Consider the following 71,204-nt stretch of genomic DNA (forward strand, 5'->3'; position numbering starts at 1 on the left):
TATAATTCAGTGGTTTTTAATATATTTGCAAACTTGTGCAATCATCATCACAATCTAATTTTGAATATTTCTTCACCCCCCCAAAAAAGCCACTTCCCATTTCTCCCTTCCCCTTCTTCACTGGCAACCACCAATCTACTTTTCCATCTCTACAGATTTGTCTGTTCTGGACATTTATTGTGAATGGGATCATAGTATATAATACGTGACCTTCTGTGAATAGCTTCTTTCACTTAGCATCATGTTTCCAAGACTCATCTACATTGTAGCATCTATCAGTACATCGCTTGGCTTTATCGCCAAATAATATTCCATTGTATGGTATAGTGCATTCTGTTTATCCCAGGGGTCCCCAAACTTTTTACACAGGGGGCCAGTTCACTGTCCCTCAGACCATTGGAGGGCCAGACTATAAAAAAAACTATGAACAAATCCCTATGCATACTGCACAGATCTTATTTTAAAGTAAAAAAAACAAAACGGGAACAAATACAATATTTAAAATAAAGAACAAGTAAATTTAAATCAACCAACTGACCAGTATTTCAATGGGAACTATGCTCCTCTCACTAACCACCAATGAAAGAGGTGCCCCTTCCAGAAGTGCGGTGGGGGCCGGATAAATGGCTTCAGGGGGCCGCATGTGGCCCGCGGGCCGTAGTTTGGGGACCCCTGGTTTATCCATTCATCAGTTGATGGGCAGGTGAGTTATTGCTCCTTTTGGGCTATGATGAATAACACTACAAAGAACATCCCTGCAGAGTTTTTGTAGGGACTTGTTTTTATCACTTGAAGTGACGACATTTAATCTGACATCTGAAGGTTAAGAAAGAGCCAGTCATTCAAGAATCTGGGGGAAGATTATTCTTGGCTGAAGGACCAGCACAGGCAAAGGTCTGGAGATGAGCGGACTCCAGGATCCTTTGTGTGTCTTGCAGACTTTAGAGGAATTAAATAAGTGCCTTATACGAGCTACACAAATCTAACTCTGCTGACCTTTAGTGGCCTCTTCCTGATCTTTGAGACCTATGGTTACTCAGTCTAAGGGGTCATTCTGGGCTCAAAGAAAAATTCTTTGGATTGGGCAAGTTGGAGTGATTCTTTCAGGCCCCACAATTGGGGGAAGCAAGGGGATGGAGGGCCAAGAGAGTTAAATGGAGCTATCACAGTGGCAGTATAATATACCCATAGATGGATTTGAATGACAGATTCTGGCACGGGTGTGCATGCATGTAACTTATCGCCCCAACCCCCACAAAACCCAGCCTGGTTGCCTGGCAACAAACATCCTCTCTTGGCTTCTATATCATCTTGGCCACCAGTGAGAAGAAGATCGTTTCCCCTTAAGGGGTAGGGGCTATTTGTTTTTATTCCCCAGGTTTTTTGAGATATAATTGATATATAACATTGTATAAGACACTCATATGTTGTAAAATGATTACCACGGTAGCATTAGTTAACACCTCTATAAGGTCACATACTTTCCTTTTTTTTTTTTTTTTTTTGTGGTGAAGACATTCAAATACTCTCTTAGCAACTTGGAAGTATAATACAGTATTAGTGACCATAATCACCTTGCATCAGTTTCCAAGCCGGCTTCTCCTGCATGGACCTGCACTAGTTACAAGGGACTGAGCTCTCACTGGCGTGCACGTCCCTTGTGAAGGTCCAGGGCCAAATATTGGTATAGAAGTTTAAGACAGCAGCAGGAGGATCAATCTGCCCACTCAGCAGTGAAAGAACACAGGGCTGAAAGCACTTAGGATCATGGAGCCTCAATCTAGACCATAACGCCAAAAGGGAAAAGTCAGCTCCTGAAAGTAGATTCTTGAGCCCCTTTTAGCAACCCCTGAGTCCACGAGTATTCTCCTTTTTATAGCCAATAAAGCCTCTTCACACAAGACCCAGGCTCCTTATGGTTTGGTTTTGCTTTTTTTTTTTCTATCATTCTTAACACTTTATCTCATAATCCATAAGGGTTGCTGGAGCACCAGACATCACATCTCTATCACAGGCAGAAAAACAGAGGAAAAGGCAATACTATTATACTTTCACCTCTTCATCAAGTTTGCTTCTTTTTAAGGACTTTTCTTGGAAGCTCTCTATCTAACTTTTACTTATATTTATATCTCATTATACACTCCTATCTGCAAGGAAATCTAGAAAATATGCTTTTATAGTCAGGAATGTTGCTGACCCCAGTAGTAGAGTGTGGCTGTTACTCAGGTAGAAGGGGATGGTGGATGATAGGCAACTAATAGCGTCCGCAGCAAGGTCTTAGTTTAGTTCCTTCCTTAGAGAGGGCTCCCCTGCCCACCTGATCCAAACCAGCACCTCGCACTGTAAACCTCCACTCCGACACATTGCTTCTTCATTTTCTCTACTAGTTTGCCTGGGCTCATTCACGTGGCTCTATGTGGCTGGGCTGGAGGGTCTGAGACGACCCCACTGATGTCTGGCAGTTGATGCTGTCCATCTATGGGGCCACCTCTGATGTCCTCCATGTGGCCTCTCAACCATGAGTAGGCAAGACTGGGCTTCTGCACAGCCTAATGGTCCCAAAGTTCTAAAAGGGCAAGAGAGAAAAAATAATAAAATAAAAATTAAAAAAAATTTAAAAAAATAAATAAATAAATAAAAGGGCAAGAGAAACTTCAGTGTCTCATAAAAGCCTCAAATACACAGAGCAGCACTTGTGCTACAAAGCAAGTCACAGATTCAAGAAGATGAACAGATAGACTCCACGTCTTGTTAGCAAGAGCAACAAAAGCACGTTTACAAAGGATCGTGGACCCAGAGTGACGGGACCTTCTGGGGGGTTATTAGGACATTGGTCTATCCCAAGGAGTTAATGTAACAGGATATGTATGGCTGGCATTTTTCATGTCCCCACTCCTGCTCTTGTCCCAGCCCGCTAATGCTTCTCTGCAGAGATCTCCGAGGCACACTCGGTGGCAGCAGGGAAGTCAGTGGGAACTGCACCCCAGCAGGACACGGCGGCATTGACAGAGCTCAGGAGCAGAGGGAGCTGCCTCCCCCAGTTTGGCTCAGGGCCTGAGCTCGGAGAAAAGGTCACCCGCTCCTGCTGGCAGGAGGTCGAGTCAAATAGCCGTTAAACCAAACAAACACCCTCTTCCACCACCGCCCACGCAGATGTGACCGAGTCTTTTCTTGAGAGAAAAAAGGCTTCTCTTTGTTGTTTGGTACTCTGACCCCTGCCGCATGGAAACTAAAAATAATACCCACTGGGAGGGTGCTGTGTGCTTATCCTATTGTCCTAACATTCACAGAAACTGTACCATGGCCACTGAGACAAGGGAGGGAAGAGAACTCCAGACAGGAGCAGAAGGGTCATAGGTCTTCAGAAATCAAAGCTTACATTCCTTCTATGAACTCATCCACCTATACCATCCCACCTGCCAATCATCCATCTACCCATCCTTCCATTTACTCTTTACCCATCCACCATCTACCCATCCACCCATCTACCCATCCATCCACCCACCCATCCATCCATCCACCCATCCATTCAACATTTGCTAAGAGCCTCCTATGTGCCCAGTACCATGGCAAGAATTCACTAGTGAACATGACTCATTAAGAATCTGCCCTGACAGAGATCACAGTCCACAGGGGGAGTTCAGACAATAACAAAGTAAACAAAGCAATAAACGTTAGAATTGCTTTTTGGGTAAGCACATTAGCTACTGCCTAGGGGCTGCAATTTGAGCACCTCTCCTGGGTCAGGCATTGCTATCAGCACATGATTATTTTCTAATTTAATTCCCATTACTACTTTATGAGGTTGTTACTATTAATATTTCCGTTTCACAGAACAGCAAGGGGAAACTAAGAACTGTGAGGTGACTTGCCCAAGGTCACAGCTGGCCAGTGACGGAGGTTAGATTGGAGCCCCAGCGTGTCCACTGGCCACGTCAGGGCATTGAGAGGAGAAATCATTGCAGCCAGGGTCTTCCGCCTCTATTTCTTCTGGGTCTTGTAGCCACATCAGGGCCATAGCACATGGGGTCTCCCACACAGTCACCCTCCTTGTACCTGATCCTGGTCTGATGACTCAAGTCTCTGGGGATGAGATAAACATTAACCCGGCTTGTCTCTGCCAGGCCCCATGACAGCCACATCTCCTGCAGGGCTTGTATCCTGCCTCCCAGGGAGCCACCAGCCACCAGCCACCAGCTTGGGCTCTCCATAGACATCAGCACATGGCTGGCAGCCACAGAGTCTCTAAAAAGGTCTTTGAGGACGTAAACACAGACGTCACCAGCAGACAAAGGGAAGGCTGGCCACCACAGGGGCTCCTTAAGAGCATCTGACAACAGTCGTGCTTCAAGTGTCCACACTGCCGCAGGTGTGCTGTGTGACCCTGGGCAAGGACTGCCTCTCTCTGGACCTCTGCTCCCCACGCTGCTGGGCTCTGTGCCGGTTCCTCTCATCCATCCAGATGTTTTTGAGAACTGACCGTGTACTAGGTTTCATGACAGGCCTTGGGGAGTGACTAAGTGTAGAGTTAGCTACAAGAGAAAAAGCACAAGGCGTCATGGGAATGCAGGGCAGGCCGGCCTGACCCAGATTAAAGGCCACGGAGGACTCCCTGGGAACGTGACATTTCAGCCGAGACTGAAGGGATGAACAGAAGACAACTAGGTAAAGCTGCAGAAATGGGAATTCCAGGCGGAGGAATCAGGATCTGCAAAGTTCCCGGTGTGGGAAAAGTCACGAACCTGGGAAGCTGCCTGGATGGCTGGATCCCAAGATGAGGTGGGGACGGTGCAGGAAAAGCACAGAGATGTCAGGGGGTCCGATTGTGCAGAGCCTTGGAGATGACATTGGGAGAGGGGGCCGTGAGCAGAGGGAGATGGAGGATGATAGAGTTTGTGGGGGGGGGGGGTCCACATATTCATGAAACAGGTTCTGTAGACCCACAGAGGAAGGTCAGGTGGAACACTGGGGCTTCAGAAACAATCTTATATAACTGCCAGGAGTGGGTTCTGTAACGAAGCATGGGTTGGTGGATAGGGAGACAGAGACTAACAGCTTTAAGTGGAGCTAGAAAATTCTCACTATGCGAGATCAGAGCTTAGAACTTGCATGAGCAACTGCATAATTCATTTACCCTCAACCATTGGTTTGAGCATCCTCTTGGCCCTGGACCAAACCTGCAGTTAGAGGTCTATCCATTGCAGGTAGCAGAGAAAAGAGACTGTATTGGCCTCTGTGTTTGAATAGCCAATGATCAGACCTTCAGGTGTAGCTTGGTCTAGGTGCTTGAATGATGTCACCAGCATCCAGTTTCTGTCTCTTCACTTCTCAGCTTTACTTCCTTGGGGTTGGTTCCATGTATAGATTCTTCCTCAAAAATGGAGTTGGCAGCTCTGCATTCCAATGTTCTCCATCTCTCCAGGAGCATCAGAAGAGTCCCAGGCTCTTCTCAGGACCTGAAGACATGCAATAAACTCTGATTGGCCCATGTCTAGACCAATCAGTGGGTAGTGAGGTGGGGTGGGCTGATTGGCTTAGCTTAGGTCATATGTTCTATTACTGCATCCAGGGGGTGGAGCCAGCTTCTTTTAAAGCCCAGAGAATGACTCCTTTATCCAGGAGGGGGCGGGTCCCACCATAGCAAAACTGAGGTGCTGTTGCCACATAAAATAAGGAGGCAGGTAATAAGCTGTAGAAGAACCACTGCGTTAATGGAGGGAACTGCCTTTCCCTGAAGATGAATGAGATCATCCTGGGGCCTTCCAGGAGTGGAAAAGAATTATTTCAAGATTGCTAAGATTTGAGGGGTGATATCATAGCCAAGGGTGAGGCTGAGGGTCATTCAGGAAGATTAAGAGAAGAGTCAGTCACCAGAAATGGAAGAGTTGGAGGAAGTGAGGGATCTCCTGGTATGTACTGCGTCCTGAGCATACAGGTATGGTACCCTTCCAGTCTGGGCATCTGCTTGCCTCCTCTCCCCTCCCTTCCCACAAGCCTCTGTGCTCTTGGGGTGACCACAGGTCCTGACCACCAAGTCTGTCCTGCCTGCACAGACTCAGCATGTATCTGTTGTCCCTGGGTATCCCTTTCATTCTCAAAGTGTCCTGGTTTGGATGAGAAATTAGGGTCAGCGTATACATCCCTCCATTCCCAAATCTCTGCCCACTTCCTTTCTCACAATAGCCCTGATGATATGGAGATTAAAACGTGAACTGCCCTCTCTGGGTAGCTCAGTTGGTTAGAATGCCATCCCAATACACCAAAGTTGCAGGTTCCATCCTGGGTCAGGGCACATACAAGAATCAACCAATGAATGCGTAAATAAGTGGAACAACTAATCATTGTTTCACTTTCTCTCTCTCTCTCTCCCTCCCCCTCTCTCTAAAGATTAAAAATTAAATTTTTTAAAATCCCTGAATTCAAAGTATATGCATTTGTTCCCCAAATGTCTTAGAATTCAGCAACCACAGGCCCCATATGTTCCTGGATATGTTTACACCCAGGCCTGGGCAGTGTCCTGCCCACAGAGACAGGTGGAATGATTCCTTTTTTAAGGAGCAAAAGAGATTCCACATCAAAACAGCTTCTGTCCCAAGGGTTTCCCTGTCTCCACCCCCTCTACATTCCTGTTCCCATTTGTCCCCACAATAAATCTCCTGTTTTAAGGTAATTGGCGTGGGTCTCTTTTTCCTGAAACAAAAAGAGATGTACCTAAAATAGGCCAGGGCCTGGGCCAGTGGCCAAATTTGGATGAAAAACTGGGTCAGGCAGGGGAGGGAGCCACAGGCTGGGATCCCTGATTTGGGCTAGACAGCTCCCAACGACAGGGCACCCCTTTATGCCAGGCGAGGACTTGTGTTTAACAACCATAATCTTATTTAATCCTTTTATTGCCCAGGGCAGTGGGTACTCTTATCTACAATTCACAGAGGAAGAAACTGAGGCTCAGAGAGTCAGGATTTGGGGCTCATATCCCAATCTTCTGACTCCAAAGTCTGTGCAGGGGGGTACCAATCAAAGCTGGGCAGACCACAGCTACAGGTCTAGTAGGCACTGTTGTTATGCCCATGTTACAGACAAGGCGACTGCCTCAGAGGGTAGAAATGACTGGCCATCCACAAGCCTCAGAACGAGGAGGCATCATCACTGATATGAAAGCCCAGGTCTATCCCAAAGTCTCCCAACTCGCCAATTCTTGGTCCTCATATGCAGGGTTTTAAGTGCGTACCTGGTACCTGGCACACAGTAGGGGTGCAATAAGTGTGAGTACCCTTCCTTCCCTTATATGGAGCCCTAAGGACCTTGCTCCAGGCAGCCCTTTTCAGTATTCCCCATCAGACTGTTGTCCACCCCAGCTACAAGGAGGGACCGAGTGGCAAGCTGCACCGAGCCAGGGCATTGGCATCAGTCCCCACACAGCCGTCCCTATCCTCGGCTGCATTTGCATTCCCTTTGAGAGCTGCCCAATTTGGGCAGCTTGAGCACAGATGTTTCTTAACGACCACAGTTTATCATGAGTATTTTTGGTCCCTTAATCTTGGTAAATTGTTGGGACTTTGTTGGTCCTTCAGGGAGCCAATAAAACATCTTCTATTCAAGACTTGGAAATGGCCGTAGTGAGTCCGCATCATCATCAGTTAGCTGCAACTGCGTACCGAATGGTCCCAGAACTTGGCAGCTTCCACAGAAACATCTGTTGTCTCACAGTTTCTGTGGGTCAGGAATTCAGGAGCACCTTCGCTGGGTGGTTCTAACTCGGGATCAGCAGGCTGCAGTCATCTGAAGGCTTGATCGAGGATAAAGGACCTGCTTCCAAAAAGGGTCCTTCCCACAGTAGCTGGCTGGAGTCCCCAGGGCCTCGGTACGTGGTTCTCTTCTGTAAGGCTGCTTGAGTGTCCTGACAACATGGCAGCTGGGTTCCCTAGAGGGATGATTCTCAAGAGAGCAAGGAGTCCCAGTTTCCTAGTCTTGGAAGCCACACTCCAGCACCTTCGTTCTATTCATTGGAAGGGAGTCAAGAAGCCCCGCCCATGCTCAAGGGTTTCACCCATTGAAGGAATATCAAAGAATGTGTGGATATATTTTTTACCAGTACAGACACTATTGTAGAATCCAACATTAGCCCCCCCCCCCCAGTTCTTTCTCCCTCCCCATATTCCCACTCTTACCAAGTGACCATGCAGCATCTCCTGTTAAAGGGATGGAGTATAGCTCCCCACCCTTTGATGTTGACCTTGGTCCTATGAGGTGCTTGAGTCAGTAGAATGAGGCAGGAATGACTGTGCTGGCTCTGAACCTATGCCCCAAGAGGCTTCGTGTGTTTCTGCTTGCCTTCTTGCACCCTAACACCTCTGGGAGAGGACCATGTCCGAGGCAGCCCACTGACCCCAGGAGAGGATGAGAGATACATCGAAGCAGAACAGAGCTGCCCAGCTGAGCCCAGCTTGGCCCAGCCAACACACATTAGACGGGTGGGTTAGATAAATACTTGTTCCGCGGCACCAAGATTTTGTGGTTGTTTCTTACACAGCATTATGGTAGCTATACCTAACTGATACAGGTATGCAGGCTTGGGAATCAGCCAGTCCTGAGTTCAAATGTCAGTTTTACCACTCCCCAGCTATGTGCCCTAGACAAATTGCTTCATTTTTCTGAGCCTCAGTGACCTTAGCTATAAAATGGGATGATAATAACACCTTCCTCCTGAAGTCTTTGTGTGATTAAGATCATGTCTATCAAGTGCTCAAAGAAGTATCTGGCACTGTGGTGATTATTATAAACAAAATGCTCTGAGCCTATTGTTCCAACACAGATGTGCAGCCACGGGTTGGATTTGACTCTCTAGCTCAAGCATCTGCTGTAGCTCCCTAGTTCCAAGTTCTCCAGTGTGATCTGAAGGCTTTCTTCCTGCTCCTCCCAGGCTCACTGGTCACACACCCTCTCTCTTGTACCAAATAGCCAGGACCAGTGCACAGCTTAGACCCAGAACTCCAGCCCCGAACATCTGAGAGCTGCCCTCCACTCCAGACCACCTCTCTGCACCGGCTCTGCTCCTGTGTGGCTGCAGGAGGGTCCTAAATAACCTGGGCCACAGAGTGGTTCATGGCACAGGTTCTAGAATCAACCACATTGGGCTCTTCATTCTGGCTTCCCCATTTACCAGCTGGGTGACTTTGGGAAGTAACTATACCTCTCTGTGCTTCCATTTCTTCCTTTGCAAAATGGGGCACACGAAGACACTTGGTTCATCAGGAAGTGTGGCGGACTTGATCCTATCAGACAAGTAAGGTCATATTTTTACACCTGGCACGTTTAAAGGATAATAATAGTAGTTTGCTAATATTACTACTTACAATAACAGTTCCTCCATCTGTAAAAGAAGGACTGGCTTTGTCCTGCAGGCCCATCGGGCACTGACATGGAAGCCGATGCTAAGGGCTCCCACGGGTGGGAGGTATATGGTAGAAAAACCCCTGTGGACAAGATTCAAGCCCCCCACTTCCACTCTGACACTCTCTTATCTGCTTTGCCTATTGGGGTTCCTTAAGCTAGATTATCCAGAAAACGATGTCATTGCCTTAAAAAAATTGTTTGGGGATTTCATTGCAAGGAGCTGACTCTGTGCTGAACAGTGGACACGGGACATCAGGGTGCTGTCACTCAGACCCCTAGTGACTTAGGGGCCAAGGCGAAGCCACTCTCTGGCTCCAGGCATGGCACGGCGCCCGCTCCGCTCTGCCACCCCCAGAACACCCACTCTAATGGCCCTCTCCTCCAGACCTCGCCATGCTCTGTTTCCTTTTGTATATTTTAAACCTGCTGCTTGGCTCCCAGCCGCAGTCTGGTAGAGAAAAACAACTTGGGGTGAAGACACAGTGCCAACCAAACCACCTCCATGAACTGAAAGCTCAGCTGCTGAACTCATCCCAGGGGCGAGGGGCGCCCTGTTGGGGGTGGGCTTTCTCCCTCCCCTTCCTTTCTGATCTTTTATTGAGAGCTTGTTTGGATTCTGTGGTTGCCACGATACGGGAGCACTGGTGGGTGTTTCTGAGAGGCATGTGGAGGAGTGTTTGTATCAGTTCCACACCACCGCAAGAGCTCAGCGGGTGGCCAAGCTTCAGGGCTCAGCAGGGAAGGGGTAGGAGGGTGGGGAGTGGGAGACAGGACTGTCTGCAGGAGGAAGTGAGAAAGTGGGCTGACCCCTGGAGATCTGCAAGTATGGCCTCAAGGACCCAACCCAAGGATGTTGCCTGGAGAAAGTCTATTCACTCCAACGTGCTGTGTGGTCTGCAGAAAGTTGCTCCACCTCTCTGAGCCTCAGTCTCCTTACCTGTCTAGGAAGATTATAGTATGTGCCCGAACAACTTCATGAGGGTGAGGAAACGGAGTGAAGCAAGAAAAATGCATCTTTGCTACAATACCCAGTTTTACAGATGAGGCAGGTAAGACCCGGATAAGTGAAGTGACTTGTCTAAAATCACATCTGGGGAGGTGCCGCTATTCAGTAACCCCATTCACACCTTTTCCAGTGCTCAATGTGAAACAGCATTACACTTATATCAAACACTTGCATTGCAAGGCTCTATTCTTACTGTTCCACCTACAATAACATAGGAATCCTTGCAACAACCCCATAAGGTGAGTCCCCGCTATTATCTCTGTTTTTATGAATGAGAAAAACCAGGTTCCTTCGGTACCTTGCTCATTTCCCAATCCACAAGTTACAGGGCCGATATTTGAACCCATTCAAGCCCCATTGCAGAGTTCTTGCCGTTGGCACTCAAGAAGAGGTTAGAGAAAGTATGGGGTGAGCATGGGGGGTGTCTATGGTTTATAACAACTCACAGAAGCAACCTAAACAACCTAGATTAACAGCTTGCATTATGTCCGTACAATGAACCACTCCACACCTTTAAGATGACTTATCTAAATCTACCACATTTTGCCACATGATAATTCTTGGAATCATAATGCTGAGAGAAAAGAACAAGTTACTGATGCATAGGGTATCATGTTTAGGAGAAGTGTAAAACAAAACTATATATTGTTTATGGATATTCACAAATGCAGTAAAAGTAAAACAAAATAATAACAAAGATACAAGTGGCACCTCAAGGCAGGGGAAGGCAAGGGAATGGCTTTGGGGTTGGGGTACCAGCACTGTCTCTGTAACACTTTATTTCTTATACAAGAAATGTCTGAAGCAAGAAATAAACTGTTAAAGGAAAAAACAACATGCTCAATATGGTGTCACTTGTGTCAAAAGCTCACGATACCAAACCTGGAATTTAATATCTGATCTATTTGCAGTTTCTACCTCTCCCAGGAACATAACCTTAATCAACCAGTCTGGAATTTTCTGGTCAGCACCAGTGAGGTAATCTGTCCCGTGGGCCTTCTCCAAACCCCTCCTCCCCCATGCTAGAAAGAAGAGGCAGTCGACATGATTTCTCTTCCTTCCAAAAAAATAGATGTCCCAGCCTCAAAATAACCTTTTCTTTTGTCCTTGCCCCACCCTTCTTCCTATAAAAAGTTTCCATTTTGCACAGCCCCTCGGAGCGACCTTCTCGCTGCTGGCTGGGAAAGTGCCAGATTTATGAATCACTTTTTTTTTTTTTTATGAATCACTTTTAAAGCCAACAGAATCTTCAAATTTACTCAGTTTAATTTTGTTTTGTAACAGAACAAATGTGCTTTGAAAATGGGAGTGAGGTCTTGGCTGGGTAACTCAGTTGATTAGCATGTTGTCCCATTTGCCAGAGTTGCGGGTTCAAGCCCCGGTCAGGGCACAGAAGAATCAACCAATGAATGCAGAAATAAGTGGGACAACAAATTGATGTTGTTGTTGTTGTTTTCTCTCTCTCTCTCTCTCTCTCTCTCTCTCTCCCCCTTCCTTTCTCTCTAAAATCAATAAATTAAAAAAAAAATTTTTTAATGTGAATGGAAAGGGGGCACTGTCATAAACCTGACAAGCTCAGAGGGGACACATGGCAGGCCTGACAAGCTCAGTGACCAAAAGTAACCACACAGAAATTCCTAACTGGGCAGGTTGTTACATCCCAGGCCTACAAATTCCTTAGCAAAGGTCTGTCCTTACCATAAGTGAGCCGCCACCCCTGCTCATGCCCTTCTAGGATATAACATACCTTTGGAACATCAGAATGATTTTCTTTCCTAAGTGCCACAAAGGCACAACCACAGGCACCAGAGCACAAGACCACAGAACCCCTCACTGTCATTGTGTCCCCCAATACTATCTCCCTGTGCTGTAAATGTTAGTTATCAACTATCCCGTCCCCACCAATGTTAAAGAACCGTGTCTCTCCATTCTTCCTCTTATCCACTCCTACAGATTCCCCCACTTCGCTCACTCCCGCCTCCTCATCTACCGCCGGTGGCTGTCATGCACGTCCGTCCGTTTTCTTTACTCTAATGTATAAAATAAGCTGCAAAACTGCATTCTCCAAAGAGCATTTTCAGAATGGCATCAGTTTGGCTCAAATAAACTCATCAAAACTTGCTGCCCAGGCAGTGGCGCAGTGGATAGAGCGTCAGACTGGGACGCCAAGGACCCAGGATCTAAACCCTGAGGTCGCGGGCTTGAGTGTGCGGGCTTATCCGGCTTGAGCACGGGGTCACTGGCTTGAACAAGGGGTCACTGGCTCTGATGTAGCCCCCCCCATCAAGGCACATATAAGAAAGCAATCAATGAACAACTAAGGAGACATAATGAAGAATTGATGCTTCTCATCTCTTCCTTCCTGCCTGTCTGTCCCTATCTGTCCCTCTCTCTCTGTCTCCATCAAAAAAAAAAAAAAAAAAAAAAGGAAAAGAAAAAAAAAAACTCACTAAAGGTTTAGACCAGGGGTCTCAAACTCGCGGCCCACGGGCCGCATGCGGCCCGCCGAACAATTTTGTGCGGCCCGCAGACTAATCCATGAAGTTCAAAATATTTTGGATAAAATTAAGTAAGCCTAGGGGCCTACTTGTATTTTTCATTTCTCTAGCATCTTGCTCTGCGGCCCATATGCTGAGTTGAGTTTGAGACCCCTGGTTTAGATGTTTCTTATGTCAACAAAAATATAAACAACTGAATCCTCTTGAGCACCATAGGTGTATGCAAGTCTCCCACAGGCCCCTTACAAGGAGTGGGTACACCAGAAAAGTCCCACCCCATCCCTTAGGATACCCACACTCCGCTAGTCACCCAGGTGAAGAAACTAGTTTTGGGTCTCCCTCCTTTCCCCCAGTTTCACGCGCTACCCAGAGGTGGTGTTCTCCAGTACCAGCTGGGCCGCACCACGTCACACGCCTTCCATGGCACCCCAGTGCCCTCAGGATCACACCCCAAGTTTTTTCTGTTGTCATATTTACGTTCCCACCGCAGGCTCTGCTACCTGGCCAGCCTTGCCTCTCGCCATCGTCTCCTCCACCCCGCAGGAGCCACAGGCTTGCAGAACTGCCTACACTTTCCCTCACCTGGTTGAGTTTTCCTCATCGCGCTCATTTTGTACACGTGACCCCCCCCCCCCTTGTTCCGGAAAGCCTTCCCCCACTCCCAGCCTTGCGCCTCTGGTGCCCGAAGCCACGCCCCTCACCACGGTGACAAGCCTCCTAGGGAACGTCGTCGGAAGGGCCAGCCGGCTCTGCCAGCTGCTTGGAGATGGGTGACCCCTCAGTCCCCCGTCACCATTTCCCGTAGTCATTGCTCTGTGTGTGCTTGTTAACAACTTGCCCAGCACATCAAGGGTAAAACTCAGATGTTTTCATTCAAAACCCAATTAATCTTTCCCAAATCGTGTAATAAAAGGACAAATAAAAGAAAGGACACCCCCTCTCGATTAGCCCACAGGTGTCCTTCTGGCGGAGAAGGGCTCCACCTGCCCACCCATCCTCATTCATTCCCCTCCCGCCAAGGCTTCAAGACCCAGAGACCACAGGCAGCAAGCAAATGCACCCCAAATTCCTTCCACTGTCTCCTGCATGAACAAATAAAAGCAAAAAGGTTGGGCTGCATGTGTGTGGGGGGAGGGGTGTACCCACACAAGGGTGTACAGAAAAAAAGTTCTTTGCTACTTGTGACTCCATATCCATTTTTAATAGAGTTGTTATATATATCAAATATAATATATATAAAATATATGCATATCAAATAAATATTTATGTGTGTGTGTTTTAGACACTCACATCTCACTGCTTGCCTCCAGGCCTCAGTTTCCCCATTTGTGAGATGACAGGCTGGGCCCCCTTCAGCCCTGTTTACCGGTATCTGAATCGGTAGAGTTGGAGGGGGTGGAGATCAACGCCCACCTTGTACAATTTATTCTAATTCTTCCCCTTCCCGTCTGCAATCCTGCCTGAAGTCTCACCATTTGCGACCCCATCCAGTATCCTCTTTAAAACTAGATTTACCCCAGTACGAGTATCCCTAATAACCTAGAGCAGTGGTTCTCGACCTGGGGTCATCTCGCACCCAGGAGATACTGTTTGGAGACGGGGTTGGTCGTCACAACTTGGGGGCGATGCTGCCATCTAGTGGAAAGAGGCCAGCGATGCAGCACAAATTCTCGTAATGCACAGGAGAGGCCCCCACGACGTGCACTAAGAAGCCGTGCCCTGGAGTGAAGGTGTTTATTAGATTAGATGCCTTTTTTTTTTTTTTCTTTTACATGCTCTAGACTGAGACAGCTGGAACACCCTGTTGGCCCCGAAAGAGGAGGGAGCATTGAAAGTTAAAAACAGAGGAGTTATGTTTGTTCCGTGGCAGCCAGGTGCCTGACGCTGGCCCCGTCACTTCGCAGGCCGGGTCCTGCTCAACAAGCCCCATGCACCCTGTTTTCAGATGAGAACATTGCGGCTCAGCTGGTTAAGGCACAGTCAGGGACAGTGAGGATTTACATCTCACCCTATGACCGGTTCCTGAGTCTGCGCTCTGGAAGGGAGACAGTGGTCTGGACACTTTCACAAGCTCACCTGTTCCTGCTCTGCCTCCCCTGCCCCCGCATCAGGCCTCAGGGAGTGGGAGTGGGTGGGGCTGGCGGGGACGTGACAATGCGGAGAGGGAGAACAAGGGACGTAGGAAGAGCAAAGGAAAAAAGTGCGGGGTGAAGACAGGTGCACATTAAGGAGAAATCAAAACACTAGAAGGAAGAGCAGAGGAAGGAGAGGAAGAGAATAGCACACTGGGAAGGGCACAGCGAGCTAGGAGGAAGAAGGTGGGAGGGAGGGAGCAAATTAGTGAATGGATGTGTGGAAGGTACTCCCATCCTTGTGCACCAAGCAAACTCCTATTCTTCCTACAAAACCCAGCTTAAAAGCCCCCGGAGCCTTCCTGGACTCCATCTCACAACCTCACAGGCTACCCTTAGCCTCTGTAACTTGAGTTCACTTATTGAGTCCCTGCTCTGTGTCTGGCACCACCCTACAGGTTTCACACACTCATTGCAACCCAGTGAGCGAGCACTGGTATCTCCCTCATTTCAGGGGAAACAGAGGCACAGAGAGGCTACTTTAAGTCATTTGAATGGTAGGATGAAGCTTTGCTAGTTGCTTCCAGTGCCAGTGGGTGAGAAAGTGATTTCCTCCTGCAGAGAATCATTGAGGGGTTGGTTGGTTGGTCCCCCCCACCCCCTAACAAGCTTTGGGAAGGAGAGCTGCGGAAAGAGATGGGACCCGGAAGGCTTGTCCTTGCTCTGTCAATGACCCAGACCATGCGGTCTGGACCCACTTCCTCTCTGAGCCTCCGTTTCCCTGAAGGAGAAAGGGCTCTGAGGCTGCTGTGAATGGCCGGGTTTGACTCCAGTAGAGGACTAGCAGCTCTGACCATCCCCTCCCCAACCATGCCACCCCACTCCCCACCTTCGGGGAGCCCTGAGGATAGCGATTTGCTGTCACCTGGTGGCTAGAATGAGAAATTGCTCCTTGAAGGAGGGGAAGGGCCGCGCATGTGGAGACCAGAGAGAAAGGGGAGCTGTGTGCCCTGAGAGGAGAGCGGGTAGGGGCCTTGTGTCTCAGGACCGTGTGCTTAGCCAACCCTCTGACGTTTCCCTGCCCTGAAGCAACCGCTGTACCTGGAACTCTGGAACATACCATGCTCAATTTTGCTTCCCCAACTTTGCACACTGTTCCCTTGCTAAGATTTTTTCCCCAAGATTTACCTGGAAAATGCTATCTCTTCTTACAACACTCCCACTTCTTTGGGAAGTCGACTAATACCCCAGGCAGTACCCCCTGCCTTCTCTTGGTGTCCCTGGCCCCTTCCTCATACCATACCCTAACAGTGTCCTTGGGCTGTCGTAACAAAGTGCCCCAGAGTGGCTTAAACAACTGAAATTTATTTTCCCACAATTCTGGAAAGGTTGGTGTTTTCTGGGGGGCATGAGGGACCATCTGCTCCATGGTTTCCTGGCCATCTCTGGTGTCCCATGGCCTCTGCAGCAAGCCCCGACCTCAGCCTGCCTCTTGGCCGGGTGTTCTCACTGCACGCGGGACTGTCTCCACATTGCCTCTTTTCGTAAGGACACCAGACAGTAGGATTGGGGGCCGGCCCCATTCCAGTAGGACCTCATCTATATGTACAATAACTAAAAACATCAGCAATGACCCTGGGGGGTTAGGGCTTCAAAATATGAATTTGGGGGGGGGGGGGTTGACACAATTCATTACAATCACCATGGTTTTCTCCAGCTATTACATCTCCCTGAAGTCTGTGCTTTCTCGGGGCGGGTACACCGCGGAGGGGCGGGGCAACGTCTCAATCACTTTGTATCCCTACTCTGCCCAGTTCCGGGAACCTAACAGACACCCAACATGTTGGCTGTGATGAATGAATGACCAAATGCAAGCTGAAAATGTTTATTAAGCACCTATTAGTTCCCGCCTCTATTACTTTAACCATTTTACCTCATTCAACAGAGTTTGTCATTTTTCCACATTTGAGAGGATGGTTTTACAAGACGCTATATGTAGGGGTAAAAATATCTAAATTATTCCTGAAGAATAACAATTCACGGCACTTCAAGAATGATTACAAAGCAATGGCTATTAAGAACAATATAATACGAACACACAGGGACATGAAGAGGCTAAAGGAACAGCAAAGAGAACCTATAAATGGACTCCCTGAGTGTGTGTCAATCAGACAGGTGACAGAGGTGATCTTGTCCCACAGTGGGGGAAACGAACTTCTCAATAAATGACTCCATGATGGCAGTGGTCCAAAGTGGAACAAAGAAATGAGATCCTTGCCACACGCTATACACAAAAACTCCAGAAGGATTGAGAACTTACATGTGAATGGCCAGACTTTAAAACTTTTGGGAGAAATATTTTGGAAAATATATTTGTGACCTGAGCTGAGAAAGAATTTCTTAAAGAAAGGTACGGACCAGAAAGGAACAGACTGGTGTTAGACCACATCAAAATTTCCAACAACTACACAGAAGGGTATGAAAAACAAAGCGAGTGCACTGGGGTGGATACTTGCAAGGCAGATGACTCACATTGACATGGAGAACACCTGGGGATCGCATTTTGTCCTCGCTGTCACCTTGTTAGGGAAGCTCTATTTTTTTTTCCCCATGTTTCCAAGTGGAAACACTGAGGTTCTGAGAAGTATGATGACTTGTCTGAGGCCCTGTCACTGGCCAGGGCTCCAAAACAGCCGCCACTGAAATCCAGGTCTGTTGGACTCAGGGACCCACCCCTCCATTGTGACACTAAGATCAAACCAAATAATGAGCAAAGGGACCAAGGAACACACCAATGCACAAACATGTCATCATGACCTGTCTCTGGGGCTGGGCAGGGATTGCAGGGTTATGGACTCCTCTGGCAGATCTGAAAAATCTCCCGGGCTCAAGGTAATAACGCACTCAAGTGGGAATGGCAGGCAGTGGTGTCGTTTTACAGGCTGGGGGGCCATCCATCACATGCCCCTGGGAACAATCATGTTAAAGGGAGTCCAGGTAGGCAGCCAGGCCAGCCACCCAGGAGGGAGAAGGGATTGTAAATCCGGCAAGAAACTGGGGCTCAGAGAGGTTGGACTATGTGCCCAAGGTCACACAGCTAAGTAGCTACCGAGCCATAAGACTTATTGAAGACTCTGTTGTCCTACCCTTGCCCATAAGTTCTGGTTCTGTCTCTTTGACTTTGTCTCTCTCTTTCTCTCTCACACACACAGTACTCCAGCTCCCACTAGGGATAAAAGACACTTCATCAGACCAGTTGCAAGTCACACTTTATTCACTCGCCAAGAGGTCTGGGGGGATCCTGGGCTTCTGGCCAGGTCCCTGGGAATGAGGAAATGGGGGGGCATTAGTTGGAGGGATGGAAGGCACCCCGTTGGTGCCACTGCATGTCACGGATGCGGCGCACAGACTGCACCTGGGGGTGAGGGGCCCCAAAGTCACTGCTGTCCTTGTAATCTCCTTTCTCCAGCAGGTACTGCAGCCCGCGGTAGCCAGGGTACTGGTAGCCGACCCACCTGCAGGGCCGGAGAGGGGGGGGGAGGGACATGGGGAGACAGAAGGGGAAACAGATGAAAAGAGGGAGAGAGAGATAGAGAATATCCTTAAGCTATTGGGATGTTGGGTGGAGCCTTCCAATCTTCACCCTTTAGAATCCAGCCTCTGCTTTCTTCCTTCTTCTGATGGGGAACTCACTACCTCATGAAGCAATTTTTTTTTTCAGTTTAATGTTATGAAGAAACTTTTGACTGAAGGCCTGATGATCCTGGGATCAGAGGAAGGGGTGATCTTAAGTTCCCTGAAACTTAGAACAAGACAGGCCTCTTATCCCAACCCCGAGCCCAGCTGCAAGGCTGAAAGAGAACTTGACAGGGCTGGAGAGGTCCCAAGAGCCTTCTGTACTCCCTTCGCCATGTGAAGCCGTCACCATGTAGGGCCACTCATTCTTTTCAGTACCCGATGAAAGTCAGTCTTCTCCGCAGAAAGCGTCACACAACCCTGGGCCATAGGGCCTTGCCTGGCCAGCCCCATGGACACCTCCGCTCTGCTCTCAGCCTCGTGTCCCCACACGCCTGTACTCTCGTCCCACGGTCTCTGCGGAGCCCCTCACTCACCAGGCTGTTCTCTCTCTGGGACACCCATTCCCCCTGGACCCCTGTGCTTCCTACTCCTTCTTCAGATCTCAGCTCAAGAGGCCCCTCCTCAGGGTCTACGTGTGTGTTTCTTAAATTATTTACAACTGTCCCCGACTAGACCGTTAGCTAACGAGAGGCAGAAGCCAGGTCTCTAACACAGCGTCTGGCACATGGCGGCCCTTGGCAAACTGAATCAATGAATTAATCCAATAACTGAGTGAATGAATAAATCAATGATGAGTGAGTGAACGGGACGATGAACATGGAACTTCGCACGCTATTTCAAGAGTTCCAAAAACCCTAGAAAACCAGTCTGTGTTGTCTACGTTGGTAAACTACCTCCCTTGGGGGAACAAAATCTTGATTTGTAGCCTTTTCCAATTTCTGTGGTGTAAATACTCCCACAATGGCTGATTACAAGCTACCAGTGATTCAACCACCAGCTCACGAAAATTCTGCAAAGTTAAGCGTCAGCTCTTGCAAGCTGGTACAAGCTGGCCGCAGCATGCCATTGCCCGAAGCCCATCTGTGGACCCCCATGAAACCCAAACCCTTCACAGTGAGAAATTTTCCAATGCTGAGTACCAAGGTTTATGTGCCAAAGAAGTGTAACTGGGTGGGAAATGGCCACCCCTTTCACCCAACTCAGGAATTCACTAAAAGACTTAGATAGCCAGGCCTTCCTGCCTCTCACAGCTTTGTGAAGACCACTCAACTCATTCCCAGTCTTCTGCAACCCCCGTCTCTTCCTCATCTGCCTTCCCACGGACATTTCCTGTCCCGTTCTTTGGCGCTGAGGTTAAGGCCAACGTCTCTTTCCTCCAAAGGTAGGGTGTTGCCCAAAAGGCAGGTTTGGATGGGACGTCAGGGAATGAGAGCCACCACATGTGGGCCGATGACATTCACACCCATTTTCCAGGGTGAAGACTGCAGTCGGGAGTGTGCAAGATCACCAGCACTCCGGGCACAGCAGGACGTAGGGCCCCAGGGTGCCCAGGGCTGGGTGCCCCGGACGTGGGTCTGTACTCACGTGCCACTCTGCACCCGCACGGAGGACACCTTTTCCTGGTAGCCGTGGGCATGGAAGCTGGGCACGTCATCATCTATAATCTCCATCTTCTTCCCTGTGAAGTTGGGGTTCTCATACAGGATGATCTTGTGCTCCTGGCTGTCCTGTTGACAGGGAGTGGGGGAGTCCGTGCACAGAGGGGCCCGGTGGGCCTGCCCAGCCCCTCCTCACGCCCCGGAGTTGGAATCAGCAGCTACAACTACGGCCCTCTGTCCAATATCCCACCACATAAGTGTCTATGACAACTGCCATTAAACAGTGACCATTTGTTAAGATCCTATTGGGCTATTGTCATGTAATGGACACTCCATATTCTATACTTTAGGGAATACTTGATTCTGAAATGTCATTTGCCCTCCCACAGCCTCAACTCCCTTTATAAAATAAATAACAGCCACTATCTACACACACACACACACACACACACACACACACAGCCTTATGGTGCCTCTAGGAGATATGACATATTTTGGCTTTCCTTCATATCCATGCCTCTTCCCGTCCTCCTGTTCTTATGACACTTTTCTTGGCTATCTCCTTTAATCCTTTAAACCACTCATGACATTTGGCCAATGAGGAAATTGAGGCTTAGAGAGGTAAAGAGACTTGTCCAAGGTCACAGAGCTGAGAGTCTCAGAGCCAACACAGGAACTCAGGTCTGTAACAGGCTAAGTCTGATGTTCCCCGGTCTTCTCTCAAGCTTTGGGGAGAACTGGCCCGGGCTGGGAAGGTTTGGGGATATGACTTGAGTATGGCTGGATTCTTTGCCCACCCCAAGTTCACATGCTAGTAAGAATCAGGGTCAGAGAAACCCTGAAAGGTCATGCTGGCTTGAGTCATGACTAAGAGCAAAACCACCTCTCCACCATGATCCATCCCAGAATTTTTAATATTTACAAAGGCTATAATTTATTGAGCAAGTGCTCTGCGACAAGAGTTGTGCAACCCTGGAAAGCAAGGATCACACAGAATAGAATGTGAACAGTGCCCCCCCCCCGGACTATTTTGAGGTCTTGTAAATGGAGCCCCGTGCCATTGTCCAATGTGGCAGCTCTCAGGCTAAGTGAGATGGAATCTCAGGACAGTAGATAAGAACATTCCCATTTTACAGAGGAGAAAACTGAGGCTCAGAGAAGTGAAGTGATTTCTGCAAGTTTACAGAGCCAGGACGTGCCCTGCCAATCAGAAGGGGCACACTGCTGGAAGCAAAGGCTTCTCTCTGGTCCCTAGACCTAACTACAAGGTGACAAAGAAAGGCAGAAGGATGAGGGCCAGGGGCTCACCACTTTGATGGGCCTCAGGGAGCTGAGGGAGTCCGTCCTCCGGCTGCTGGTCCATGAGTCCCAGCGGGGGTACTCACCCTTCTCAAACACAAACTGTTCACCCTTGCAGTTGGCTTGTTCATAGCCCACCCAGCTGCAGTGGAGATGGAGGTGGGGGGGAGGGGGGAGAGGGAGAGAGGAAGAGAGAAGCTCACACTTGCTCAGCTCATCAAGGAATAACAGTGCCATCTAAATCCAAGTATAGCATATCCAAGAGCAGGATCACCTCAGTTATCCAGAACCCAGCTCTACGTTGACTTCAACCATCTGGAAACCAATCAGGAAATAAGAAGCCCAAAAGATGGCCTGTCAACCAATACAGACCTATAGGGCCTGTGCATGAGGGCCCACGGTGCACTGGAATTAGCAGCCAGCTCTCAAAAACAAAAACAAAATCCTGATTGTGGCACTTGCCAGTTCCTACGGTATAAATGCTCTCACCATGGCCCACTGGTTCTCAAACTTAACCCCTGGTAGAAATATCACAAGGTACACTTGTGAAATGCAGATTCCTGGGCTCCAGACCAAGTGTTTGGTCAATGGGACTGGGATGGGGCTCAAGAATCTGCCTTCTGGGATTCTGATGAAGATTGACCTCAAAAATTTCTCTGAAAAACACCGACGTAACATGATTTCAAGACATGCAGAAAACTCACGATATGTTGTCAAGTTTTCAAAATGAGTTACAAAACAGTATGTCTAGCATGATCTGATTTTGATTAAATGTGTTAGATATATGTTCATATTATATATTTTTTATCAAAATCAGATCTAGGCCCTGGCTGGTTGCCTCAAGTAGATAGAGCGTCAGGCCGGTGTGTGATTGTCCCTTCATCCTCAGGAGGACATGGCTGTCCTCATCCTACAGAGGGGGAAACTGAGGCTCAGAGAGGGAAGTCCATTTGAGAAATTCCTCCATCCAAATACTACAAAAAAGCAACTGAGACAGTTAACAAGTCACCATGCCCAGACATGGTGGAGGCAGGATTTGAACCCAGCTTTCTCTGACTCCAAAGCATACAATCTCCCGACAGGCTGCCAGACCCCAAATCCCAGCCCCCCCGACTGCACAGTCTAGGAGCACAGTGAGGGCGGATCCTTCCAGCGGCACCCCCAACCCGGCACCCCCGGCACATACGGGCCAGCCTGCACCAGGACGGAGCCCGCCTTCTCCACGCCAGTCTCCTTCAGGTTGGGGCAGGGCCCGTTGAGCTCATGTGAGTGGCCTTGGAAGTTCTCCTGCTCAAAGATGATGATCTGCAACAGGAGGAGACAATCAGACTTCGTCCTGACAGGGGAGGAGGGGGAGCAGGCCAATGGGGACAGGAAGGGGACTCGGTGAGCCTCCAGGGATGCCGAAGGATCCCACCTGGGAAGCCACACACCAAAGGTCAAGTCAGACAGGCCTGGCTCAGCCAGTCACTGGCTGTGAGACCTCGAGTCTGTTTTCCCCTCTATAAAATGGGAAATAAAGATGGACCCTACCTCATGGGCTCGCTGGAAGGATTCAGAGAAGCCTAATGTTAGCACACAGTGTTGGCTCTGTGTGGAAGAGGCATAGGGACGTTAATTAAGGCACCCGAGTGGGGAAGTCGTGGAGCTGAACTTGGAGCCCAAGCTTGTCAGATACTGTTTCCACCGGAGCAGCGCTTCGAAGACTCTAACGTGTGGACCAGGCACCTGGGATCCTGATAAAAGGCAGCTTCCGAGCCAGCAGGTCTGGGATGTGACCCAGAGCCTGCATTTCCCACCAGCTCCCGGTGAGGCTGGTACCACTGGTCTGCAGATCTCAGGAGGAGCAGTGGACGCTAGGACACATCGCTGGACTTTCTCCTGCTCCCGTCAGAGCTGGCCTCGTAGCTCCTCCATCCACGCCCCCACCCCCACATCACCAGCAAAACCTGTGCCCTTTCTTTAAGCCTCAGAGGCTTTGCAGGTCTCCCTCTGACCTCCTGCCAGGATACTTCCTAGAGAGACCTTGCCTCACCTGGTCCTCTCATCAGCCCAAGGCCTCTGAGCCACGTGCTAACAGGGAGGCCAGGGAGCACTGGGCATTGTACCACCACAATGCCCCAGAAGCAGAATCTGGAAGCTGGTTCAGGGCGTGGGCTCCCAGAGGGCAGCCGTACAATCCACATGGTCAGCACTGGCTGGGTAAACATGCCCCTCTCTCCCAGGCCAGGGATTAGCCACATAAAGGCTAATCCCTGGCCTGGGAGGTGGGGGGAGGCTCCCCGTGGGCTCAGTTCAGCCTTTACGGTCACTGAATTGACAGTAGACAGTCAGGAGACACAGGCACTGGTGTCGTCTCTGCTGCATCCAGCAGTGCAACCCAAGGAAGTCACTTGACTGCTCTGAGCCTTGGCTTTCCCATCTGTGAAATGGGGGATCATTTTTTTGGTCTATTTTTGCAGGGTTACTGAGAAGAATCAAGAATATGGAAGTGAGGGGCCTGAGAGACAAGGACTTGCAGGAGTGAGGAGTCTGAGGTGTATGAGCTTTTCCATTCCTTTGAAAGGCCTCAGAGAGCCCAAGAGCTCAGTGTTATTATTGTTGTTGTTGTTTACCAACAAATGGATGCTACAATTCTACACGTTATCTAACCTTCTAACCCTGCACTGTTCAATACAACTGCTGTTACCTACAGATGTCTACAGGACAGGAGCCACCAGTCCTAATTAAGATGTGTCATCAGTATAAAACACATACCATATTTTGAAGATTTAGTATGAAGAAAATAATGTAATATAGCTCCCTAATAATTTTCCTATTGATTAGACATTAGAATATATTGGGCTTCATACGATATAAAAATCCATCTCATCTGTTTCTTTTTACTTTGTGGACGTGGCTACTCAGAAATGTTCGATCACGTATCTGCGGCTCCAGTTTGCCGTCTGTGGGACAGAGCTGCTCTAAACCACATCATGCTGGCCTTTTTGCTGCTCCTCAAATTCATCCAGCTCATTCTGACCCCTGGACCTTTGCACACACTGTGCCGGCTGCCTGGAATGTTCCCTCTCCTCCTGTTGTGCCATTTTCACGTGGCTGCTCCCTGATGTGACCCGGGTCTCTGCCTTCCCTGAGCACCTGAGCTAACACACCTTTTCTCGACCACCCCGACTCCGGAAGCCTCATTCTATGTTTCTCTGCAACACTTCTCACTCCTTGAAAATTATATATGTATTGGTCTTCCTTTCCTCTAGAAAGCCCCTTGAGGGACAGAATGGAATCACAAAGGGCAGATCCAGGATGGACTCCCTGCCCTGGACCCCAAATGCAGAGGGAAAGAGAGGGAAGCCAGGTGGCGGTTGCAGGTACAGATTTGGGGCAGATTGGGTGTGACGAGCTTACATTGGGCTAAGGTCCCACCACCCTCTGGAGGGCAGGGAGGACGAGAAAGCAGAGAAGGCACCATTATTAGCTGGCACTGGGTGGACGTACCACAAGCCAGGAACTGGGCTGTCTGTGTTCTTCGCCTTGTCACAGTCATCCTATGTCATGAATTTGATTCTCTTCATTTTATGAATGAGGGTACTGAGGCTCAGAGAGATCAAGTGGCTAGCCTGGGTCACACAGCAGTCTGGAAGCAGGACTCAACCCCCATTTTCCCATCACAAGGCCTTTCTTAGACAGGACTGAGGGTCCACTCTAGTCTTGGGGAGCCCCCATGGGCAGTAGGGTGTGTGAGGGGGTATGGCAGAGAAATTTAAGGCTCCAAAGCCGGAAGCCAGCGCTGAAGATTCTAGTGTACCAGTCGGGGGCCAGAGAGGGGCCTTCAGAATCAGCCCCCAGCATGCAAGTAGGCGACACTGAGGCCACAGGGGGAAGGGGCAGAGAGGGGGGCCTGGGGAGGCAGATGCCAGCCCCACATTACAGACCTCGTAGAGGCGCTCTGCTTGCCCCTCCTACATCCCTCCCATGCGGTACTCACCTTGGGGTTGAGGGGCTGCGGCTTGCCCGCTTGGGTCTGGTGGTCTGAGGCCATGGTGGGCTGTCCTGTGCAAGAATGACCTGGAAAACATGAGGGAAACAGCAGTGAGCGGTTCCTCACCTGGGGCACCTTGGGCCACACCACGGCAGGCCAACCCCGACTTCTGTCTCCCGGGTGTCAGGTTGTCCCAGAGCAGTGGGGTTAGCCGGCGGCTGCCCAAGCGTCCATCTGAGCCTCACTGCTTTGTGTGCAGACCAGCTCCAGAGGAGGAATAAAACCTACTAAAAAATAAAGTGGTGAACGAGAGCTTAAGTGGGGTCCCTGTCACTCAGCTCCAGAAAACTGATGCTACACAGAATGCAGACCCATCAGTATCACGCAGAAGTTCCTTGAATAAAGGACAGCAGCATGGGGCAAATAAAACCCATGCGCCGGCCAGTTGTGGCCCTCAGTCTGCAGTCTGGCAAAGGCTCCTGGAACCCCTCCCTTCACCTTCTTCCTTGACCCCGCCCAGTACCCAGAATGCTCCCCTCCGCCATTGGTCTTATCTATTCCATTATCGCGCACATCTGTTATGTAACTCACGCTAAAGAAAATGAAGAAGGCATGAGTGTGACCGTGGGAGTTCAGGCACTGTGCTAGACAGCAGCCGGGAGAATTTTTCAGCTGCTGAGAATACTGGACAAGTCTGGAAAGGCATCAGTTTCTTCTCCCTTCCCGTGGGAGAGGCAGTGGACTCCGCCTGTATTTTCTCAGAGAGAAGGGGAAGCCTGACTTTGTTCTCCAGAGATAATGCCCAGCTTCCAGAAGCCCCTTCCACACTAGAGGCCAGGCTGGGACATCCCCCAGAAACAAGAAATTCAAAGCAGCCGCTTGGGAGCTGGCCTTGCTCCTCTCTGCTGAGAAACCAACCCTCTGAGCCTGTCACAGAGCCAGGGGTCCCACCAGTATAGTCCCTGTCATCGGTATTCTCAGATCCAGGATCAAACTCAATTGGTCAAATCAGGTGCTGGCTTCACTGCTTACCAGCCTTGAGGTCCTAAGCAGATCACCCTCTCTGTGCCTTAGTAATGGGCACAGTAATGGCACTTAAGGAATATCCATGAGCAAACCTGGTGATTCAATAATATTGAATGCTCAAGCCCTTGGCAGAGGGCCCGGAAGATACTCGTCGCTCAGTACATGGCATCATCAGGGCCATTTCCACCAAGATTTAGTGGTTTTGAAATCACCTGTTGCAGAGAGCTCGCGGAGAGCAGTGACGGCTTCCTAGCCCTCCCACCCCCCAAGGCGGGACACGTAGCAGACCTCTGCAATGTTGGTGAATACAGAGAGAACCGACTCACCCCCCTAGGAACGAACTAGATTAGAACCTTCACTGGTTTGATTCCTTCCTTTTGCAAACCCTCAGCATCTCTTTCCCAGTCGCTGGCAAAACGAGGATGCTGAAGGACTGTTTAATATTAGTAAAGAGCACTGCCTGAGTCCCCACTCTGTGCTGTGCACCGTGCTGGACCATTTGCTTACATTATCCAAGCCTTACAATAAAGCGGGTTTTAGGAGCCCTCTCCCCATTTAACAGCAAAGAAATCTGAGGCTTAGAGCGTTGAAGTCTTCACCCAAGGATATCTTGTCAGAAAGTAGTGGCATCTGGCTTTGAACCCAGGTCTTTCACACTTTCCATCAGGAATAAGCTTGAGAGAAAAAGGCAAGGCAAGTGAGAGAGGTATTCTTACCCGCGACACCGGCCCCTGAGTGCCTGTGAAGCCTGGCCGGTGGGAGGTGGCCTTTATACCTTCCCCAGGAGTGCTGGTGCCAAGACGGTGACCACTGTGTCCCCGCGGAAAACAGGGCGAGAATGCTGGATTAAGCCCACACCAAAGCCCAGGTCAGCAAATGCCCACAGACATTGTGTCTCCGCACAATAATGTCATTAGCTTTCAGATTTGGCCACGCCAGGGTGGTCAGGCGGCTGGGCAAGGAGATGCCCGCTTTGCATGCATCAGCCCTCCGGCTGCCAGGATCGAGGGCAGGCTGGGTTCACTGGTCAGCGGAGCCCTGGGGGAAGACAGACAGAGGCAAAGCCCAGTGGCCCTGGATTAAAAAAAAAAAAAAGTAAAAGAGGGGAGTTTGGCAGGGTCCAGAATGCACCATCCACCCATCCATCCATCCATCTAACAAATATTTATCAGACATCTACGTGGTGTCAAGCTCTGTTCCAGGAGGTAGTGTCAGAGAGGGGACCTGCCCCAGCCTCCACCACCCAGGAAAGCTCACAGAGATGAAGTCCTCAGGGATCGGGAAATTCGTTTGTGAAACCAAGTTGGGAGGACAATTCCAACCAGGGACAGGGCCTAGGCTAGGTAGCCACGGTGGACAGGGGTCTATTTGTGCAGGGCGAGGAGAGTGAACGTCATTCCGAAGTCCCCCGGGCTATCCCAGCACCAGCTGTTCTTATGGGGGAGGGGGTGCTCGCAGGATCCCAGCACCTGAGGTTGGGAGAAACCTCTCTCAGATCCCGACTACCCACCCCACCACTGCACGGTGGGCACTTGGCCTTCACTCATGTTCCTTCTGGGCAGCCAGCCTGTGTCTTCACCGAATCCAGGATCAGGCAAGAAACGGGGGACAGCGCAGGGGCTTGGAAACTGGATTGGAGCAAGGAGACACCTCCCCCCTACCTTTCCTGCCTCATCCGCACGCACGCGCAGGCACGTACACACAGGCACGCACGCGCAGGCACGCACGCGCAGGCACCCACGCACGCGCGCGCCCCAGCTCGCTAGCCAAGCTGTTTCTCTCTGTAGCACTTACCATCTGACCTAACGTTGCTCTTTTATTTTTCGGATTTCCGATTAGAAGTATTTATTGATGAATAAACGCACAACAAAATGCGACCTCTCCATACAATGAAATGTTGACCAGCCTTAAAATGGAAGGAGATTCTGACCCACGCTACAACATGGATGAAACTTGAACACATTATGCTAAGTGTAGTAAACCAGGTCCAAGAGGACAAATACCATATACTTCCACATATAGGAGGTTCCTAGAGTAGTTAGAGTCACGGAGACAGAGTGTAGACTTGTGGGTGCCAGAGGCTGGAAGGAGGGAGGAATGGGGAGCCAGTGTTAAATGGGTGCAGAGTTTCAGTTTTGCAAAATGAAAAAAGGTTCTGAAGATGGAGGGTAATGTTTGCACAACAGTGTGAGAGGGCATAATGGCACCCAAATGTACACTTAAAATGATTTACACGGCCAATTGTATGTTATGAATATTTTACCGCAATAAAAAGAATGTCGACTCCCACCCCCCTGAATTTTATGGTCTCACTGTTCTGGAAGCTGGAAGTCTGAAATCAAGGTGTCAGCAGAGCCATGACAGCTCTAGGGAAGGATGCTTCCTTGCCTCTTCCAGCTTCTGCAATTTGGTTTGTAGATTCATCACGCCAGTCACATGGCCATCTTCTCCCTGTGTCTTCCCATTGTCTGGCCTCTGCGCATGTCTGCGGCTGTGTCTGAATTTCCCTTTTTTATAATGACACCTGTCATACTGGATTCAAGCCCACCCTAATGCCCTCATTGTAATTTAATTACCTCTATAAAGACCCTGTGTCTAAGTAAGGTCACATACGGAGCACTGGGGGTTAGGACTTCAACATTTCTTTTTGGGGACACAATTCAACCCATAACAGGTGTCAACTAATAATTGTTGAATAAAATGGATGGATTCAAGACCTGCCTGTGTCTCAATAGGAAAGAATTGCTAACACTTAGATAGTTTGAGACCTAATCACGAGACAGGCACTGTCCATACTTTTCTCTTTCAGTCCTCCCAGCAAACCCAAGAGGAAAGTGTTGCATTTATCAATCATTCCATTCTCAAGAAGAGAAAGCTGAGGCTCAGAGGGAGTAAGCAACTTGCCCATGTTTGCACAGTCAGTGAGGAGCAGCTGGACTTTGTGGATTGAGCCCCTACTAAGCTCACTGGAGGGCCCTTTATCTGCTGTGTCATTAGATTCAATCCTTACAACCATCTTTGAAGTAGATATTATTAATCTCTCCTATTACAGATATGAAGCTGATTCTTAGACAGGTTAACCTATCCAACATCACACAGCAAGGAGGTGATAGAGACAGGATTTGAACTCAGAACTCAAGGTTCTTAAGACTTCAAAGCCTTCAACCCATGCTACTTCCCTCCTCTTCTCTCAGTTTTCTCAACTGTAAATTGAGGTTTCATTCTATTTCACACTCGTAAGAATTTTAATATTGTAGCATTTATAATTATAACTTTCGTAAAATGAGCCAATAGTGAGAAGCCCTAAGTAGAGTTTCTAACCCATACATCTTCCAATATTCATTATTATTGCATCTATGTGGACTGCAATATTTTCAAAGCCTTTTATATTTATTCCTTCTTCATTCCTTCGCTCCAGGGTGTGAGGCCAGAGATTGTCAGAAACCTGGGCATTCTCTATACTCATTCATTCATTTCCACATCCTGATCACCCACTGTGTGTCAGCTGTGGACTCAGTGGGGAGTGAATACAGACAGCACCCTTGCCCTGGTGTGGCTTACAGCTGACAGGTGCTTAAGAACTCAAAGTGCTTCACTTGGGGCATAGCCTGGGCCACTCACTCATCTAGATGATGAGCTCCATGAGATATGGGCTCAATGCTGAGCCATGTTTGCCTCCCCAGCGCCTGCCTGGGGCCAGCACATAGTAAGTGCACAGACAATAGTTGTTGACTATCTGAATTATTGAATGAATAAAAGAAGAAGAGATGAGTGAAGGCATCTTAGTTTGGGCTTCAGCAGAAGCAGATTCTAAGATATGATGTTTGGGAAGTGACCCCAGGAAGTATTATCAGAGAGAGAAGCAGTGAGGCATGGAAGGGAAGGCAGCCAATACAGGGTGTATCAGTGAGCAGGTTGCCACTGGAGCTTCTTGATATTAAATTGGTCCGTGTGATTCCTTCTGGTCAATGGTTTCTGAGCAGACATGACAGGTATAATTTCCAGGTCTAACCATTTTATTGCAGGTGCTAGACTTGCCAAGGCTCTCTCTTTCATTGCCCTGAGATAGCAGCATTGCAAGGTGGTAAAGCCTCCATCAGTCTGGTTCTGTGACAGACTTTGTGGACAAGAGCTCCCTGCTGACCAGCATTAGGTATGTGGCATGAGTGAGAAATAAGCCTTCATTGTTATAAATCACCAAGACCCAGGGGCTGTTTGTTACCCAGCATAGCCGGACTGATACATGGGGAGAGAGGGCTTGGACCCTTGTCTCTCCCTCACCTTCTCACTGCTACAAAGAGAATTGGCTTGGTGTCCACAAATACAGTTTGAACATTAGACACAAAGGACACAGAGCTAAAAGGAGCCACAGAAATGAAGTTGAGAAGTTCTCGACTTTATTAGCACCAACACTCCCTGGTCATGACAATTATTTTGTGACAGCCCATTTACTTTCTTGAAATCAAATTGATACTCTAACCACCTACCTACATGCTTTCAGAATAAATTAACATTGAAATGTCCTAACTGTAATACAAAAGAATATAATGAAATGTGCAGGAATATGAATTTCAATATACAAAGGTCTGAACACTGCTTTACTAAATGATGTAAAAAAAAAAGGAGTCAGGGCCCTGGCCAGTTGGCTCAGTGGTAGAGCGTCGGCCTGGTGTGCAGGAGTCCTGGGTTCGATTCCCGGCCAGGGCACACAGGAGAAGCGCCCATCTGCTTCTCCACCCCTCCCCCTCTCCTTCCTCTCTGTCTCTCTCTTCACCTCCTGCAGCCAGGGCTCCATTGGAGCAAAGTTGGCCCCGGGCGCTGAGGATGGCTCTGTGGCCTCTGCCTCAGGCACTAGAATGGCTGTGGTTGCAACAGAGCATCGCCTCCTGGTGGGCGTGCTGGGTGGATCCCGGTCGGGCGCATGCAAGAGTCTGTCTGACTGCCTCCCCATTTCCAACTTCAGAAAAATACAAAAAAAAAAAAAAGGAGTCAGGTTTTGTGTTACTTGTAATGGACAAGTTTGGGTAGGAAGTTAATGAACCAAATGTGTGTTTGACATTTTCATACACCTGTGAAGACTGCCTTGAACATAATACAGCCACACTGGCAGATTGGCCCAGAGGTGACTTACTGCTGATGCGAACCCTGCAGGCAACATTGACATGGGCACCGTGATTTTCCAGAACAGGAAGGAAGGCTTGGGAACGTTCCAACCTGAGGGTAGGGAGCTGGGGTGTGTATACACCAATTCCTATAGCCCTTGGACGGCAGATGCCCCAAGTAGGTATTAACTCCCCAGAACTGCAGCCACCCCTGGGGAACAGAGGCATGCCCATGTTGGCAGCTGGAAGTGGCTCTCACTCACCAACACTGTAAGTTCTAAGGGATATGGGGAAACAGACACTGCATCTAGGAACATCAGAGGCAGATAAGACGTTCAGGGTAAGGCTAGGGGGAGGAGCGGCCAGTAGCCACGCCCACAGCAAAGGAGGCTTCAGTTTTGCAAACCACGGCCTCACAACCCATGAGTGGGGAGCAATGAGCTTTGGATATGGACCTGAACTGGAGTCCTGGTCCCACCCCGTACAAGCTGTGGCCCTTGGGGCACTTTACAGGCAGACTTCGGGATACTGCGGGTTCGCCTCCACACCACCACAGTAAAGCAAGTAGCGCAATAAAGCGAGTCCCAATCTTTTTGCTGGCGAACAGTCCTGCCTTTGGCTGTAAAACGCAACATCTGGGAAGAGCAGAAAGTGGAGCACAATAAAACGAGGCGTGCCTGCGCTTCGGTGCTCTGGGCCTCAGTCTCTGTGAATGGCAAAGCGCCCATCTGCCCCGAATGGATACATCAGAGTGTGTGGAGCTCAGGAGTGAATGTTCTAGAATATATGCACCGGGTTCAAACCTCAGCTCGACCGCTTCCTACCTGTGCGGCTCTGGAAAAGCGATAGCCTCTCTCTGAACCTCAGTTTCCTCATCTGTTAAACAGGCTGAATAACGTGCCAATTTTCCAAGGTCAGTCTTAGGACGCAACGAGTTGGCGTATAAAAATCCCCAGCACTGAGCCCTGGCCGGTTGGCTCAGTGGTAGAGCGTCGGCCTGGCGTGCAGGAGTTCCCGGTTCGATTCCCGGCCAGGGCACACAGGAGAAGCGCCCGTCTGCTTCTCCACCCCTTCTCCTCTCCTTCCTCTCTGTCTCTCTCTTCCCCTCTCACAGCCAAGGCTCCATTGGAGCAAAGTTGGCCTGGGCGCTGAGGATGGCTCTATGGCCTCTGCCTCAGGCACTAGAATGACTGTGGTTGCAACAGAGCGACGCCCCAGATGGGCAGAGCATCGCCTCCTGGTGGGCATGCCGGGTGGATCCTAGTCGGGCGCATGTGGGAGTCTGTCTGACTGCCTCCCCGTTTCCAACTCCAGAAAAATACAAAAAAAAAAAATCCCCAGCACTGGGGTCTGGGCTTCAGGAAGCACTGATTTATAAAGCATGACAAAGCCTCTCCCTGTGAGAGGGAAGAGGGGGAAGGTCCTGGCAGGAGGAAGCGGTGAGGAGTGAGGGGTGCTGTCATCCATGCTGGGTGACCCTCACCACCCCCAAGCCTGAGATCCCAACCCAGACCTCCCCTGTACACCACAGTAAAAATAATGCAAGGCGATTTCTTGACTCTGCAGATATATATATATATACGCAGACTGAGGTCATTGCAAATTGCTATACTGTATTCTTTTCATTGCCTTCCCACCCCCCTACCCCCAGCAGGGCGCCCACATGGAGTGGGCAGGCTGCAGGGGCAGGGAAAGCTCTGGGCAGACAGGTGAGCAGAGTCAGGGAGGGAGGGAGGGAAGCAGGACTGGCTCCTGGAGGTGGGGGTGGGGTGGTGCCGGTCCAGAAGCCAGCCATCACCTGTCAGACAGGACATGCCCTCCTCTTCCACTGGGGCCAGAGGAGACTCACATTTATGCCTGGCACTGCCACATGGCATCCCCCTTAATGGCCAGATGAAGCCACTGAGGCTCAGAGCAGTGACAGTAAGTGGTAGGAAGTGGCATGGGGACTTAGTTCCCCAGCCATGGCTGCAGAAGAACTCTGGGCAAGGGGACAGAGTTAGTGGCACATGGAGGGCGTTATTGACACAGTCGGGGGATGACACCATCACGGCTCACACAAAGCTCTGCAGTAGCCTCCCACCTGGCCTTCTGGAGTTCCTCCTGGTCCCACAGTCTGTGCCCTGCTCCACAACCAGAGCCACCCTCTCAAACCCTAAGGCAGGCTAAGTCTTCATGGCTCCCAGCTTCTTCAGAGAAGAGTCAGGGTGCTCCCCATCTCTGGACCCTATATGCCCAGCCCCACGCCCTCTCTGACCCCCTCCCCGCCCTAGCATGGAGTGTATTCCGAACGCACCAGCCTCCATGGTGTCTCCACCGCCCAGACACACCCCTGCCTGCGACCTTCCCGCTGTCATGCCTGCAATGTTCTCATGGTCCATTCAGATCTTTGCTTGAATGTCCCTCCTCAGAGCAGTGCCATCCCTCCATCCTCGTACCCCCTTCCTTGTCCTTTGCACACATCACCTCCCAACACTGTATCTCCAGTCTAGTTCTTCCCCATCTGTCTCCCCCATGGAAGGTGAGCTCCATGGGGGAAGGACTTTGTTTTGTTCACTGCTATGTCCTTGGGCCTTGTTCAGGGTCTGGCATCTACTGAATAAATTAACAAAAACAGACTGACAGGTGGAGGGGGAAATGATGGATAGATGAATGGGTGGGAGAAATAAAAGATGGAAGGAGAAAAGGAAGGAAGGAAGGAAGGAAGGAAGGAAGGAAGGAAGGAAGGAAGGAAGGAAAGGGGAAGGAGAGAAGGAAGGAAAAATGGATGGATGGATGGATGGATAAGAGATAGGATGGGTGGCTCAATGAAGAATGTATGGAAGCACAGATTGAAACATGGATAGGTGGAAGGAAGGATGAATAAATCAATGGGAAGAACATAAAAGGATGAAAGGATTGGAAGATGGATGGATGCATGCATGGACTGACAGACAGTTGGAGACACAGTCATACTGACACAAGATCTGTATGTGTGGGTCTGCGCCAAGGACTGGAGCCAGGCTACAGCACAGCCCTCAGCAGGCCGCTCAGAACCCTGAAGCCCCACCTCCTTCAGCCTGCCCCTTCCACAGGCTCCACCCCACAGGCCTGGCCCACTCAGGAAGTGACTGCAGAGGAGCATGGCTGGTGGGGGACCGGCCCCAGGCTTTATTGAGCAGATTCCAGGAAAGGGTGGACCCTGAAACCTCCCCTCTTGCGTTCACTGGCCCCAGAGCGGGCCTGGGCCTCGGCCACGGGGCCTGGCACCGTTCAGCTACTGAGGAAGCAGCCCCGCTTATGCCACTTCTGGTCGCGGATGCGGCGCACAGACTGCAGCTGTGGCTGGTTGGCGTCCCACTCGTTCCAGTGGCGGTATTCTCCCCGCTCGAACACGTACTGGCGCCCACGGTAGCCAGGGAACTCATAGCCAACCCATCTGCCGGGACACCAAGGCTGGGGTGAGGACAGTCAGCCTCCACCTCCCGCCTCCAGCCCAGCTAAGCCTTTCAAAGCCAGTATCTGAGCATGCTCTCCACCTGTCTGAATTCCACCTTGGCTCCCTAGTGTCCTTGGGGTGAATTCAATCTCCTTCTCTTGCTCATAAGATCCTAAACTATGTATCTCTAGCCTCATCTCTCAGCATTCCTTCTTCAAACCCCATGCTCCAGCCTCTCTGATTCTACTCTCCTTCAACTTTCAGGACTCTGAGCCTTTACGCATGCTGTTCCTTCTGCCTAAGACACTCTTCCTTGCCTCATCCTTATCTCTTTCCCTCTTTCATTTATTTTCATCATATCTCAATTAGATGTCTCCTCCTCCAGAAAGCCCTTCCTGATTCTCTCAGGTTGACTCAAGTGCCTTGCTGGGGCTCCCAGAGTCCCTGTGCATCTCCCATCACAGTCCTGATCACAGTGAAGTGTGAATGCCTGTTTATTTATCCATCTCCCTACCAGACTAAGAAATGCTTGAGGGCAGATGCTGTGTAATTCCTGTTGCCCCCATACTCTGCACACAGTAGGTGCTCAGTAAAAAGTGTTGAACAAATTATTATTAACAGAGATATGGAGCCTAGAAAGAGGGAGGTGATGAGCCTGCTCCCCAGGTATTACTCAGGCCACACCTAGAGAACTACTATGTCACCTCTTTCCCTGGTAAGAAGGACAAGGATTATGTAGAGGGGGAAAAAAAATCTGAGCATCAGTTCAAGGGCCTGGGGATGTTCAGAAAAGGAGTGAAGACTTCACTGGGAACAGGTAGAAGAAACAAACTTCACTTGAGTTCTTAGAAAGATAAAACTTTCTCTAAGTTAAGGCTTCCTGGAAATCCACTGGCACAAGAGTGCAAGCAATTGGGTATTGGTATCAGGAGGGCTCTCAAGTGGGGCTCTGCACAGGATGTAAGCAGGAGGGCCTCCAGAGTGAGAAGCAGGGAATGTCAGCTGTCCAGGACACAGTGAGAGAGATTCTGTTTAGAGCCAGAGGCATGACTGACTGCAGGACGGATGGGGCGGGGGCAAGAGTGGGGGTTGGGTCCCTTACGTCCCGTTGATGGCCCGGACACTGGCCACCCGGTCCTGGAAGCCATAAGCCCAGAGGCTGGGCACATCATCGTCCACGATCTCCATCTTGCGGCCACCGAAAGCCGGGTTCTCAAACAGGTGAAGCTTGTGATCCGGACCGTCCTGGGGGTTGCGGGGCAAGATCGAAGTGTGAATCAGCCACTCCCGTGCCCAGAAGAGGGGTCAGGCAGGCTCCAGGCGCAGGAAAAATCAAGTCATCACAAAATAACACCCACCCCAAGCCCCTTGCCTAAGGGAGAGGATGCACGAGGTCCCTTCACCCCCAAGCCTCCTGTAAGAGGGATGGGGCCTGGGGAGATTCCTCCAGAGCTGATCTCCTTAGGAACCTTAGAGCCAGAGCTCCCTGACACCAAGAGTTGTCCTTTCGGGTCTCATTCAACCCCATCAGTTAGCAGATAGTGAAACCGAGGCACAGAGAGGGTAGAAGATCAAAATTAGTAATGCAGGAACATTCCTGCTGTACCAAACTAGACTCCGATTTGCTCTTCCCAGCTCTCCCCTCCCACTGCCCTCAAAGGAGCAGCAGCGATCCTGACAAGGGTGAGCGATGTAGGTGAGAGAGAAGAGTGGCATTTTAAAGTGTCACAGGGACTGAGTCCCTTTCAGGTGTTTGAGAAATGCAAGCCAAGCACCTGAGCTGTTTAGCAGGTACTTTGTGAAGCCATTCCCCAGGCTGTGTTTCTCTGACGGCAGTAACTGATCTGACACGGGACCATACGGCTCAGCATTTCAATAGGATCACAGAGGAAGGGCCAGTGCCCTGCCAGCTCATTCAAGATGAAATCCTGATGTCCCAACCCCCAGACGGGTGACCATCCAATAAGCCAGCACAATCACTTGGGTCAGAAATAATGAGGGCCCTTCCCAGGCCGGGTCCGTACTGGCCAAGCCTTCAGCCAAGTTTGTAGAACAAACTGGTCTGACCAGCTCCCCGCACATCCTGCTTCTAAGAGCCCCCCGAAGGGGGCAGCACCTGTACTTACAATGTGCAGAGGCTGGAGGGACAGGAGGCTGTCACTGTGGTAGCTGTTGGACCAGGCGTCCCAGCGAGGGTAATCCCCCTTCTCCAGGACAAACTGCTCCCCGCGGAAGGCCCTGCGCTCGAATGCCAGCCACCTGCAGGGGAGAAGAGACCCAGGTCACCTCTGCTACAAATGAGAGAGGACTCAAGTCTAGTGAGAGAAGAGCCCATAGCTGCTGATCTTTGACCTTGCACCCTCCTGCCAATCCTATTACTGGTCCTGGGTCCTATTATTGAAGGACCTACTGAGACATACAAGGAGCTGAGACTCTGAGCCAGAAAACGGTCCTGGGACATAGTATTGAGAATCTACTTTATGCACGGCCTCTGTGTAGGGTGCTCGGAAAAGTCCTTTGCACAATGTCTGGCACACAGTAAGTATTCCATAGATGACATTATTATTATTGTTATATTATTATTACTACTCCTGTTATATTCTTATTATTTATGTGCATCATTGTGTTCATTTACAAAACCTCTCTGAAGTATGTCTCATTGTTGTCCCCTTTTGACAGATGAGAAAACAGAGTCCCAGAGGGTTGAGCACCTTGACCAGGATCACGTAGGAGTTAGTGCCAGCAAGCACTCAGTCCAACTGGGACACCCACGTGCCGTGTGAACCTGGACCTGACACTTAACCACTTTGGTCTCCGTGTCTTCACCTGTCCAGTGCGGATAAGAACGGCGCCTCTCTCCTAGGGCAGGTGTAAGGATTCGGTGATAGAATGTGTGTTGAATTTTAGATGGTATAATTATTGCAATTATACTGATTAAATCCCCTGGTCAGGCACGGAGCTAGGTGCTGCGCTGTCTTCCGCTGTCCTCTTCCTACAGTACCCTATTTTCCACAGAGACGGAGAGCTAGAAGGATTCTAAGTGAATAACAAGTTGACTCCCTCATTTTACAGATGGGAAAACTGAGGCCAGAGAGGGAAAAGGAGTTGCCTCAGGCCCCACAGCAGGACTAGCGCTCAAACCCGAACCTCCCAACTCCTAGAAGGTTCAGGGCTGTGAGGAGGGGCTGGGGTGCAGGTACTCACGGCCCGGACTCCACCTGGATGGAGCCCACCTTCTCCAGCAGGCTGTCGGTCAGGTTGGGGCACTCGGCGGAGAGCTCGCACCGTTTGCCCTGGAAGTTCTCCATTTCGTACACGGTCACCTGGAAGGGCAGCGTCCTGAGCATCACAGTGGGGCGAGGCTCGCGGCCCCAGTCCCTGTGCTGCGCCGTCGGTCCTCCGTGGGACGGTGGAGGCAGGTACATGCATAAGCTCCAACAGCTCGGCCCTGTGCCAGGCTGGAGCCAGCGCCGCCGCAGGCTTGCACTGCCCCCTAGCGGCCACGGAGGGGGCCGCCTCCAGAGAACTCCACGAAACCCGAGATTGCCATGTCGCTCTCGGGGCGGGAGCCAGTTGAGAACCTAATAGCGTAAAACGACCCCAGGAAGGACTGTAGGGAAACGAAGCCGCTTACAGCCAGAAGGAAATGTGGACCCCGTTCTAAACTTTTCAATCGAGGCCAGAAATCGATATTTTCCTTAACGTGAAATATCCCCATTTTAAACAGCCCGTGCAGGACTGTTTATACAGGCATTTGGCTGACCTTCGCCTGCCCCAGGCCCAGAGAGGAGGGGGCTGCAAAGGCAGAGGAAGCCGTGGCCTCGCCCCGCCTGGAAGCGTGCACTGTCTCTGTGAGAAGTCCTCGGGGAGCCTCTGCTCTGGCCTTTTTATAGAAGGCTTAGGCAGGGGCATCGGGATTTGTGTGTCAGCCAGCTCTTTTAACCGTGCCCTGGTGCTGGACAGGGCGAGGCCCAAGATGCCAGCAGGAGGCAGGAAGGCCCAGCAGGGGCACCCACCTTCCCAGGGGCAGCTGCCTCTGGGGATCTGCCAACGTCTTCAGCGGTCAATAGATAACACGGAAACCTACCCAGGGGGCAGCTGAGGGTCTGCCGGGCAGGGCTGGCCCGACGCCACCCATGGATGAGGCCCAGAGCAAGGCAGGCCTCTCTGCTGCTCTTCCCCTGCCTGCCCCCGCTGCCCAACTCGGGTTAAAGCTACCAGCTCATCCTCAGAAATGCGCCTGCCCCCAGTTACCTCCTTAATCAACCCATCCTGGGCAGTCTGGACTTAATGCCCCCAAAGGCAGTTTAGAGAGGGTGGAGCCAACAAATTGCAACTGTCAGCTGGCATTGGCAATAGCACATGCATTTAGCTCTCACACCCACTCTGGGGGCTAAGGAGTGTGGGTGTTATTCCCATTTTAAATATGGGACTGTTGAGGCCCAGAGAGGGCTGGAAATTGGACCAAGGTCAGCAGAGGATCCATGCCATGATTCTTGAGACCCCTGGGCATCTGTGCCACAGGGAGGGTGTATGTGATCAATTCCATCTTGCGGACAAGGGCCCAGAACAAGAAAGATGCAGGAAAGTCATGAAGCAAGTTTACAGCAGAGTGGTAAGGTGTCCTCCACTCCCTGCTGGCTCCATTCTGGAGTGAAGCTGACCTGGAGGCCTAAGAGCCTTGGGCCCACAGCCCCCGGTCCCCTCTGTGCCCAGTACCTTGTAGCTGCCCCCGAGGCCTCCATGGCTCTTGCCGGCTGCAGCCTGCTCCAGTGCTCCATGCTGCTCTGCCATCCCCCCAGGAGCTCCTGTGGCTTCAACCAAAGGAAAACAGGTTACTAGGTCCATTTGAGGATGAGCTACAGAACTTGGCTGCCTATGGGATGCAGTCATTAGTCAGGGCCTACATTCAGTCTTTCAGTCATTCAACAAACATTCGCTGAGCACCTATCACGGGCTTACCATGGATTAGTGGGATCATGATCCCCATTTTGCAGAGTGGAACCCCAAGGCCCAGCTAGGGGAGGTCACTTCCCTGAGGCCGGGATTGGGCTCCAAAGCCCATTCCCTTTGCCCATACTCAACTGTTCCCCCAAAGCAGGGTTCTCGGAGCTCCGTGCAGGCACCACCTCCAAGCCTGCTCAGAGGGCCGGCTTCCGAGGTTTCCTCCCCAGGGATGTCTCCCACCGCCACCGCCCAGGCTGCGGTCTTTTGTTCACTCATTACTCTGTTCACCAGATTCCATGAGCACCTACCCCGTGCCTGGCCCTGTGCCGGGCGTTCAGGATAAACAGGAGACCACAGACTGGTGGGAGATGGACAGGCAGACAGACAGAGAAAGCATGATGCGAGCCCAGGTCCTGGGACACCGGCTGCAGCCCAGTTTCCATTTGCATTGATGGAGCACAGACTGCGTCCCAGCCACATAGAGAAACAGACTCAGAGGCTCCCCTCCATCCCTGCGAGGGCCATGACACACAACACAGGCTCGGCAGTAGTCATGTGGAAGGGGCCTGCTGATTGTCGCACATGCACGGACACATGGGACCATTCAGTTTGTTAACACAGGCATGTGCATGCACACACAAACTCACACAGACTCCCATGGTTGTTGTACACAGTCACATCCACCACACAGATGGCTTCTCTGTCTCTTTTACACACACGTGCCTGTCTGACATCCACAGCGGTCCACAGGCACCCATATCTATACCCCACGCCAAGCTGCCACCCACCCCCGCTTCGGGAACGCACAGCTGGGCGACCCATGTGCTGAGGACACAGGCTTGATGATGCACAACCTGCTGGCTGGCTGGCCGGCCTGTGCCTGGTCTCAGCAGGAACGAGGGCCTGGTCCAGCTCAGGGAGGACTTGGAAGACATGGCAGCACCCACAGATGCCCAGTCCCCTTCCTCATCTGTGCTCAGCCCCCTGCCTGACACATAGGCTCAGGAGCTCTGGCCACTGCCCTCTGACATAAACTGGGCTTGGCAGCTGTCATGAGTCCTCCCTCTCGGTGCCAACCCTCAGGTGGGTCCCCAGTTCGGGCAGAGGCCAGTTCTGCATGCCCATGGAGCCCGCCAAAGGTTCGGGCCTGCTAGGGCAGCTCTTGCCTCCCCACCCTGCTTATTCCAGAATGAACCTGTCGCTGTCGCCTTGGAAAGAACAGAGGGGCCAGCACCGTCTGCAGACAGTCTGCCTTTACAAGGAGTGTCCTATTTATGGGCGCTTTCTGACAGCCCAGCACATCCGCCTGCTGAGGCAGCGGCCTGTCCACCTAATTCTGTCCAGGCCATTTCACTCCAACAACGGCCCCAGGGAGGCCCCAGTGCTGATCCTCAGCCATGGCCTCCGACGGCTTCCTGGGGGCCGACAGGCCTCAGCAGCTCTGTGGGAAGCCCAACAGCACCAGGAGGGCTCTGGGGGTGTACAGTTCTCCAGTGATCACCCCCATTCCTTCTTTGGCTTCTTGGTGCCACCATCTTCCTATTGGGGTATGTGACATCCTCGGAAAGGCTCCAGTTCTTGAAGTGAGGAACCTCAGAATCCCTCTTTTTCTATGTGCCATGTGGCCTAACATTTATGTCAGATCACCTTAAACATAACTTCCAAATTGGGTGCAAATCCATCCAACCATGTCCATGGGGTGCTCCAACAGACCCACCAAAGACTGGTTTTCTTCATATAAAAGGCATCTATCTACAAATAACAGCTATGGCTTCCTGAAGACCTATTATGTGCAAGTCACTGTACAGGCTTCAGGGCATTATATACTCCTCACCCAGCCCTCTTTTGGGGAGGAATTATGGTCCCTATTTTATAGATGGTTCAGAAACTGCATTCAAAGAGGTGAGGTCACTTACCCACGTCACACAGCAGAGAGGAGGAGGAGGTGCTGGCTTGCTCCAGGGCCTGGCTTTTAGCCTCGACCGAAGTAAAGGTGATTGTGACAGTCACCTTATTTATGACCACAGAAGTACACCCATGCATTTGTAAGTGTCTGACAATGTAAGTTTTCCTATGACAGGTATTTCATGATTACCAAATGAATAAAACGAGGGACAAAGGAATAAATGGTTAAGGAACAGCGCTTTCTTTTGTTATTTTTGGTGCAATTTCTCAAGTCAGCCTGGAACCCAGTCATCACATCCCTGCGATGCTGGTAGAAGACCAGGTGGCCGCTGGACTCAGGAGACAGGTGGGCCTGTGGGACCCTGAGTGAGTTCATGGAGGTCTCAGAGCCTCAGTCTCTGCAAGGAAATGGAGAACCTTCTCTCCCCTCGAGTCACTGACAGATCGTGAAAGCAAAGCACTGGGCAGTCTACTTCTTGTTTCCATTTATTTACTGAGGACCCTGCCTATCGCGGACAGTTCAAACCAAGGCGGTACTTCCTGGTATAAAGTGCAGAACTGGTTTTGATCCCTTAATTGGGAGGCAGTCACCACCTGCTAGGGATATGAGGGGGAAGACTGAGGTGGAGACAGCCTCCATGACGGTGTGACTCCCCGCCCACAGACCCTTTAGGATCCGGAGGACCTGCTCTGCGCCCAGCACGGTCACTTGTCGAGTTCTCAGCTTTGGCACTGTTGCCATTTGAGGCCAGGTCATGCTCTGTGGTGGGGCTGTCCTGGGCAGTGTAGGATACTGGGAAGCACCCCTGGATCCTACCCACTAGATGCCAGTAGCATCTCCCTCCCCTCTTTGTGATAACCAAAAATGTCTTCTGTCATTGCCAGATGTCGTCTGGGGAGCACCATCCACCCATGAGAACCACTGCTTTAAACACTCACCCACTGACGTCACTATCAGCATTTCCAGTTTAGAGAACCGAGGCTCAGAGATCTCCCACCGCTGGGAGGTGGCAGAGTAAAGATTCAACCCCACGCTGAATGGAAAACCTGCTTTTTTGCCCATGGGCCCCTTCTCCCAGGACCCCAGCCACCCCCTCCCGCTGCCTGGCCCCCAGGTCAGCACAGAAGAGAGATCAACTCAGCGGGTGACGGGCGTGCATGCATGGGAGAGTCCATTCTTCTGCGCACTGACACACCAACTTCTCCAATGCAACTTGCATCAAAGCTTTATTTGCTGTTTTTGCAGTCTGAATGCAACATCTTTGTACATGCAAAGGTCATCTTGTTTTATGGCAGTTGACTAGACTCCAACTGCTCTTGGTGTGTGTATGAAACCTCTTTACAAAATATAAAAGCACTTGTCGACATCCAATACTCTGTGAGGTCCAGGGAGCCCGTTGTTTTAATGTTAAAAAAATATAGACTTTTTGCTAGGTGAATTCTCAGTCACGCTCTGAGAGGTCCTTTCTGGGATGGGATAAAGTGCCTCTTGCCCACCTTCTGTGCAGACCTAAACTTCCGTGCAGGATAAATCAATACAGTCGTCCCTTGCCATATTGCAGTTTACTTTTCGTGGTCTCACTGTATTGCAGATTTTAAAATTGTATATATCTAATCTTGTATTGTGAATTTTTTGCTATATTACAGGATTTGTGGGATATAGATATTTTTATGGATTTATTATTTTAATTATTTTTATAGTAAAATAAGAATTTTTAGCCTAAAATATTAATTAAAACATATTAAAAATATTAAATCCAAATAAAATATGATACTTAGCACACAGCAAATTAGTACAGTAATTATTTGTTAAATAACTGATCGGAGTCCACACACCCTTCAGCACTCAAAGGCCACCAGGTGGCGCTATGGATTTTCTCAGAACACTTGAAACTCAAACAATTGATATTTTATGGACACTGAACAGTTGCTCACTGGGTTGAATGATATCTTAGAGCAGCTGTCTCCTCCCACAAAGTAGATCCCACACAGCCAGCCCTGGCTCACCCCCTGACAGTGTAGCTGCTCTCAGGGCTGAGGACCTGGGTAGAGGAAGGGAGTGCATCATGGGCTCAGATTTGCATAATGAAATCCTCAAACACACCCCTTCATAGCAAGCTCAGTAGAAGATAAAGAGGCGTCAGAGAGTCCAGCCCCAGCTCAGAGATAGAGAGTCCTTCTGCCGTCTGCACCATGGCCTGGACCTTCTTCCTCCTCCTCCTTGCTCGGTGCCTTAGGGAATACAGATGTCACACACCAGCCTTTGGAGGGATCCTCTGCTCTGGTTCTTTACTCCTGACATGTGTCTACTTTGGTTTCAGGGTGCAGTTCTCAGGCTGTGGTGACTCAGGAGCCCTCACTGACCATGTCCCCAGGAGGGACAGTCACTCTCACCTGTGGCTCCAGCACTGGAGATGTCACCAATGGTCACTATCCATACTGGTTCCAGCAGAAGTCTGGCGAAGCCCCCAGGACACTGATTTATAATACAAACAATAAACCCTCCTGGACGCATGCCCGGTTCTCAGGCTCCATCACTGGGGGCAAAGCTGCCCTGACGATCTCGGGGGCCCAGCCCGAGGACGAGGCTGAGTACCACTGCTGGCTGGTGTACAGTACTGCTCGGCACAGTGAGAGACCGAGATGGGGAACCAGGACATAAACCACCCTGGTTGAGTGACACCAGAAAGATACAAATGCAAAAATAAGAAATCCCTTACAGAAAGGATGGAAGATAAAAAAATAATAATAATGAAAGCAATGGTGGGGAACGCTGGAGGATGAGTTCTGAGACCAGCAGGGGGCGCTGGTGGACTGTGCCTGAGAGCTCAGGGTTCTGGGCCAGGCTGACATAGAAAATACTCTACTGGCTCTTGCACACTTGGGTAGGCAGTGTCCTCACTGAAGTGTGACTTTCCTGCACCTGGTCCCCAATAGCCACATGAGCACTAGGCCCAGATGCACACACTTGCCTCATGTTTAATCTTCCTTTCACAGAGTCACTGTTTATTTCTGATCTAAACCAAAGATAGATGGACAATCACACAACAAAAAGTAAATATGATTGAAAAAAATAAAAATGTGACCTTCAGTGCTACCTGGCATCAATAAGAGACACCAGGGGAGGGACTGTCTCAAGGCCAACAGTTCAGCCTCAGCAAGCAGAGCTCTGGGCTCTCTGTCATGGCCCAGGTTCCTCCCCTCCCCTCCTCACTCCCTGCACAGGGAGTTTCTTTAGTGGACCATGAAAGGACGTGGGGGGACATTAGCACTGCCTTTTGCTCCTGCCATCTGTGCCCAGCTGGTGAGTTGTCCCATGTGTTCTTCTACCTTCTAAACCTGCTCCCTGGGTGCTGGGTCAGATGGTGCTGTCTAGGCTATAAAGAAAGGTAGGGGGTTGGGAGGATGTAGGCTAAGCTATTGTTTTTATTCTAACAAAGGTGTTTAACACACCAGGAACTAATAGAAAATTACCTGTCCCCAAAATATCACTTATGATAACAGTGAATAGTTGCACAGATGACTCAACGATGAGCAAGAACAATCCATATCATATTCAGAAAACTTCTCTTTCCCTCTCAGGATGGAGTAGGCCAATATAAGGTATATGTACCCTCCCTGGGTGATGGTGGCCCTGGAATCTGTGGGGGAGCAGATGTGAGGAGGTGTGGTCAGCCCGCAGCCACTCTTCTCTCAGAGATGAAGGCACCGCCCACAGGAAGCTCCTCTGGGTCAGACAGTGTCCCCCAGGACCCACAGGGGGCGCTGCTCTGTCTGTTCCCTGCATGAGAGGGGAATTCCCCCTGCCCATGCCCACCCTGAGTGTTTCTCTCAAACGGAGAGTATCAAAAACTCCTAATTCTGTTGGAATTATTTGGCTTCTAATTCTCACCAGATCTTCCCCACAGGAAATATTAATTGAGCGCAGGGCCTGGAGAATGCCTGTGATGGTATGAGGAGCGGCCGACCTCAGGGGTCCCTGCTGCACAAGGGTCTTCATGGTGGACTGTGTCCCAAGTGCTTTAGCCCTTCATCTGCTTCATGTCGGCTATTATTACGCTGTTATTTCTCATTTAATTTAGCATTTTATATTGACTTATGGAAACTGAATTTGTATTTTCAGTTTTATAATTCCTTTTCTTGAGCGTAAATACCCTTCATCTCAAAGTTTGATACAAATTTTCTTTCTTTCTAAAGACTTTCAGCTATATGCTTGTGTAATAGAGAAATAATTTACTATAAATTTGTTCTATTTTATGCGTTGCGGCTCAAACACACATGAAGAGAAAAAGAATGAATCATGCAAGTTTAATATAGAGAGGATTGGCTAGTGATTTCAAAGGAAATAGCATAAATCATAGTTTCATTTCACACTGCGATGAAAGCCCATCATGTGTGTTATCGTCAGCAAGGCATAGCAGGGAGTTTGGGTCACAAGCTCACTTGATGAGTACAAGCTGGTGACAGTCACTGGCCCACGGGCCCCAGGAAGGTGTCAGCAGCACAGCGCAGTGGAGTCAGAGACCCACCCTTGCAGGGCCAGTGGGACCTGAACACACACCCCTGACCTTCTGCCTCAGCTCAGCGGGAGGACGGCCTGATTGAAGGAAGAGTAGATGGGACCCAGAGGCTCCTAATACAACCTTCCTATGTCCGAGACTCAGTAAAACTCAGCACTCCTTATATTAAGAATCAGAAAGTTAAAAACCTGAATGAGAAATAAGAATCTACAGTGAGATGAACTAGATGAAGAAATATTGGGACAGATATTTTGAAAAAAATCCTAAAATCCATGTTTAAAGCAACAAAAATCAGTAACATAGATGTAAAGGAGAAAAACTCAGAGTTTAAATCGAAGTCGTGGACACAAAGGGAAATTATAAAAATGAAAGACAATAGGTGAAATAAAATAAACTCGAAGAGGCCCTGGCCGGTTGGCTCAGTGGTAGAGTGTCAGGCCAGTGTGTGAAAGTCCTGGGTTCAATTCCCAGTCAGGGCACACAGAAGCGCTCATCTGCTTCTCCACGCCACCTTCTCTCACTTCTCTCTCTTTCTCTCTCTCTCTCTCTCTCTCTCTCTCTCTCATTTTCTCTCCTCTAATCCTGCAGCCATAGCTTGATTGTAATGAATTGACTCCATGGCCTCCACATCAGGAGCTAAGAAAATGGCTGTGGTTGCAATTAAGCAATGACCCAGATGGGCAGAGCATCACCCCTAGTGGGCTTGTCTGGTGAATCCCAGTTCAGGTGCATGTGGGAGTCTGTCTTTGCTTCCCCTCCTGTCACTTAAAAAAGAAAGAAAGAGAAAAAGGAAACTGTAGGAAGTCAGGGGTAGGTCAACTTGTATTTATTTGTTTGTTTATTTATTCATTTATTTATTTTTATTTAATTTTTCTGAAGTTGGAAACGGGGAGGCAGTCAGACAGACTTCCGCATGCGCCCGACCGGAATCCACCCGGCATGCCCACCAGGGGGCGATGCTCTGCCCATCCGGGGCGTCGCTCTGTTGCGACCAGAGCCATTCTAGCACCTGAGGCAGAGGCCATGGAGCCATCCTCAGCGCCTGGGCCAACTTTGCTCCAATGGAGCCTCGGCTGCAGGAGGGGAAGAGAGAGACAGAGAGGAAGGAGAGGGGAGGGGTGGAGAAGCAGATGGGTGCTTCTCCTGTGTGCCCTGGCCGGGAATCAAACCCGGGACTCCTGCATGCCAGGCTGACGCTCTACCACTGAGCCAACCGGCCAGGGCCAACTTGTTTTATCTATCATCTATTTAATCTATCTGAAAAAAGAACCAACATTGTTTCTTCTGATAGTTCCAAGACCATGAATATTCCCTAGGGTGTCACTAGGGGGGGCTATGATCTTCTCAGAAGTGCAAGCCTGCAAAAAACTCAAATGCTTCTAGCTGAAATGGGACCTGCACCCACACACATGACCCGAGTTAGAGGCAATAGCAGATGCTTCCACTCAAGAGACAGACTCAGAGCTCACAACCACCACCCCCTCCTCCTGAGAGGGCAGCTGCGAACTGTTCTGAGGACCCAGAATTGGGTGGTGCTTTGGACTCATATTTGCATAATGCACATTCAAACACACACTTTACCCTGGGGGCTTAGAAGATGAAGGGACACCACGGAGACCTGCACCATCATGAGGTCAGGGGAACTAGGAGACTCTCCACCATGACCCTGACTCCTCTCCTCCTCCTTCCACTCCTCACTCTGCCCAGGTTCATGGACATTTCAGAGACCAGCCTTTGGAGGAACCCCGCTGCTTCATTCTTCATTCCTGATGGTGTTTGTTTCTATTTCAGGGTGCAGTTCTCGGGCTGTGGTGATTCAGGAGCCCTCTATGACCGTGTCCCCATAAGAGACAGTCACTCTCGCCTGCAGCTCCAGCATGGGAGGGGTCATCAACAGTAACTCTCCACACTGGTTCCAGCAGGAGTCTGGCCTGGTTCCCAGGACACTGATTTATGATACAAGAAAAAAGTTCTCCTGAACCCCCGCCTGGTTCTCAGGCTCTATTGTGGGGGGCAAAGCTGCCCTGAGATGCTGGGGTCCAGTGGGGAAGTGAGGCAAAACCCCCGGCTCAGTGCACCTAATCTAATGTCCCGTCTCCTGTTCACAGAGGCTGCGTCTTGCTAGTGTGGGCTCAGAGGTCCATGCTCCGAGGCCCCAGAGGAGGGAATCAAATCAATATTGCTAAGCTCTAATATGTTCTAACCCACCATTTAATGAAAATAAAGTGATCTTAAAAACAAGACCAATTAATCAACAATTCCATAAGTAATGGACAGGAACAGCAGAAGGAAACTTATACACACATAGACACACACGCAACACAGTCACGTCTGAATGTAGCTTGGCCAGCATTTAGTAACAAGACAAAACTTAATAATATAGTAGAATAACCAACACAAACAGAGTCACTTTCAAATGCAACTGGAGCCTCCATCCCAGAGGTATTTCCCTTCGTGTCCTTCTTCTCAAACTTCTGTGCTGGATGAGGGAAAATAATCCTTGGGCTGTGACAAAGTGACCGTATATTCCAAACAACTGTCTACAAAGTTAACAGGAGAGCCCACATCCTGCCTACAGGGCTGAAAATTACAGTCAGTCTTTAGAACTTCCACCAAACTGTTTAGCTAAAGAATAACTTAGCTTATTTTCACCCATGGAAATCCCTTCCTTGGCTTATTATCACCAATAGAAACACTTCACTTTTTCTCATGTGATTACTTCCCTCCCTGTCCTTGTAAAACCACTGCCTTTGCCCCATCTTGGGCATAATTTGGCTTTCTGTCTCAGAGTATGACCCAGCATGGCAATGATTTTTATCTCAAATAGATGCTTGTTGCCTCTCACTTAGTCTTTATTAATTTTTTTAAAGGTTCTATTTATTCATTTTAGAGAAGGGAAGAGGGGGGGAGGAGTAGGAAGCATCAACTCCCATATGTGCCTTGACCAGGCAAGCCCAGGGTTTCTAACCGGCGACCTCAGCGTTCCAGGTCGACGCTTTATCCACTGCGCCATCACAGGTCAGGCTCACTTAGTCTTTAAATTTGCAGGTTAAGAATAGTAATGTTGCCTTACCAGGCAGTGGCGCAGTGGATAGAGCGTCGGACTGGGATGCAGAGGATCCAGATTCGAGACTCCAAGGCCAGCTTGAGCTCGGGCTCATCTGGCTTGAGCAAAAAAGAATAAAAATGCTCACCAGCTTGGACCCAAGGTCGCTGGCTCGAGCAAGGGGTTACTCAGTCTGCTGAAGCCCCCGGGTCAAGGCACATATGAGAAAGCAATCAATGAACAACTAAGGTGTCGCAACAAAAAACTGATGATTGATGCGTCTCATCTCTCTCCGTTCCTGTCTGTCTGTCCCTATCTATCCCTCTCTCTGTCCCTGTAAAAAAAGAAAAAAAAAGAATAGTGACATTACAGAGGTACGATCTTATTTGTAAAGATAAATGCTAGAGTGAAAGTTAGTAGGAACACAGTCAATACAGAAAAAATATCACCTTTACCACCAACTGGCAGAAAAGCCTAAAATAATAAATTGGGGAAAATCTTAAAATAAGAGTTATGTAAAATATAGTAGTTGCCTGACCTCAGATGGCACAGTGGGTAAAAGCCTTGACCTAGAACACTGAGGTTGCCAGTTTTAAACCCTGGGCTTGCCTGATCAAGGCACATATGGTAGCAAATACTACAAGTTGATACTTTGTACTTCTCCTCTCTTTCTTTGATGTATTTACATATTAAAATAATATATATATAATTATAAATATATATTATATATATAATTTGTAATAGCATATATATAGTACTTAACATAAATTTTTTGTTGGTTATTTTTACTCTGGAGAATAAAGGTCCCCCATCTTAAGCCATTTATTTATCTGATAAAGACCCCAGTCTGTGTTCCTGAGGTCAATATAGGTGTCACAAAATCAGATTAGCGCTAATTTTTCTGCGATAGAGTGCATTCCCTACAGAGGCTCTGAGGACAGGGCGGTGATTCCTGCAGGGCTGAGCTGTGACGACAGAGACACAGGCTGAGCACAGGCTGCGGGATGTTAGGAGTTGCCAGGAGCCCTAGAAGGTCAAAGAGACAGGAAAACACTTATCCAGAGCCTAAGGCTCTGACCAGCCGACCTCTGAATCTCAGACTTAACCCCACAACAGACAGAATTGATTTCCTGTGCTCTAAGTCACTCAGCCTGTGGTACCTTGTTGCAGCATCCCTGGGGCACAGGACAGCAGGACAGCAGGACAGCACACAGCCAGTGATAGGGCTGAGGGCATCAAGTTCACAACAGTTGCAAATATAGCAGAGGTTCCAACCCCGACATGAGGACTTGAAGGTCACAGAATTGTGTCCATAGTGTATAAATGTGACTCATCACTGCTGTGCTGTGCTCTGTCCTGAACGGGGACACTGTCTGAATCCCCCGGGGACAAGGTGTGACAGCAGCCAATCTTCCCATCTCTGTGGGGGTCCAATTGATAAACTAGGTCTCCATTTCCCACAATGCCGTTCTCTGTGACTTTGCAGGTGTGGACCTTGATGGGGTACACTTACACCTGAGGACACAGCAAAAGTACTAATAAATTCCAAGGACAGCCCCAGTAGATCAAGAGACACCAATCATGAGAAGTTGACCTTCAGGAAACCATCCTGCTCAAGGGGAGTTATAGCTGCTTGAACACATTGGGGTTGACTTCCTGGGGGGTCTCTTAGCATGTCTCCTCTGCCCAATTTGAGGTAAGTAGACAGCTACAGCAACATAGTTGTGGGAAGCAGGGGCTCTATCTGATTGGCCTTAGTCACCATCTTATACCATGGGGTAACTAGTCCTGGGCACCAGGGGGCACACAGGGACTGTTTCTGAAGGTCTGGGAGACATTAGAGCTGGGACCTGCTACTTGGCATTGCCTGAGGCTCTCTGCTCAGGGCTCACAGCTGTGACCTGTCACACCTGTGTAACACAGAGCGCCACCCTACCCACCCTCCAACATCCTCTGGCACAGGAACTAGACCCAAGGCCAGTGAGGGATAAAAAAATCTGGGATGTGTCTCATTTGCATGAATGGCCCCCCCCCCTTGCAGAATATGAAAAGGTGAGGGGAGAGATTTTGTTTATTTATTTATTTATTTATTTTTTGTATTTTTCTGAAGTGGAAACGGGGAGAGACAGTCAGACAGACTCCCGCATGCCCCCGACCGGGATCCACCCGGCATGCCCACCAGGGGCGACGCTCTGCCCACCAGGAGGCAATGCTCTGCCCCTCCGGGGCGTCGCTCTGCCGTGACCAGAGCCACTCTAGCACCTGGGGCAGAGGCCAAGGAGCCATCCCCAGCGCCCGGGCCATCTTTGCTCCAATGGAGCCTTGGCTGCGGGAGGGGAAGAGAGAGACAGAGAGGAAGGAGGGCGGGGGGAGAAGCAAATGGGCATTTCTCCTATGTGCCCTGCCAGGAATCGAACCCAGGTCCCCCGCACACCAGGCCAACGCTCTACCGCTGAGCCAACCGGCCAGGGCCAAGGGGAGAGATTTTGAAGAAGCTTTTGGGTCACAGAGACAGGACTCAGAGATGATCTCCAACATGGCCTGGTCCCCTCTCCTGCTCGACCACACTACTCACTTCACAGGTGACTGGATAAGGGGACAGGGGAAGGGACTTTGGGAAGACACATGGAGTCTGCTTTGTCCTCTTGCCTCCCCACCCAGAATCACCATCTCTGTGTCTCTCCCTCTTCCAGGATCCTGGGCCTGGGCCGTGCTAACTCAGCTGCCCTCAGTGTCTGGAGTCCCAGGACAGAGGGTCACCATCTCCTGCACTGGGAGCAGCTCCAACATTGGGAGTTATACTGTGCAGTGGTTCCAACAGCTCCCAGGAACAGCCCCCAAATGCCTCATTTATAGTGATAGCAATCGTGACCCAGGGGTCCCCGACTAATTCTCTGGCTCCAAGTCTGGCAGCTCAGCCACGCTGACCATCACTGGGCTCCAGGGGGAGGACAAGGCCGATTATTACTGCCAGTCCTATGACAGGAGTCTCAGTGCTCACACAGTGCTGCAGGCCTGTGGGGAAGTGAGACACAAACCTGCTGTTTCCCTGCATTGGGGCTTCCCTGAAGAAACCATCTTCTGCCAGACAGCTCCTTTCTTTTTGCTTTGGCTAAAAACTGTGGTTTGAGAACCACCATAAGAGACTTTGTCTCAAGAAAGTGCGCTCATAGTCTCAGATTCTTCCCTCGTGCCTGTCCTTGGAGGCAATGCATAGCCTGACTTTTTCAAGATGAGCAGAAATCCCTGGTTTCCAGGTGGGTTGAACTGGGTCCATGGATACAGGTTAGCGCAGGGCCACTGTAACACAACATACAGACTGGGCGGTTTATCCAATGGAAATGAATTTTCTCACAGGTCTGAAAGCTGGAAGCCTAAAATCAAGGTGTTGGCGGGTTTTATTTCTCCTGAAACCGCTCACCTTGGCTGGCAGAGGGCTGCACTGTGGCTGAGACTCCACATGGCCTTTGCTCTGTGTGTGCTCACCGCTAATTTTTATGCCTTTTCTTATATTAAAACAGCCCTACTTGATTCAGCCATCCCCACCATATAGCCTTGTTTACCTTAATTACTTCTTTCAATGTTTTTGCTCCAAAGACAGTCACATTGTGGCTGGGCTTTACCACATGATATTGAGGGGACCCTGTTACATTTATATCAAGGGGTGAGGGCAGAACCAGAGGCTCAGAGGCCAGGATAGTTGACTTTCCAGATGATGTGCATCCACCCCATTTGCTCAACACCTACCACATGCCGGATCTAGGTCTAGGGGCTCAAATAACATGGACAGGGCAGGAAAGTTCACCCCACTGCTAGAGTGATGTAGTCTAGGGAAGAGGGATCAACCAAGCAGAAATATTCTTTCTATAGGCTGGTTTCTGACATGGACACAAAATGTCTCTGCAGTCACAGGCATCCCATATACACAACAAACCCTGGGAATGAAGAGATGGTCGTCCCTGACCATTGATCAGGAATCCCGTTTTCAAGGTGACCAAACCCAATAACTCACACCTTCGCCTCATCAATATTCTTGTGATAAGGAAAGGGCTTCTCACATTGGCTTAGGTAACGTAGAGTCCGTCCATTTGGAATTGGGGTTACTTACAATTGAACCACTTTTTAGTGAGCTTTGGGGTCCATATAGGAAAAGAAAATGATGGAAATTTGACCAAACATGTCCCCACTATGCTCATCACTCTTTCTTCCAATCTCTTCATTAGTTCACTTTGTAACATGTATGGTGGACACTAGGATCAGGCAGGGGACACAAGCCAGGCGGTTCCCATCTCATGAACTGCAGCTCAGCTCCCTGGCCATTCAGATATCCCTGCACTAACCAGTCTGGGCCAGCAGTCTGATCTGTGATGCATTGACCAGAAATTTAAGTGTTCTCATGAGAGATGGAAAGATTGCTTCATTTTAAAAGAAGTAGTAAGAAGTTAAACAAAGTTTAGAAACTTTAATGGTAGTTATCTCCACACTATGCCTGGGCACCATACCTCCACCTGTCATTCTGTCTGGTGAGGCCTAGATAGAGTGCAGCACCCAAACTACTTTCTGTCCACACACTCCATGTTGGAGTTCCTTCTGCTCCAAACACAAAGCAACTTCTCCCTCTGTAACCTTTGTGCCATTGCTGAAAATGTCTGCCTCACAGGGGCCTGGTCACAGATGACATCAGAATCAGCCTGACTCTGATTCCATTGTGACTGTGCCCCTCCAGGACATAAGCCAAGCCTGAGAGCCACAGGTAAACTCTCCTGGTTTGTCCACCTTGACTCTCCTTGTCACTGTCCTTCTGGAATCATCTGTGTGTGTCTATCATGTCATGCTATGTCCTCAGGCTTAGGGTCAACAATTTTTTTGAGTTCTTGTCTCTTATGTTCTCATCGTCCTCTATCAATCAGATAATGACCACAATGAATCATCTCTAGCCCATTGTTACAAAGTGTCTGTGGGTATAAGTTTCTGGAAAATCACAAGGTCAGCAAAGAAAATTTTAGTAGCTCTTGGTAAATATTCAAGGATCTTAAAAAAGTAATTTACTGAGGTTTTACTTAATACTCAGTCACAACAGTATAAACAGATTACATATAACAATGCACTTAGCTATCTCAGTAATTAACACCAACATGTCACAAAATAGTTTTTAAAAAGTCACACATATATTTCTCAAACAGGGCAGAAACATGATTTAAAAATTTTGTTCAACTCATTTTACTGAGATCACTTTTAGGAAATATTTTTAAAACATGAACAGTTGACTTTGACTCACAACGTGAATAAATACAGATGTACAAGTGATATGCTCATTGTGTAGATGTTTACAGTAATATTAGGATATCTTTAGGAGCTTATTATTAGCAACACTTTTACATTTGGGGTGGAATTACAAAAGGTTTGAAATAACATTGTATTTGCGCTATTATACACCTGCTGTCACCTGTAAGGTGGGTATCTCAGTTTATGTTGTGCTCTCTGAAATGTTTTCCAGGCTGAGAGGAAAAAACATAAGAGCACACATATTGCTTGCTTGGCAATGATCCTTTGATTCTGCACATACTCTGTTCCATGTTTGTGTGAACTGGAGAAAACATCTTTAGTTATCACTTACGACTCTAGTTTTACATTCCTATGCATGTGTTCTTAAGTTGGACTTGCTGTTTCTGTTAGCCTGATGATTAAATTTCTTTTAAATACTGGGATTACTGGTGTTCTCTTTAGGGTGATTAACTGTGTTAACACAATGATGTCACTTTTCACCATTAGGAATATGATTGTATATAGAACTTCACAAACATGTAATGGTGCAGTTGTGAAATAAATGTTGTATATAAAGGTATATTTACCTTATACCTTTCTGGTATAAGGAAGGCTTTCTTTCACCTAACAGTGGAGGATCTTCCTGAGCCAAAAATGCAACTGACCATCACTGGACTCTAGGCTGAGGACGAGGCCGATTATTACTGTGAGAACTATGGCAGAGGTCTCGGTCCTCACACAGTGCTGCAGGCCTGTGAGGGAGTGAGACGCAAACCTGCTTCCCTCTTGTAAGGGGGCCCCCTGGGCAGAAACCATTCTTCTGACAGCAGCTGCTTATAGTGTTTGAGACAAATTCTGGGGCCTGAGACCCACTTCAGTGAACTTGTCTAGACAATCTGTCCACATCCTTTAAATTCTGCCCTTGCATTTGTCCTTGGCAGCAACATATTGTCATTTTGTTCAAATTGAGCAGAAATTTCTTGATCCTGGGACAGGCTGCCCAGGATAATAGTGTCCACAATGGATCAGGGCAGAACCAGGAACACAGAATCCATTATGTCTAAGTCAGGACACGTCGGTAGTGTCCAGTATGTGTCCTGGTACCAACAGTTCCCAGGAAGAGCCCAAAGCCCTCAGCTATTATACAGACTAGACCCGCAGGGTCGCTGATTGACTCTCTGGCTCAAGTGTGGGAAGTGAGATCCCTTGTCCATCGCTGGGCAGAGGCCTAAGGATGAGTCTGGTTCTCAGTGCCACTCCTGTCCTGTGACAGGGGCCTCAATGTGCACACAGGGTCACTGGCCAAATCTGATACTTGTTGGAGCTATAAACAGTGAGGACCCAGAATGCAATCTGAGGAAGATGTCGGCTGCTAAGAAAGTCTGTGCAAAATTAGAATCAGCTCGTTGTCTGATTAGTCCTGGGGGGCTTTAGGCAGCAGAGATTCGAGGTGTCTCTGCCATGTCCTGGAATCTCTTAATTTTAGTTCCTTAAATACTGAGCTTTTTTGTCAGACTTAGGGAAAGGAGCACCTGGGGTCAGACAGGATCTGACGTCTCACAGAGCAGGTCCTGTGACAACAGACTCACATCCTTCTGTGTCAGCGTGTTGGTCCCTTGGGCAGAAGCTCCTCCTGTCTGCACTGGGAGCCTCTGCAGTGCGGGGATTCTGGCTCTGGGACAGAAGCCCCGTGAATGTGATGCAGCCCGCGTGAACAGCAGATTGTGACATCGTATGTGGCAGTGCCTCAGGTCCCTCAACATGCTCTTCGGCCCTGGGAAAAGGGCCGAGGTCACCTCTCCTCTTGTTCCACCCATCATGCATCTGCCACCCACTGTTACCAATACTTGTTGTGGGGAAGTCTCTGCTCTCACTTATGCACCAGCACCAGCATGTCTAAGGCCATAACATATATTTGCATTTTATATAGCTTTTTAGGAATTGGTGTTAAATCTGCTCAAAGCCTTTTTCTATGTCAATAGAGACAATATGATCATATATATTGATGTATTAACATATAATATTATATAAAATTTATCAATATGTGCAAAACTTGTATCATTGGTGTAGATCACACTTCATAACATAACATAAATTATTTATCTGGTACTAGGTTATTGGTTAATATTGTATTTTAAAGATATAAAATAATAAGTAATGTATTAATCTAATATTTCTTTCTGTATATCTGTAAAGTGTGTTTCTTAATATTATAGAAAAATTACAACATTCTGGTTTCTTTTAGATATTATGGAAAAATATGAAGCAATTATGTCGGACCCACCTAATTTCTGAAGTTTTTGTCGGTTTCCTGTGAAAATCTCTGTGTCGTATGCTCTTCAGAGCAGTGGTTTCTTTACATTTTTTAGTTTTCTATGAAAATTGGTCTTTTTAATAATTTGTTTCTTCTAATGCTAATGTTGTATATTCCAAGAAAAGTGTGTTTTTTTCTATTTTTAATAGAGGTTATGTCAATTTTTATGAATTTTGTATATTTACATGTTTGACCAGGAGGGGACAGTGTTATGCTGCCCTTTAACCACTACACAACTGCTCTGTGAGGACCGTTCACCTAAAAATAAAAAACCCCTGGGCCTCTATCAAGGCTGAGCCCTGAGGTCATGGACGGTGTCAAGCTGCTCTGTCTTCTCCTTCCTGGCAGATCCTCTGAACACAACTTGGTGTGGTCTTAGCAGGTGCTTCCTCCAAGGACTCTCCCAAGAGGCGGAGCCAATCTGCTTTATCAATGGGGGGTGTGAACTGAGCTCAGGGAGGGGCTGGGTGGTCACTGAGGGACACACATTTGCATGGACAGCCCCTCCTCTGGCAGAGGGGGGAGAAGAAAAGGAGGCCTGGGGCAGCCCAGCCCCACTGTGGGCTCAGGGCTGTGAGCACCATGGCCTGGACCCCTCTCCTCCTCGTGCTCCTCTCTCACTGCACAGGTGGGGACAGGCCTTAGAGACACAGAGCAGCCTTAATCGTGTATCAGCTTCTTTGGCTCAGATCCTAAGCTTTACTTGGTTTCTTGTCCCATGTGCCATTTGTGTCTGCAGGTTCCCTGTCCCAGCCTGTGCTGACTCAGCCGCCCTCCCTCTCTGCCTCTCCTGGAGCATCAGCCAGACTCACCTGCACCCTGAGCAGTGGCTTCAGTGTTAGTGGGTACTGGATATACTGGCTACTGCAGAAGCCAGGGAGCCCTCCCTAGTATCTCCTGAGTTACAAATCAGACTCAGATAAGCACCATGGCTCCGGGGTCCCCAGCCACTTCTCTGGAGCCAAAGCTGCTTTGGCCAATGCGAGGCTCCTGCTCATCTCTGGGCTCCAGCCTGAGGACGAGGCAGACTATTACTGTGTGACCTGGCACAGTGACAGTAAGAGTTACACAGTGCTCCAGAGTCATGGGGAAGTGATACTAAAACCTCACTGTGCTCTCCCTGCCTGAGGCTGTCAACATTGCTCTACTTGTGTTAAAGTCTAATTCAGAGTGACTGTTCTGAGCAACTCTTTACCTTGTACCTGTGCCTGGGCAATGTCTTCTCATTTTCCTAAGTCAATATATTCATTCATTTATTGCTAACACCTCCTCACCATGACCATGTGCACACAGACATACATCAAGTCTTAGGGCTGTGTTTCTCTCCTGGGGATGATGGTTGAAGAAGGACGTGTCTGACCTCACCCATGCCCAATCCAGAGTCGAAGTCTGACTCACAGAAGGGTTTGGTCTGAGTGCTTCTGGTTGGTCACCAGGAGCAGCTTACCCCTCACTCATTTCCCAGGGACCAGTCCTAAGAGTTCTCTCATCCTCTGCTTATATCTGCTCTTTGTGGCCTGTCTGTGGGAACTGGTATTCTCCTCCTGAGGCTCAGAGGAAGCATGTGCCTGTGGCTCCAGGGATGCTGAGAAAAAGAGCCTTTTCCAGAGTGAGACGTGACTGTGTGTGACCTCCTTGTGCACAAGGGACACCAGTGTCAGCTTCCTCACACCCGTGCAGGTTCTGTGAGAGCCCCCTCTCTTCTCCATCTCAAGGTGATCTGAGGCTAGTGCCAAGATGTTGATGGAGTGGGGATAATTATAGTTTAGGAACATCAGGTGATGGAGATCCACCCCACAAAGCTATGACGGAGGATCATGAAGGTGTGGGGACTTGTAGGATCCCAACTCTGAGGACACTGCAGCCCTGACCCGGGGTCCTCTCTCCTCACCCTTCTCTCTGCACAGGTGAAGGGCTGAGGGCGTTCTGGAAATGGTCATCAGGACACCTTCCCTGTCCCTCTTTTTCTGTCCCTAGTACCAGATCAGCCCTTGTGCCATGTTTACTTCCTACTCAGAGTGAAGCAGCCGTCTGCAGGTGACTCCCGAGTCTCTCTCAGGGTGTCCTGCCCTGAGCTGGGCCAGACTGCTGTCTGTGCCTCCCCCAGTGACCTAACACCCCGGGTCTCCAGGTGCCATGAACATGGATCCATCATGGTCACGCATCTCCTCGGAGCCACTGCTGAGTCTCCTTCTCCAGGTCTCACATCATGGCCACTCACCTTCTTCATTTATTAAATACAAAGCATCTCAGGTTTTAGTTCTTGTCCGGAAGAACAGTCTGACATACATCCTGCTGCCCCTGGTCACACCCATGTGTGCTTTTCATAAGACTCAGAGGAGAGGAGAAAGGGCCATGGATTTTGTTGAATCCACTGTAAATTTCCCCAGTAATGTCAGATGGGAGGGTCACCCATTCTCATTATGGTGTTTGTGTTTTCACTTGTGAACATATGAGTTCAATCACCCTGCACAATCTGGGTATTTGTAGAATCTTTCTGTTGTGTCTTTTGAGGAAGGGAAGACATCTCACAAATTATCAGTCACTGCCATTCCCACATTCACCCGGCACTCAGTAACTACTGACCTATTTCCATGTCTACGAATTTACTTTTTGTGCGTTTACACTGTTAAGCTGTATAACACGTGGTCCTGTGCATGTGGATTCCTTTATTGAGTGCTTTCACATGACGGCGTTGGAGGCACCACATTGTGGAGGGATCTGTGCCTCTTAATTTTTATTGCCACACAATGTGTTCGAACACAGCACAGTTAGTGCATCCGTTCATCACTCATGGACATTGTGGATTACTTACACTTTTTAGAAATTAAGGATATGGCTGCCATGAACATTTATATGTACTTTATTGTGTGCACATATGTTTTTATTTTTCTTGAGTAGTTACTCAAGAGTGCAACTGCTGGATTACATGGTCAGTGTAAGATACACTTTTTGAGCGACTGTCAGACTGTTTCCCAAAGTGGCTTCATCAGTAGACATTTCCACCAATGCTGTGTGAGGGTTCTATTTTTTCATATTCTCACCACCGTGTGTGTGTGTGTGTGTGTGTGTGTGTGTGTGTGTGTGTATAATTTAAGGACAGCTATCCTAGTGGAGGTAAGGTGGTATCTCATTGGTGGACTAAATGTGAATTTCCCTAGTTACTAATCATGTTGAGGATCTGTAAGTACGACATAGCATTTCTCAAGTCCTGAGCAGCCATGACTTAACCATTGTTAAGAATTCCATACAGGTGATAGTTAATGCTCAGAGCTCCTACTGCAAGCCAACCACAGTGCTAAGTACCATTCACACACACATGATGTCTTTGTTAAATCATTAGAAATAGGTATGTTTGGACTCAGTTTGTCTGATGTCAGTGTCTATCCATTAACTACAACGCTAAATAATGTTCTTTAATCAAATTAATTGCTTATATAATAAATGTGGAAACCCTCACCTCCAAGTGCAGGTTTCCATGTCTTCCTAATATCTCTGTGGTGTTTACAGAATCCAGAGCTAGAAAATGCTGCACTGGGCAGGAAGTTCCATTCTGGGAAACGTGTCCGTCCCGCTCAGGAGCGCTTGGCCCTCAGAACAGGGCTCAGCAGGAGCCTGTGAAGCAGTTTATGAAGGGACAGTAGTGCTGCTCTACCCAGGAAGGTCCTGTCCACGGGAGACAGGGTCACTTGGTGCTGGGAGCAGGGCCTTGGGTCTAAAGCCCTTCTCACAGGACACAGGACAGATGTGGGACTGGGTCTGGGTCCTGCTTCTAGGCTCCCAAAGGTCTGGAGGCCGGAGCACATCCAGCATCAGGGTCCCTCCCTCTGCCCCATGAGGACAAGGCCGACTATTACTGTGCTACATGGCATGGCAACAGTGGTACTTACACAGTGCTCCAGGGTCATGCAGAAGTGAGACTAAAACCCTCCCTGTCCTCTCCCTTCCTGGGGCTGTCACCACTGCTCTGCCTGGGCTGAGCCTAACTCAGGGTGAGATCTGCTGTTACTCCTTCAGTTGGTACCTCTTTTCCTAGGACCTATGAAGGTCCAAACTTTTTCTTATTATCCTTAGTTAAAATTTTTGTTTATCCATTGTTAACATCTTTTCTGCCTGATCATGTCTACCCAGGGATAAAACCAGTTAAGATTACATAACCATCCAGGGGATGATAAACAAAGTAGGAGGTGGTTGAACCCACGATGCCCAGGGGCAGGCCTGAATCAGAGGTGTGGGTGGTCTCAGTGCTCCTGGTGGGTCCCTGGGTCCCGCATGCCCAAGCCCATCTCCCAGGAAACCGCTCAGGAGTGAGTTTACTTTCCTTCTGCACGTGCTCATTGTGGCCTCTTTCTGGGAACTGTTTTCTCCCCTGAGGCTCAGAGGAAGCAAGTCTCTGTGACTCCATGGATGCTGAGCAAACAGAATCTTCTCCACACTGACATACGATTGAGTGTGACCTCTCCGTGTGCCCCAGGATATCAGCAAAGGCTCCCTCACCTCTAAGGCAGGATTTGTAATAGACACCTTTCTTCTTCATCCCAACGTGATTTAAGGTCATGCCAAGATGTCAGTGAGGCTGTAGATACTCAGAGTTTGGGGACTGTCAGTTGAAGAAGATGCATCCTTAATACATTTGATTGAAGACAAAGGATACATGGGAGAGTTATGTCACACACTAATGGGTCAGGAACACAAATCTCACGACACTCCAACCCTGGCCTGGAGTTCTCCTCTCCTCGCCCTTCTCTCTGCACAGGTGAGGGGCTGAGAGATTCCTGGTGATGGCTCAGCAGGAGCACCATCGCTGTTCCTCTTTTCTGTCCGCTAGTCCAGTTTGGCTATTGCACTGGCTTCAATCTTACATACGTGAAACAATGGTCTGTAGGTGTCTCAAAACTCTTGATCAGCGTGGGCTGAGCTGAGCTGGCCTGGAATGCTGTCTGCCTCTCCTGTTGACCTAACTCCCTCGAGTCTCCAGGAGCCATGAACACAGACGTCAGTCACAGCCTCACACCTCCCCTGAGCTGCTGCTGACTCTCCTCCATCGCGTCTCCCTGCACAACCTCCCACCACTTCATTTACTACAGTGAGCATTTCAGGCCAGAGCTCCAAGAGAAAACCCCAAATCCATCCCAGGACCCCTGGCCACGCCCATGTCTGCTCTAAAGAGGCTCAGGAGAGGGCAGAGGGTTTGTGGATCTGCTGAGCACATGTTTGTAAATGTCCACAATAAAGCCAGATGGGGGGGACACCACATGACATCATGGTGTTTGCATTAGCACTTGCTGCCAGACGAGGACAGTCACCCCTCCTGAATCTGGGTTCTAGAAGCTTGGACCAGCTGAGCCTTTCTGTAGCAGGAAGACACCTCTTTTATTGGGGACACTTTGTATGGTAGCAGCTGTCCCTGATCATGAGGCAATGTGATTAATCATGTAAGTCCAGTATCACCGATTCCAAGACCCTTAGTTATGCAGGCAACACTGGTTAAAGTGCAGATTTCATCTCTTAGATGCTCCTAACAATTCTGAACTTCCTTTGGGTTCTAAATTTATAAAGGAAGTGACAAAATCCTCTCGTGCTGGCCTCTGTCCTCATAGCAGGAGCAGAGTGTCATCATGCACTGAACTGCTCAGGGGCTTGCTGGGGGTGCAGGGCTCAGGTGCCACCATAGAATGGCCTTTTATGCATTTAGCACAAACACCTCACAGGAGCAGTCACCATAATGGGACATTGTCCTGTGTAGTCAGGTGGTGTTAGTGTGCTCATCAGGAGTGGAACTTCCCTTCCACACCGTCATTTGTCCTGGGCTGAGGGCTGCAGGTAGAGTTAACACAGGAGTGACTTCTAACGGAAGACGACACATTTTTTTATCAGCCAGGGACATCGTAATAATGGGGTAAACTCTGTGGTGTCTTTATGTTCCTTGCCCCAGAGACTAAGGTCCAGAAATAGAGACCAGATTTTCATTCTAGACTGTGATATGTCTTCAAAATGATGTGCCAGGAGCCCTGGCTGGATAGCACAGTTGGTTAGATTGTCATACCCATACATAAAGGTTGTGGGTTCGATCCCCCATCAGGGCACATAGAGGAACAGATCAATGTTTCTGTCTGTATCTTTAAATCAATTAATTTTTTTTTTAATGGTGTGCTAGGAATTTAACTTTTGAATGGTAAGATAATTTATGTGCTGAGAATTATAGCATAGATGATCTTATATACATATTACAATTAGTGAATTATAATTACAAATTAAATGATCGTCTTCTATAAACAATCAGAAAGTCATTAATAATGCAAGATCTGAATGAGCCTAGAAATCTGGAGAAAAGATATTTAGTTTAGTGTATGAATGTCTGCAAATACTCACAGCCTGTAACAATTTCCTGATTGAAAAGTTTGCACCGTCAGACAGCCACCGTCCAGGCTGAGAAAATAGCAGAGCTGTGTGGGTTAGACTGATTAGATCTAGACTTGACCTTAAGAATTTTGTAAAGCATTTGGAGGACCTGCCAGAGTGGAGAGCCTCTGTTAAACACACTGAATAAACTAACAATAGAGATACACGAGGCAAAGAGTGACCATCATTTACTGCTGACAAGAATGCAAAATGCTGTTGGCCCCTTTGGAGGACAGCCTGGAGATCTCTTTAAAAGCTCAGCACACTCATAACATAAGATGCAGCAATCATAGCAGGTATTTATCCAAATGAGGTGGAAAGGCGTGTCCACTCCAGAACCTGCACACACGTTTCTAGTAGCTTTATTCATAATTGTTATATTTGGAATCAAAGAAAATAGCCTATAATATCCAAATGGAGATACCAACTATGGTAAATCCTACAATTGATTCAGTGATAAAGGTATGATTCAGTGATAAAGATTAACATGTTGTCAGTCCACAAAAGCCTGGGTGGGGGCCTTCAAATCATGTTGCTAAGTGATAGAAGCCAATTTGTAAGAAGAAAAACAAAATTGCTGTACAACTTTAACAACATGACACTCTAGGAAAGGAAATGATACAGAAAATAAAAAGATCAGTGGTTGCCAGGAGGTCAGATGTATGAAAAGAGCTCTGAATAATGGAAAAATGGGGATTTTTAGGGCAATAAAACTATTCTTCAGCCCTGGCAATTGGCTCTATGAATAGAGCGTCCTCCAGGCATATGGACATCCCGAGTTCGATTCCTTTTCAGGGCGCACATGAGAAGCGACCATTTGCTTCTCTCGCCCTCTTTCTCACCCTACTCTCCTTCTTCCCCTCCCACAGCCAGTGACTCGTTTGGTTTGAATGTCGACCCAGTCACTAAGGATAGCTCAGTCGGTCTGATCATTGGCCCCAGATGGGGGTTGATAGGTGGATCCCAGTCAGGGTGTATGCAGGAGTCTGTCTCTCTATCTCCCCTCCTCAAAAAAGAAAGAAGAAAAAAACACTATTCTTCACACTTGATATTCACCAAAAGGCCAAGAAGCAATAAAACAAGTTTATGTCACTGCAACAGTGACATGACATACACATTTGTCAAAACACTTAGCCTTGGCCCTGGCCAGTTGGCTCAGTGGTAGAGTGTCGGCCTGGCGTGCAGGAGTCCCAGGTTCGATTCCCGGCCAGGGCACACAGGAGAAGCACTCATCTGTTTCTCCACCACTCCCCCTCTCCTTCCTCTCTGTCTCTCTCTTCCCCTCCCACAGCCGAGGCTCCATTGGAGCAAAGATGGCCCGAGCGCTGAGGATGGCTCTGTGGCCTCTGCCTCAGGTGCTAGAGTGGCTCTGGATACAACAGAGCGACACCCCAGAGGGGCAGAGCATCGCCCCCTGGTGGGCGTGCCGGGTGGATCCCGGTCAGGCGCATGCGGGAGTCTGTCCGACTGCCTCCCCGTTTCCAGCTTCGGAAAAATGCAAAAACAAAAGCAAAACAAAACAAAACAAAAAAAAAAACCACTTAGCCTTGTGCATCTCAAGCAGTCAACTCTAGGTGAATTTTGAACTTTAGTCAAAAACAATGTATCAAAATAGTTTATCAATATTGGGTTCTATGATTTCGTCAATTGGGCAACAGCATTGCAAACAGTTAAGACGGGGGAGCTGAGGGGAGAGTGGGGAAATGCACGGGAACTCTGTGTCCTTTCTGCTTAGCTTCCCTGCAAAACTAAGACTAGTCTAAAAACAAAGCCTATTGATTAAAAAAAGTAAATAATAAGTAAAGTATTATTCCTAACACATTATGAGAATATTTTCATGATCCCATGGTGGAAACTGTGTGTTAAACAAAAGGTGAAAATTATACACACACAAGATATTAGAATACTAAGCATTCAAGGAGGAACACAATGTAAAATTGCTGAGATAAGGAACAGACTAGAAAACGATAATTTACAATAAAAATTGAATAACATTTAAGATTTAAAAGTAGCATTTACAAATTTATAACAACAGGAAAGCAAATCCAATAAATAGCCTACTCATATACAGTGCAACATAAAGACATTACATTATATTAAACCTTGTTTCTATTTTTTTAAGTGAGAAGAAGAGAGATAGTGAGACAGACTCATGCATGTGCATGAACTGGGATTCACCCAGCAACAACTGTCTGGGGCTGATGCTCACATCAGCTGAGCTATCTTTAGCACCTCAATTTGAAACTCAGACCGAGGAGCTATCCTCAGCACCCACACCGACTCTGGAATCAATCGAGCCACTGGGTACAGGAAGGGAAGAAGGAAAGAAGGGGCAGAGGAGACTGAAAGAATCAGATGGGTGCTTCTCCAGTGCGCCCTGACTGGGAATCAAACCCAAGATTTCCATACCCTGGGCCAGCACTCTATCCACTGAGCCAGTCAGCCAGGGCTAAGCCTTATTAACTGCAACATGAAATCAAATAAACAGAAATGGAAAGTACAATGAGGTATGTCTTACTGAACCAAGCTGGGATAGATGTGATGAGTGGGCAAAGAACAACAACTGGAAAGTTCTTGAGGACTGTTCAGAGGGATGCCTTTTAAATAACTTCTCTTTGTTGTTAAATCTTTCCATAAACTCGAGTTCTTGCAAAGGTCCCCTAAGGTGCATCCTGGAGAGGACAGAACAGTAAGTATCATTTGTATTCGTGAGGACCAATATTTTAGGACGCCTGATGAGTGAGATCCAGAGAGATTAGTAAAACAATCCAAAATGATGGACCTTGTACTTAACATTCCTTAAATGGTCATAGGACCTGGAGGGACTGTGACCATGGATCCAGCAGGGGGCGATGTCAGACTGTCCTGAGAAAGATTTCTGAATTTTTTTGCTGGGAAACACACTTGGATGACGCAGGGATGAGATAAAAGTACACTTTGATCTGAAGGACTTATAAATCTCTTCTAAATTACCACTAAAGCTGAAACTACAGCAACTGTGTATTTACAAGTCTCTAATTGCTCGTTACCAGCAACTTTCTACTCTCACTAATGTCAGAAGTGCATCTGTATCCCTGTGAAGTCTCAATGCCTCCCTCTGAATAATTCACATACCCCCAGCTCACTATATCCACAGGGGTCATGTGTCCGTGGCTGTGGGTCCTGGCTGCATCCTGGGAGGAGATGCTGTGACCACCTCATGTGGATGCTCCTGGGGGCCGGGGGTGGGGGAGAGCAACAGGAGAGGGAGATCTCACCTCCTAATAACTCAGCTCTCTCCTCAGAAGTCCCTGTGCATTGTCATTAATGGACCCAGGCCCCATCACAGGTGAAGGGGGACAACTGACGAGGTTGACAGGTACTGGTCGGCCATGGTGGGAAGTGAGGTATGATGAGAGAGAGGGGAGCCTGTCACTTCAGGTCCCCAAACAGAGGGTGTGAGGGGGTGTTTATGTCTCTGCCTTTATGTTCATAAATTCAAGACATGTTCACTCTGAGGTCTCTGGCCCCTATCGCCACAATAACATAATTCTTTAAAGGTTGGGAGGATCGGGAGGATGACCCATGCTGAGGAGGCCACATCTTTAAAGTAAGGAGTGAGGTGTGGGGACACCTGCAGCACAATAAGGAGCCCCCAGGGGATGAGAAGGCCCTGCCCTGTGTGGGGTGGGTGATGTGAAAGGCAGAGCTGATTTGTTGAGTTTCACTCTCTCTGCTCAGCTGCAGGACTTCCACCTCAGTTATGAGTGATAATGGACTCTGAGACAGCAGGGGGCGCTGTGGGCCCATCCCTGAGGGTAGACGAGGGAATCTCAGCCTGGAAATCAGGGCTAGAAACCAGCCTTGTGCCCTCTGCTCTGTGCACACTGGGGAACAGCAGCTGTGACCACCCCTCCCCCACCCCCGCTCCAGGAGGAGTTTCCCCAGCCCCACCCACAGTCAGCTTTCACCATATTTATCTGCAAGCACACCAGCAGGATGCAACAATTTGCATGGGAGTATAAGGGAGACTGTGTGCAGTTCTCTCACGTGTGGGGCTCAGAAGCAGAGTGTGGGCATCTCCACCATGGCCTGGACCCCTCTCCTCCTCACCCTCCTCGCTCACTGCTCAGGTGACGGACTGAGGAAAGGGGGAAATGATGACGGGGGACAAATTTTTTTCTCTTTTACTGAGAATATGCTGGGAAATAACCCATCTCACGTCTCTGTGTGTCTACAACTCTGTTGCAGGGACCTGGGCGCAGTCTAGGCTGAGGCAGGAAGACTAGGCCTCAGGGTCTGTGGGACAGAAGGTCACTCTATCTTGCTCTGGGAGCAGCAACAATGTCGGAAGATACGGTGCAGCCTGTTACCAACAGCTCCCTGGTGGTGTCCCCAAAACTGTGATGCTTGGAAGCTCTCGACCTTTGGGGATTCCAGATCAGTTCTCTGGCTCGAAATCTGGCAACACGGCCTCCCTGACCATCACTGGCCTCCAGGCTGAGGACAAGGCCGACTATTACTGCTCAGCATGGGACTATGACATCAACAATGACAGTGCTCCCAGTTCATGGGGAACTGAAACAAAAACCTGCCCTTTCCCCTTGACACCCCCATGAGTGCCTGTGACAAACAAAGAAGGTCGTTGTGGCTGACTGTAGCGTGTCCAGCTCTGAGGGTCTTACTTTCTGAGCGCAGGCCCTCTTTAAATAGTCAGTGACAGGTGATCTGCATATGTTGTTTTACAATTTTATTTATATAATTTGCATGCCCTAATTTCACTGGTTTAAAACGCACACCAAAGCAGCGTTAGCATATTTACAAAACTGTATAACCATCCCAATGCCAGGTTGAGAGCACTTCCATATCCCGCAGGGAGAGTCCACACTCATCACAGCTGTCAGTCCAGGGAAACTGTGGACCCAATCTCCGTTTTTTAGATTCCTATCAGGTACATTTCATAGAGATGGAGCCAGAAAATGGGTGGTTTTTTGCAGCTATCTTGTTTGTGTTTATTCTTTTGAATAACGTACTTTAGGTCACATCCATACTGTGACAGGGATCATTCGTTCTTTCTTTTTTTTTTTTTTTTTTTGCCAAAAAATACTCTACTGTTTGAACACTATGTGTGGTGCCAGGGGAATATTGAAACTATCTGCAGGAACACTTTTAAAGTATATGATTTTCTAACACTATGCTGTAGACTGAAACTCATATTAAACAATACTGCATGTAAACAGTACTTTAAAAAAATAAAAATTTAAAAAGCCTAAACCCTGATTTTTTTACTTCAAGAGGTGTCACAGCAGCTGGTAAAAACTTACCCACTCAAACCACAGTCATGGGCTGTATTTTCAGTTTAATATTCTTTAAAGCGAAATATTTTGAAGATATTTATCAGTTCAATTGTTATTTATTTATTTACCTAAAATATAAAACTATTAATAATTTACCTGCTATTTATTGTTTTTCTTTTGTTATGTTTTTTATTTGTTTGTTAAAAGAGAAAAAGGACCACCATTCTTCTGCACAGTGCCCACCTCCATCCACCATTATCCTTTCTTGAGGACGTCACCGGGGGCGCTGTGGATCTTCTCACAGCTGCAAAGCCTGAAACCAACTCAAATGGTTCTAACTGAATGAACCTTGCACCCGTGCGCATGGCCTGAGTTTGAGGTGACAGTGGGTGCTTCCTCTTAAGAGACAGTCTCAGAGCTCACAGCACCACAGCCTCCTCCTGAGAGAGGAGCTACAAACTGGACCAAGGACCCAGAATTGGGTGGTGTTGTGGGTTCATATTTGCATAATGCCCAAGTGAAGGCACTCTTTCCCAAAGGACTGAGGAGGAGATAAAGGGACGCCACAGAGACCTGCATCATCATGAGGCCAGGGGAACTAGGAGAGTCTCCACCATGACCTGGACTCCTCTCCTCTTCCTTCCGCTCCTCACTCTCTGCTCAGGTCCATGGACATTTCAGAGACCAACCTTTGGAGGGACCCCGCTGCCTTCGCTCTTCATTCCTGATGGTGTTTGTTTCTATTTCCAGGTGCAGTTCACAGGCTGTGGTGACTCAGGAGCCCTCTGAGACCATGTCTCCAGGAGGGAATGGAAAAAATAAAACTATTCTTCATACTTGATCTTCACGGAAAAGCCAAAAAGTAATAAAAGTAGCCTCTATGTCACTGCTGCAGGGACATGACACATGCAAATGGCAAAATTAGCCTTGTGCAGTTCAAGGAGCCAACTCTAGGTAAATTTTGGACTTCAGTTAAAAAACAATGTATCAGTAATACTTCATCAATACTGGTTTCTATGACCTCATCAATAGGGCTACACCAATGCAAGATGTTAAGATTGGGGAGCTGAGGGCAGAGTGGGGAAAAGCACGGGGACTCTGTGTCCTTTCTGCTTAGCTTATTTAGAAACCTAAGACTGTGCTAAAAAGAAAGGCTATTGATTTAAAAAATGAAAGTAATAATGAGAAAAGTATTATTCCTAACACAATATGAGGATATTTTCATGACCCCATCCATGGGGAAAACTGTGTCTTATACAAAAGGTGAAAATCATACACACACAAGACATTAGATACTAAACATTCAAGGAGGAACACAATGTAAAATTGCTGAGATAAGTAGCAGACTAAAAAACAATAATTTCCATTAAAAACTTGAATAACATCTAAGATTTAAAAGTAACATTTACAAATTAATAACAAGAAGACAACTCCAATACATAGCCTATTCATACACAATGCAACATAAAGACATTACATTATATTAAACCTTGTTAATATTTTTTTTAGTGAGAGAAGGGAAATAGTGAGACAGACTCCTGAATGCTCCTGAACTGAAATCCATCCAGCAAACCTTGTCTAGGGATGATGTTTGAATTAACTGAGCTGTGAGCTGTTTTTAGCACCTGAGGCTAACGACTCAAACCAATCAAGCTATCCTCAGTGCGAAGGCCAATGATGGAACCAATCAAGCCATTGACTGTGGTAGGGGAAGAAAGAGAGAAGGGGAAGATGAAGGAGGAAAGAATCAGTTGGTTGCTTCTCCTGTATGCCCTGATGACTGGGAATCAAACCTGGGATGTTTATATGCTGGTCCTGAATTCTATCCACTGAGCACATTGGCTAAAACTTGTTAATTTTAACTTGAAATCAAATAAACGAAAATGGAACCTATAATGAGCAATGTCTGATTGAGTCATCTAGGATGGATTCGATGAGTGGGCATGGAACAGCAGATACAAAGTTCTTGAGGATGGAACAGAGAGATATTCCGTAAATATAAATAATTTCTCTTTGTTGTACAATCTTTCCATATACTCAAGTTTTCGCAAATATCCTGTAAGGTGTGTCCTGGAGAAGATAGAAATGTGTCTCTTCTGTTTTCTGTGAGGACCAATATTGCAGGACCCCTAAAGTGTGAGATCCAGAGAGATTAGAAAAAAAATCCAAAACGATGGATCTTGTACTTAACATTCCCTAAACGTCCCATAGGACCTGGAAGGATTGTGACCATTGGTCCAGCAGGGGGCGATGTCAGACTGTCCTGAGAAAGACAGGGTTCTGAATTATTTTGCTGGGAAACACACCTTGGATGGCCCAGGGATGGGATAAAAGTACACTTTTATCTGAAGGACTTATAAATCTCTTCTAAATTACCACTAAAGCTGTAACTACAGCAACTGTGTATTTACAAGTCTCTAATTACTCATTACCAGCCACTCTTTACTCTGACTAATGTCAGAAGTGCATCTGTATCCCTGTGAAGTCTCAATGCCTCCCTCTGAATAATTCACAGACTCAGCAGCTCACTATATCCACAGGGGCCATGTGTCCGTGGCTGTG

At 48.7% G+C, this 71,204-nt stretch overlaps 2 protein-coding genes across 5 annotated transcripts; both read right to left on the bottom strand.

Moving 5' to 3' along the window:
* Positions 1–18,221: 18,221 nt before the first annotated feature.
* CRYBB2 (crystallin beta B2) lies at positions 18,222–27,221 on the bottom strand. Its single transcript, XM_066370608.1, has 6 exons — positions 27,164–27,221; positions 25,428–25,507; positions 22,632–22,750; positions 21,455–21,587; positions 20,133–20,275; positions 18,222–18,484 (listed from the first exon to the last, which is right to left on the bottom strand). Exons 2-6 carry the CDS (start codon positions 25,479–25,481, stop codon positions 18,316–18,318), a joined length of 618 nt encoding a protein of 205 aa, XP_066226705.1. The 5' UTR covers positions 25,482–25,507; positions 27,164–27,221; the 3' UTR covers positions 18,222–18,315.
* Positions 27,222–34,674: 7,453 nt separating this feature from the next.
* CRYBB3 (crystallin beta B3) lies at positions 34,675–41,169 on the bottom strand. 4 transcript variants are annotated; one of them, XM_066365964.1, is made up of 6 exons: positions 41,089–41,169; positions 39,687–39,775; positions 38,172–38,290; positions 37,094–37,226; positions 36,070–36,212; positions 34,675–34,967 (listed from the first exon to the last, which is right to left on the bottom strand). In XM_066365964.1, exons 2-6 carry the CDS (start codon positions 39,759–39,761, stop codon positions 34,802–34,804), a joined length of 636 nt encoding a protein of 211 aa, XP_066222061.1. In that variant the 5' UTR covers positions 39,762–39,775; positions 41,089–41,169; the 3' UTR covers positions 34,675–34,801. The 4 variants fall into 4 exon arrangements, with proteins under 4 accessions (XP_066222061.1, XP_066222059.1, XP_066222062.1 ...); XM_066365962.1 differs by having other exon boundaries at positions 39,687–39,781; XM_066365965.1 differs by having other exon boundaries at positions 39,687–39,781; positions 41,110–41,164.
* Positions 41,170–71,204: the final 30,035 nt, after the last annotated feature.

Source organism: Saccopteryx leptura, chromosome 2 (genome assembly GCF_036850995.1).
Source record: "Saccopteryx leptura isolate mSacLep1 chromosome 2, mSacLep1_pri_phased_curated, whole genome shotgun sequence".
NCBI classification, from domain to species: domain Eukaryota; kingdom Metazoa; phylum Chordata; class Mammalia; order Chiroptera; family Emballonuridae; genus Saccopteryx; species Saccopteryx leptura.

Excerpts from the sequence above, each read along its gene's own strand:
- CRYBB3 (XM_066365964.1), bottom strand. The coding sequence starts at position 39,761 with ATGGCAGAGCAGCATGGAGCACTGGAGCAGGCTGCAGCCGGCAAGAGC. Across the intron at positions 37,227-38,171 it reads ATCCAGGTGGAGTCCGGGCC|GTGGCTGGCATTCGAGCGCA; the intron begins GTGAGTACCTGC and ends TCTCCCCTGCAG. Across the intron at positions 36,213-37,093 it reads CCCTCCAGCCTCTGCACATT|GACGGTCCGGATCACAAGCT; the intron begins GTAAGTACAGGT and ends CGCAACCCCCAG.
- CRYBB2 (XM_066370608.1), bottom strand. The coding sequence starts at position 25,481 with ATGGCCTCAGACCACCAGACCCAAGCGGGCAAGCCGCAGCCCCTCAAC. Across the intron at positions 22,751-25,427 it reads CGCAGCCCCTCAACCCCAAG|ATCATCATCTTTGAGCAGGA; the intron begins GTGAGTACCGCA and ends CTCCTGTTGCAG. Across the intron at positions 20,276-21,454 it reads CCCTGAGGCCCATCAAAGTG|GACAGCCAGGAGCACAAGAT; the intron begins GTGAGCCCCTGG and ends CCCTGTCAACAG.